The sequence below is a fragment of the Rhincodon typus genome, chromosome 15 (genome assembly GCF_021869965.1).
Source record: "Rhincodon typus isolate 14 chromosome 15, sRhiTyp1.1, whole genome shotgun sequence".
In the NCBI taxonomy this organism is placed as follows: Eukaryota; Metazoa; Chordata; class Chondrichthyes; order Orectolobiformes; family Rhincodontidae; genus Rhincodon; species Rhincodon typus.
Genome location: NC_063346.1, coordinates 36,064,924 through 36,137,012, shown reverse-complemented (window position 1 = coordinate 36,137,012; position 72,089 = coordinate 36,064,924). Strand labels below are relative to the sequence as shown.

The 72,089-nt window shown below is 40.3% G+C and overlaps 1 protein-coding gene and 1 long non-coding RNA gene across 2 annotated transcripts; one reads left to right on the top strand and one right to left on the bottom strand.

The window, feature by feature from the left end:
• The first annotated feature begins 33,757 nt into the window (after positions 1-33,757).
• Positions 33,758-37,970, top strand: cbln1 (cerebellin 1 precursor). Its single transcript, XM_020514865.2, has 3 exons — positions 33,758-34,301; positions 34,971-35,090; positions 36,971-37,970. The coding sequence occupies exons 1-3, from the start codon at positions 34,050-34,052 to the stop codon at positions 37,166-37,168; spliced, it is 570 nt and encodes a 189-aa protein (XP_020370454.1). The 5' UTR covers positions 33,758-34,049; the 3' UTR covers positions 37,169-37,970.
• On the bottom strand, positions 34,396-38,641 carry LOC125484999. The gene is made up of 3 exons (XR_007263782.1): positions 38,527-38,641; positions 37,641-37,740; positions 34,396-35,251 (listed from the first exon to the last, which is right to left on the bottom strand). It is a non-coding gene; the product is annotated as an uncharacterized LOC125484999 (long non-coding RNA).
• Positions 38,642-72,089: the final 33,448 nt, after the last annotated feature.

Below are 72,089 nucleotides of genomic sequence, written 5' to 3'. Positions count from 1 at the left end.
GAAGGTAAGCTTTCGATTATTAACTCACGTGACTGCGGCCTTCAGTTGTTGAGCGGAGGAGGAGTCCCAGAGCGGGCACAAGTGGTCAGCTGGGTAACGGTTATCTTTCACCCAATAACTTTGGGAGTTAACTGGCGAAAAGGGTAAATAGGGTGGTCAATAGGACTTTAAACTAGTAAGTAGTGGGGTAGGGAGAAGTGAGTGTAGAGGGAGAATAACAATTAATGTAAGGCAAAGCAGCAGGTTAGCAGTTGACGAGGAAGCTTCAACTCCATTGAAAATTAGGAAAAAAGTTAAAGGGAAGGAGAATTCAAGAGCTGTTAGTAATGGAGGTAATAGGACCCAAAAAGAAGGTGCAAAAACTGGCATAAGGGCATTTTATCTGAATGCTCGGAGCATTTGAAACAAGGTGGATGAGTTGACGGCGCAAATCATGGCAAATGGGTATGATTTAGTGGCCATTACAGAGACATGGTTGCAGGATGGTCAAGCCTGGAAGCTAAATATCCAGGGGTATCAAACTGTTCGGAAGCACAGACAGGAAGGTAAGGGAGGTGGTGTCGCCCTGATTTTTAAGGATGATATCAGGGCAGCAGTGAGAGATGATATAGGTTCTACTGAACAAAAGGTTGAATCCATTTGGGTGGAAATTAGAAATAGCAGGGAGAAGAAATCACTGATAAGTGTGGTCTATAGGCCACCAAATAATGACATCGTGGTGGGGCAGGCAATAAACATAGAAATAGCTAATGCATGTAAAAATGGTACAGCAATTATCATGGGGGATTTTAATCTACATATCGATTGATCAAACCAGGTCAGCCATGGTAGCCTTGAGGAGGGGTTCATAGAATGTATCCGCGATAATTTCCTTGAACAATATGTACTGGAACCTACAAGGGAGCAAGCTATCCTAGATCTAGTCCTGTGCAATGAGACAGGAATAATTAATGATCTCACAGTTAGGGATCCTCTCAGAAGGAGCGATCACAGTATGGTTGAATTTAAAATACAGATGGAGTGTGAGAAGGTTAAATCCAGTACCTATGTCCTGTGCTTAAACAAAGGAGACTATGATGGGATGAGGGAGGAGTTAGGTAAGGTAGAATGGGAGCAAAAACTTTATGGTGGGTCAATTGAGGAACAGTGGAGGACTTTCAAAACGATTTTTCACAGTGCTCAGCAGAAGTATATTCCAGTGATAAGGCAGAGCTGTAGGAAAAGAAATAGTCAAACATGGATGTCTAAGGAAATAAAGAAAAGTATCAGATTAAAAAGAAACATACAAAAAAACAAAGATTAGTGGGAAACTAGTAGATTGGGAAATCTTTAAAGGCCAACAGAAAGCCACATAAAAAGTTATAAAGAAAATTAAGATAGATTACGAGAGTAAACTAGCTAAGAATATAAAAACAGGCAGTAAAAGTTTCTATAAATATGTAAATCATAAAAGAGTGGCGAAGGTAAACATTAGGCCTTTAGAGGATGAGAAGGCCAATTTAATAACTGGGAATGAGGAAATAGCCGAGGCATTAAACAGTTATTTTGTGTCGGTCTTCACAGTGGAAGACACAAATAACATGCCGAAAACTGATGGCAAGAAGGTTATAGCAGGTGAGGACCTAGAAACTATCATTGTCACTAAGGAGGCAGTGCTGGGTAAGCTAATGGGGCTAAAGGTAGACAAGTCTCCTGGCCCTGATGAAATGCATCCCAGGGTACTAAAAGAGGTGATGGGGGAAATAGCAAATGCACTAGTAATTATTTACCAAAATTCACTTGACTCTGGGGTGGTTCCCGCAGATTGGAAAACAGCCAATGTGACGCCACTGTTTAAAAAAGGAAGTAGACAAAAAGCAGGTAACTATAGGCCAGTTAGTTTAACTTCGGTATTGGGGAAGATGCTTGAATCTATCATTAAGGAAGAAAAAGCAAGACATCTGGATATAAATTGTCCCATTGGAAACACCCAGCATGGGTTCATGAAGGGTAGGTCATGTTTAACAAATTTGGTGGAATTCATTTGAGGACATTACTTGCACGGTGGACAATGGGGAACCTGTGGTTGTGGCATATCTGGATTTCCAGAAGGCATTTGACAAGGTGCCACACCAAAGGCTACTACATAAGATAAAGTTGCACGGTATTACAGGTAACGTATTGGCATGGATAGAGGATTGTTTGACCAGTAGAAAGCAAAGAGTAGGGGTAAATGGGTGTTTTTCTGGTTGGCGGTCAGTGGCTAGTGGTGTGCCTCAGGGATCAGTGTTGGGACCTCAATTGTTTACAATTTACATAGATGGTTTGGAGTTGGGGACTAAGTGTAGTGTGTCAAAATTTGCAGTTGACACTAAGGTGAGTGGTAGAGCAAAGTGTGCAGAAGACACTGAAAGTCTGCAGAGGGATATAGATAGTCTAAGTGAGTGGGCAAAGGTCTGGCAGATGGAGTACAATGTTGATAAGTGTGAGGTCATCCATTTTGGTAGGAATAACAGCAAAATGGACTATGTTTTAAATGGTAAAAAATTGCAGCACGCTGCTGTGCAGAGGGACTTGGGTGTCCTTGTGCATGAATCGCTAAAAGTAGGATTGCAGATGCAACAGGTGATTAAAAAGGCAAATGGAATTTTGTCTGCGATTGCTAGAGGGATGGAGTTTAAAAACAGGGAGGCTATGCTGCAGCTGTATAGAGTCCTGGTGAGGCCACACCTGGAGTACTGTGTGCAGTTTTGGTCTCCTTACTTGAGAAGGGATATACTAGCACTGGAGGGGGTGCAGAGGAGATTCGCTCGGTTGATTCCAGAGTTGAGAGGGTTGGAATATGAGGAGAGACTGAGTAGACTGGGATTATACTCATTGGAATTCAGAAGAATGAGGGGAGATCTTATAGAAACATATAAGATTATGAAGGGAATAGATAAGGTGGAGGCAGGGACGTTGTTTCCGCTAGCAGGTGAAACTAGGACTAGAGGGCATCGCCTCAAAATAAAGGGAAGCTGATGTAGGACTGAGGTCAGGAGGAACTTCTTCACCCAAAGGGTTGTGAATCTGTGGAATTCCCTGCCCAGTGAAGTGGTTGAAGCTACCTCGCTGAATGTGTTTAAGGCAAGGCTCGATAAATTTTTGAACAGTAAAGGAATTAAGGGTTATGGTGAGTGGGCGGGTAAGTGGAGCTGAGTCTCAAAAAGATCAGCTATGATCTTATTAAATGGCGGGGCAGGCTCGAGGGGCCAGGTGGCCTACTCCTGCTCCTAGTTCTTATGTTCTTAATGTTCTTATTTATGGTCATCACTAGATTCTTAATTCCAGACATTTTATTGAGGTGGGATTTGGGCCCAGGTCCCCAGCCTGTATCTGGGTCCAGTGATAATACCACTAGGCCATCACCACCACCCTCCCCCCCGCCTGCTGACTGATGGACGTTTGGAGGAGTAAGCAGAGAGCTGGATTGGCCAGGTTACTGGTGTGACTTACACATTGGGAACTGTCACTATACAGTTTCTATCTGTTGGGTGGGAAAGTGGGAAACTGCATCTCAATGAGGTGAGGTGACATGATAATGAGGATGTTGAAACATGCTAATACATGTAAATAGGCCTCTCACCATTCACTAGCTGTGCTTGCTGTGCACACTGCTGGTGCATGCTGGCAGTGTCAATTTGAGATGGGATGTTGAAATATAGAAACACATCCACCCTTTTGACTGATGACTGCTGGCGGAAAGCCAGGCAGCTTGTCATTGTCTGTCTGTACTGAGCAACAAGTCAGAAAGAAATACCGCGAACCATTCAGCTCTGACTGAGGGGCAAAGGGCAAAAATAAAAAGGCAAGGCAAGATCGGTATGTTGTGAGCATCCAGATAGGTGCAAAGTAAATATGGTCTAAGAGAGTGATTAAACGAGAGGCCTGAAATGTTTCATGGTCCAATCTATGAGCTTGTCCCTGAGTGAAAAGTGTCCTTGCAACAACATTGTAATGAAAGTTGCTGATGTGCCCCAAGGGACAGCACTGAAGTGCAGAGTATACTATAAGTGGTTACGGATGTGCCATGATGTTGTGGTGAAGCTGGTACATGTGAAATGCTAATATCTGTTGATGTGGAGTGCATGCAGCATGCCCTGAGATGTTGGTGCTTGTCCAAGATGGCAGAGCAAGTGGCAAGCTGCAGTCACTAAGCATCCACTTGGACTTTCAGTTCATCATTGTTTAGTTTCTAGCTGGTAGGAAGCAGAGTCGGAGCATACATTTTAGTAAGTGATAATAAGTGATTAAACCCCCATAGGCCTCTTATCATTTATTAACAAGAATGTTGTATTCACATCCAGGACCTGGTTGTAAAACATGACTTGTTGGTCCCAAGGTCGAGAAAGGGTTTATTTGATTTCTCACTTGACGTTCCCAAATTTCTTGTCATAACCCACATCATTCATGGCCTGGGAATACTCCATCTAGTAGTTGTCTGCAAAAAAATGTAATAATTTGTGAGGTGTTGCCGTGAGCGGCATTGCAGGATAACCAATCCAAACCTGGAAATGTGCAACTTTCTGTAAATATCACCTGATCTATCTTGTTTCATACTGACATTGAAAGAATGCATAATTCACTGATGCTGTGTTGTCTTTAGAGAAACACTACTGAAGGAAATGCAGGTCAGAAAGTCAGCAGTGCTACTGTGATGTAGCCTTCTTTCGAACCACTATTTTGTTAAGCATTTATGCAGGGTCTTGAATTCACTGCTGCATGCCATTAAGTGGCAAAGTGATATTCTACAGCATTGGCATCCTGTCCTGTAAAGAGAAAAATAGTTGTCTTATTGTTCTCCAAGTCAGGAGTTTGGAAAACAAAAATATATATTTGCAAACCTAATTTAGTTTGATCAGTCTTTAAATATAAATAACGCTAGCCAGTATTTCAACATCACAGTTAAAAATATTTAAGGAGATGCTCTGAGTTCTTACCTTTATTGACTAATAATGCATGCATTCAAGGAAGCTGCCTTCCTTTATGTTCCACACTTTGTTCTGTGTTAGCCAGACAGGAAGGTCTATCTTTACAAAATACAATGATGTAAAATAATTGGGAATTAGATAGGGAGACCCACCATCACTTCCCTGCTCCTAGTAACAGGATCTCAACATTCCCCCCCAAACCCCAATAGGGAAAGGGGCTGATCGCCTGTTTAACATCCTGTCACATGTAACTGAGGACATTTTCTGGGTGCGAGGAGGATGAGAACTGAAGTGGATCTATGCCTTTGTTTGAGGGTCTATGCCCTACCCTATCCCGGCCAATTCTGGAGTGGTGCTGTCAAGCCAAGGGATCAAGCAGACCCTGTTTTTCTGGTTTAGGCCTTAGCTCAGTCTGGGGCTGAAATTAAATGTAATCTTTGGGGCTTGGTTGTTTTCTCTTCTGGTGCTGCAGCAAGTATCTGCTTGTTATATTGCTACACATTGTCTCAGCACACTAATGGGTTATATTGAGGGCAGCAATCCCATTGAGGTTCCACCCAATAAGCTTAACTCTGACCAAAGACGTTTTACAGAAGCAATGTGAAAAAAAATTGACATCAGGTTTGTTAAGGACCTATCAGGACAGGTAACCAAAAGCTGAATTAAACTAGCATGGCTTGATTATGAGCCTCTGTTTGAGCTAGGGATTGGTAAAAATAGATCCTCCAGCCTAAATGTCAGTTTGTCATCTCCATCCCATCACTGTGCTATTTTTACGGAGATTGGATGTGTGTAGGGAGTGTCAGCAGGGCTATACCTATCTGTATATGGGACAGTTAACAACATAATCAGAGAAGTTGCTGGGATTTTCCAGTTAGCGTCCAGTTTCCTGGAGGTGGTGGCGACGAGTTTAACTGCTTGGCATTGGCAGACCAGAACACGAGCACTTTCCCTATTAGTCCGTAACTGCACTACAGAGTGCTTTCCTTCCCTACAAATACCCCACCGTCATCATTATCCCTTATAACCCTCACCACAACCCTGTGACGGCCTAACTGCAAGTGCTATATTTTAACTTTATAACATTACAGCAAGGATGTCTCCATTTCAAACTTTGCAGCCTGCATCTTCAGTCCAGACTCATAGGAGCTGGCCTCATAATCAGCTGGGGGTGGACGGCTGACGTCCTGCCCTGACCTCCTTCTGGTGTCAAGTCTGCCCTGGAAACTTAAAATATTAAATGGATATCAAATGCCTATTAATGGGTCATTCTGTTAAATAAAAGTTTACATTGAGGAGCCTTATTCACAATCTCCTTGAACTTCAAATATGGAATTGTTCTTTCAGAATTTGTTATACTTTGCAAGCTCAAATCCAAATCATTCTGACCTCTGTCTTTCCACATTTTCAAATTCTCATGCAAGGTCTGTCTGTGATTCACTCTGCTATTTTAACTGTAATTTTAATCACTGCTGTCACTGGTACTGCTGTGCTTGTTCATCAATGACTAGTAGCTGGTTTTAACAAAAACCCAATTCTCCATTGAACTCAGTGCTGCAATTGCTTATTGGAATTGATCATTTCTCCTTCTGCCTGTCATAATTAGCCCACAATATATGTTACTTTGATAAACACTGTAATCCATTTTCAACATATAGCTAAAATTGCAATGGTGTGAGTTATTACATTGTAACCATTCTTTCTTTATAGCTTATCTCCAAATCCTCATAAAAATTAATTTAAACATTTATAACCCTAACATTTTTTTGACAGATTACAAAACCTGCTAGCTAAGGTAATGCTGGGGAACAGCTTGCTGGTGCATTAGTATGACGCACATATAATTGTAGGAGACAGTTCTATTTGTGATTACCACAGTGAGTGCCTGATCTCTGTGAAATAACAGCAGAAAATTCATCTGTTCACAGTCAGTAAAATTTTCTGAATAAGACATTTTGCGCCACCCCATTCACAAAGGAAATGCACCTAGTGCAATGAAGCCAGTTTTCTACAGTATAATCAGCAAACTATGATATTTAGGAACCTTAAGACCTAGAAATGTGTGCGCATGACACAGTTTTTCAAGTGCTGCGCAGCCTACAAAGACCACAAAATGATGATCAGAAAGTTCATGAATACTTTAAGTCAGGAGTGTGTTTTCTGCTATATCAGATCAAGTGGCATGAGCAGAGATAATGGTCAGTTCAGAAAATTGTTATTTCATCATGCACTGATATCTTTGAATAATATACGACTACGTTACACTTTTCCCCCTTCATGCCCATGTTTTGGTTCATCCCTTGCTGTGGGCATGTGATCTACATCAATCTTTCTCACTTTTCCACCAATTTCAAACAAATACCCTTTGGTATCATACTTTTCTACTGTACCTACCCATATGCACTTGTGTCACTTGTGATGATGCAAAACTCAAACCATGCTCAGTTTCAGCTGAAACTGTGTTGTTTCTTTTTTGCATCATACTGATATTTTGGGCAGAAACGTTTATGCTCAAAATCAAAAGTTAAGTTCAGTCTGACCAGATTTCATTCCTGAACCATCTCTTCATCAAAAATTCAATGTATACTCTGTAAAGTAGGAATGTAGCCAGCTGCAGTTCCACACTGAATTTGAACATCCATGCAGCATCCATTTCAACTGCTTCTTTGATTATTCTAACAGATCTTTGAAGTGCTCCATTGGGTATTGAATATAATAGAGCTGCGAGGGATGTCATTGCACTGAATTTTACCAAAAAATTGCTAAAGTATTAATCTTGGTGAATTTTCTAGAGGGTTTCTCTCTGTGAGCTCCAGTGTGTTATCTCACACAATTCTCTGCTGCCCAGCTCATTATGTATGCACCTTGCCTCTATGGTGCTGCACTCGCACTATTGTGTACTTCCCAGTGGTGGAAGTACATCCGATCCGAGGTCTTTCTGGGATTGCCGCCACCAGTGCAATATTTGTATCCCAGCTGTGCACCAGGTCAGTTGCTGCAAGCTGTGAATATCCCTCCCCAGTACATGCAGCAGGAGCGGGGTGCTTTTGAGGGTGCATGAGTGACTCTTCATTGGAAATAGATTTATGAATATATTGCCTTTTTAAATCATCACATATCCAATCAACTGTCATTGTATCTGTCGCCCTTATTGCCATACCATGTTAGAACACCATCTAAGGCAGTGCTACTCTTTCCCTAATACCAAGCATACTATAGTATCTTACCCATTTACTCCAGACTGACTCAAGTATCAGAACTGCATCTTCAGGAGGCCTATCATCTGCTCCATCACGGCCCTGCTGGAGGAGTGGGCTGCGTTGTATGTACACATGGTCTCAGCCAGGGGATTGTGTAATCAGCCTTGGTCACAGATGTTAGCCTTTGTATCCCAGCAGCCATTCTTGAAGAACATCTGGCCCTTGAAGTGAAGCAGGAACGTGAGAGATCCCAAAGATAAAGGAACTACAGCAGTTTCAGGGGTACTGGCGCAGACTTCTAAGATGTGGTACTGATGGATCACAGATGACTTGTACATTTATGTAATGGAACCCTTTTCTGTTGATGAAGTCAGCTTCACATTATGATATGGCACTCTGAAGGCAACACATGCACAGCCTGGAGCTGTGTTACCCTGAGCTCGTCATAAGGAAGCTGTGTGATCTGGCACAAATTACATTGGTAACAACTTTGATACATTTCTGGGTTGAGAATTGAAATATCCCATATCACCTTGATGACCACCAGGACAGGATGGCCGCTCAGCCCTTCAGTTTACATGTACTAATCCAGCAGTTGAGACAGTTCTGTGACCATGTCCCAGCTCATCCTCAGCTTGCAGAGGCAATGTGCCACACATCTGGAGGAAATGATATCAAGGATGGTGGACTCTGGATCTTCTGCTCCAACTTCAACTTCATACAGAGGCTGTTTGGTTAGCTGCTGGTCCTGGGCTTGCTGACGTATTTGTTCCTCCTTCCTACTGCAGCAGAGAGGATAACTTCTGCTGTGACTCAATCTATTTGTCACAGTTCCAATGAAACAATGTGTGGAATATCAGAAACAGAACAAGTTCTCAGTAATGGAAGCTGTCAGCATTTGCATTACACACAAAAAGGACCATTTACATAGTCCCCAATACAGTAGGACATGGAGGACTCTGACAAAGAGGGCCATGACATGTCTGTACATGTGCCTTTGACATTGAGTACCCTATTCCATTGTATGCAGCACAAACCATGTCTCTCAAATTCAACAGGAGATTGTAAATACAGTAGGATTACTGAAACCTTCTCCCCACTACCACCATCCCCAGACCACCCAAGGAAAGCAGTATTGCAAAGACGAGCATGTCACCAAATGCTTACAGTTCAAAGTGAGAGGAAATCAGCTCCATGCCCTCGTGCAGCCTGACACTTGAGGCTTTCCATTGTCTTGGCAAATTGTGGCCTGTATGTGACAATTTTAAGATTGCCTGTGGTTACTCCTGCTTCACAGAGATGACTATCATCAAGGTATAATTGAAATAACTCCACAGAGGCCGGTATCCAATCACCAAGTCATCTTTTATTTAGACCTGGAAAGTCCTTGACACTGATCTAGCTCCCTCAAAGCCAGATGTTAGAGTGAACAGGATGTCTTACACTCCTGTTCTCATCTGTCAGCCGGGGCTCCCTGATTGGGGCTGTTAATCTGGACCAATCAGCGAACTCATATTCAATGAGGTCCACCTGACTAACCTCGCTACAATCACTACATCCGTCCCCCTCTGAGTCCGAGGATGTATGTTGGTTCTTTTGCTAGTCGCCTTTCCTTTGGTGTTTTAGCACCGGGTCAAGTTCCTCTGACTCTGTCTCGTGAAGGACAAGCCCTCCTGCCAGCTTTGTGTATAAATCTCAATGCGAGGGAATGGTATTTATCTAGCTGAAAAATGTGGTTTACCATTTGTTTAAAATTCCCATAAAGGCAAACCAACACATTGGGCTGCACAATCACTATGACCGGTACTGCCGTTCTGCAAACTGTACCGGTTTGATGATTCCTTCACTTTCCAGCTTTCTGATTTCTGCCTCTACTTTTGCCCATAAGGCAAATGGAACCGGGTGGGCCTTGCAGAATCGTGGAATTGCTTCCTGGTCAATGTGCGATGTGGTCTTGGCTCCTTAAATAGTCCCTAGACCTTCCTAAAAATCATCCAGGTATTCAATCGGAATTTCACTCAGGCAGTCATTTTCTAATTGCAAAATGTTGAGCCAATCTTACTCAATTTCACCCCATCAAGTTTGGACCCAAGCCTATTACTGCAATCAGTGGTAACTGATTGGAACCAAAGTTGTATCCTTAATCTGTGGGGGTTCCTTGGTATAGGTTCTCAGTCTAGCTGAGGTCTTGCGCAAACCTAAGGGTTGGAGACCAGAGTAAATTTTGTTAAAGATAACAAGTTGTAGAGCTGGATGAACACAGCAGGCCAAGCAGCATCAGAGGAGCAGGAAGGCTGACGTTTCGGGCCTAGACCCTTCTTCATCCCTTGTTCATCCAGCGCTACACCTTGTTATCTCAGATTCTCCAGCATCTGCAGTTCCTACTATCTCTAAATTTTGTTAAAGACAGGTTCTGTGATCACTGATACAGCCATGCCGGTATCCACCTCCATTAGAACTGGGTGACCATTTAACCAGATGTTTATTTTGATTGGTTCTGACTTGGATGTTGCCGAGCAATTTAACTGTTCCAAACCAGATGTAGGTGGACTTTCCAGGATGCACACTCTCCTGGGCACTTACTCAATGTAGGTCTAGTCGGACTCTTTTGCTGCCTTATTTAGTTATGCCAATCTTTGCGATGCAATGTCCTCTACTGAAGCCAGGGTGGTGTTAACCATTGATGATCTTTTGCCTGCAGTAACCCATGCCCTCCAATGTACTGTTGTCTCTGCCACTTATATATTAAACTGTCACCTGTCCCAGGTATTATCCCCTCTGCAACCATGCATGTTACCTCCGATTATCACGACCTTCTGACCAAATTCCCCACTGCAACGCAACGAACCCCCTTGACTTTCAATGAAAACACCCTACGGCAGACTGTGGCCTATCTCCCAGCCAATGTAGAATGACAGCCTGACTGATGACTGACCAGATCTCTGACCGATTTCTGTGCAGCTCCCTGACTGGCTTGCTGTTAATCCTCTGACTACTTGCACTGGACCTACAGGACTGACTCCCCAAATTGAAATGAGCCTGAACACCTCAAGTGACTGACTGACTGTGTCCAAGTCTCTGAACTGAGATCTGACAATTGCTGTGGCAACACCCCACGTTTGACAGTCCCCTTGACTTCATTGAGAAATACCCCCTTTAGACTTTGAGGCATAGCCTTTGATTGAAGCACATTCAAATTAATTGCTGTGTAAGCCGCTGCCAGGTGCTGTAGGTGTGACATTGACGTAGCATGGTGCCATAAAGCAATATGTCCATCTCCTTGACTGATCACTGCTGTCAACCATGACGCGCTGATAAGCTTTGCTCTTTATTAAAAGACAAGACAGAGGTACTGTGGGGTGAGTAAGTTACCTCAGAGTACTGTAAGTTCACAATGATGCCGCAATGGGCAAAAAGGCAAAGCAAGGCTAAGATGTTATGAGCATCCAAGTAGGCACAAAGTGAGTGAGCACTAAGAGAGAAAGCTAAGAGCTGTGAAATGCATCCTGTTCCGAGGTATGAGACGTCTCTGCACACAAAGTGGCCTGGCAGCACATTGCGATGAAAGGTGTCTGTGAGATCCAAAGTGCAGTATTGAAATGATGAACTGAACTCTAAGTGAGTTGGAGATGTGCTGTGATGATGTAGTGTAGCTGGATAGTGTCCAATACCAACCTCCTTGGATGAAGAATTTAGGCATTGCTACCCTTGGACCTTGTCCTGAGATTTTGGGAATACTGGCCAAGGTGGAGTCCTGGAGGGGCATACAATGATTGAAGCTGCCCAGGTACTGCTCAGGTTTTCATGTTGGGAATTGTCAGCAGCTAATTTCTCTCCACTGCCTGGGAAAATAGAAAACTACAAATAAATGATATAAGATTAGGTAAGGATGAAATGTTAATGCATGCAATAAGGCTTTTCGTCGCTCATAAGCAAGATTCTTACCTTGCCATTAAAGCCTTGGGTGGAAAATTAGACAAGTTTCTCTTGATCTCGAGAGTCTAATTTTTGTGTTCTCATGACTGCCCACATGGTTCAGGGACTGGAAATACGCTGCCCAGTGTTTTGCTTCATGACATTTTGTGAGAGAGAAAAATGAAACTGAGAACTGTTAGCTGAAAGAAACTCTTCCAATAATCTATGATGACCAAAATTAGACTGTAACTTGTCTATTGTCTGTTCATTTTGACATTTGAGCCCATGTGCTTTATTCCGAACCACTTTGAGTGAATATTGGTGACTACAAAGAAATTGCCAGTTTGGCTTTCACAAAGATTTGTACATACCCTGAAATGTTTGGGTAGTCCAGGACCATGGCTATAAAGGAATTTTCAGCTGCTTACACCTGCAATTCAGGGAGGCACTACATTTATGAACCAGTGATTCTAGATCATTATCAAAATCTCTGGCTATGGATTTCATACCACTTGCTTCTGTGTAGAGATCTGCCAGAATAAAATCTCTATAAGAAATCCATAAACCCAGACTCCAGCTCATTACGATGGTTGTGGAATGGTTTCAGTTCTTTGTCTGCACACTGGACAAATTTGGTTCATTTATTTAGTATCTGCTCTTAGACTCATTCCAATGCTGAGGTCAGAATCTTCCTGTCCCAGGTTGGATAGGAATGAAGGTGAGACAACTAACAAAACAGCTGCTAAGTAGTGGAGCCAAGTCCTGCCTCTGTTTCCAATCTTTCATAAATTCCCAACGACAGAGAGGGAACAAGAACCTCTATTTAGGTGATAATTTTCAGAATTGTAGACTTATAAAATTCCTGTCATTGGTAACTTTTTTTTTCATTTTCCGTGAGGCACCTGGAGTTCAGTAGCTGACATCTTTCAGACCAGCAGCATGGATCAAAGAAATGGAAACTGCAATAGTTTTTAATAATTTTGCCTCTCAGAATTTAATAGGTTCAAATTGTAATTCTCCCTATATGGCACTTAAGCCTTCAATAACTGTTTTGCATTTATATTTCAAAAGTACAAAATAACCTATGTTTTTAACTATAATGTTTAAACTGACTAAATTTGATGTGATTGCTTCTTCTCTGTGCTCACTCTGTTCACATTTAAAGATATTTAAATAGTTTATCTGTACCTGTTGTTCCGATAACAGGTTTGCTGAGCAGAATTGCTGATCATTGAAATGCAACATCGATAATGATGGTATGAATCAAGTTTATATCTTCTAAAGTTGCCTAACCTGAGATAATGTTGGAAATCAATCTTCATTATAAAACAGGAGGGCCCAATTCTCCAATAGAATGGATGTGGGCCTTTTAACATGCCCTCTTTGGAATTGGCCTTTCCCACCTTGGCTCTGCCTAATTGGATGACAGACCCCTCTCCAGGAAAATTAAAACACCAACTCACAGAAAATCTAATTTCCAACAGGCTAGCCATGGAGGCAGATGGCAACACAAAATCAAACCCACCTCCCAAGTCCTGAGTTTCAGTGACAATTTTAATTGCAGTGACTAGAAAGTCATTATTTACAACTTCTATTTTTAAAAATGTGAGATCTACACTCTTGTGAGAAAACAGGAACAGGCTTTATTGAATGCAGCCATATATAGTGGCTGGTAAGAGATGATAACTCATCTGGAGCATGACAGACACAGGCTCCAGATGTGATCTTACGTCATGAGGACACTGCTTCTTTCTCACGTACTTCATAGCTATCTTTAGAGAAAAGGTATAATTCCTTTTAATCTACACCACTACACCTTCACAGCCGTTATCAGAGACCTCATGCTGTCAAACACGACTTCCTTATCAATGTGTTATATTCAGTGTCATGGTTGTACTGAGAAAAATACACTGTTGAATCCTTGATGCTGCCATTATTATCATACTTGTCAGTATTACAGCCTTTGATCCCAGAATAGTGAACAGAGGTTTATGATCTGTAACTTGCATAAAGTTTTCACCCAACAAAAACTGGTGAAGACTTTTGATTACAAAAATATTTCCAAGTGCTTGGGTGACACAAATGTTACTTCCCATCTGTCAGCCCAAACCTGGAGATTGTTCAGGTCTTGCTGCTTTTGGACATGGACTGCTTCAGTATCTAAGGAATCACAATAGTGCTGAATATAGTGCAATCATCAGTGAACATCCCCACTTCTGACTGTATGATGGAGAGAAGGTCATTGATGAAACAGCTGAAGATGGTTGGGACTAGGACACTATCCTGAGGAACTCTTGCAGAGATGTCCTGGAGCTGAGATGTCTGACCTCCAACAACCACAACCATCTTCCTGTGTGTCAGGTACAACTCCAACCACCCAAGAGTGTTTGCCGCCTGATTCCAATTGATTCTAGTTGTGCTAGGGCTCCTTATTTGGTCAAATGTGGCCTTATGCCAAGGGCTGTCACTCTCACCTCACCTCTGGAGTTCAGCCCTTCTGTCCATGTTTGAACCACGAGGTAAGGAGCTGAGTGGCCCTGGCAGAATCCAAACTGGGCATCATTGAGCAAGTCATTGCTGAGCAGAAGCTGCTTGATGCAATCTTCCATCGCTTTACTGATGGTCAAGAATAGTCTGATGGGGCAGTAACTGTTAGATTTGTCCTAAATAAAAACTGCAAGAAGTGTGGATGCTGTAAATCAGGAACAAAAACAGAAGTTGCTAGAAAAGCTCAGCAGGTCTGGCAGCATCTCTGAAGAAAAAAATTACAGTTAACAGTTCAGGTCTGGTGACCCTTCCTCAGAACCGTTCTGGGGAAGGGTCACCAGACACAAAACATTAACTCTGATTTTTTTTTTCTTCACAGAAACTGCCAGACCTGCTGAAGTTTTCCAGCAACTTCTGTTTTTCTTACATTTGTCCTGCATTTTGTATCTAGGACACACCTGGGCGATTTTCCACATTGTCAGATAAATGCCAGTGTTGTAACTGTAATGAAACAACTTGGCTAAGGAGTGGTAAGTTCAGGAACGCAGGTCTTCAGTACTACTGCCAGAATGTTGTCATGACCACAATCTTTGCAGGATCCAGCACTGCTTCCAACCATTTCTTGATATCATGCCGAGTAAATCGAATTGGCTGAAGAATGACATCTGTAATGCTGGCGACCACTAGACGAGGTTGAGATGGATCATCCACTTGGCACTTCTGGCTGAAGATTGCTGTAAATACTTCAGCCTTATCATTTGCACTGAGGTGCTGGACTCTTCCATCATTGAGGATGGGGATATTGGTGGAGCTGCCTCCACAAGTCTGAATTCTTTAATTGTCCAGCATCATTCACAACTGAATGTGGCAGGATTGCAGAGCCTGGATATAATTCATTGGTTGTGAGATCCCTTAGTTCTGTCTATCATTCATTGCTTATGCTGTTTACCATGAGAATAGTCCTGTTTGGTGGCTTCACCAGGTTGACACCTCATTTTTAGGTATGTCTGGTGCTGCTCCTGGCATGCCCTCCCTCACTTTCCATTGAACCAGGGTTGATCCCCTGGCTTGATGGTAATGGTTGAGTGGGGGATATGCCAGGCCATGAGGTTACAGATAGTGCTGGAGTTCAATTCTGCTGCTGTTGATGGCCCATAGTGTCTTATGGATGCCAAGTCTTCAGATGTTAGAGCTGTTCAAAGTCTGTCCTATTTAGCATGGTGATAGTGCTACACAATGTGATGGAGGTTATTATCAATCTGAAGGTAGGACTTTGTCTCTACAAGGACTGTGCAGTGCTGGCTCTTACTGATACTGTTATGGACAGATGCATCTGCAGCTGACAGATTAGTAAAGATGAGTTCAAGTATGTTTTCACTCATGTTGACTCCCTCACCACCTGCTGCAGACCCAGTCTAGCAGCTATGTCCTTTAGGACCCGACTGGCTCGATCAGTAGTACTGCTGCCGAGCCACTCTTGGTGTTGACTTGAAATCCCCCAACCAGAGTACGTTCTGCAGCCTTGCCACCTTCGGTGTTTCCTCCAAATGGTGTTGGACTTGAAGGAGTGCTGCTTCAAGGGAGGACAGTATGTAGCAAACAGCAGGAGCTTTCATTATCTCCAGGGCCCATGAAGTCTCATGACGTCGGGTTAAACATGGACAATGTTGAAGACTCCCGGGGCAATTCCCTTCTGACGGTATACCACTGCGCCACCACCTCTACTGGGTCTGTTCTGCTGGTGGGACAGGACAAGTCCAGGGATGGTGATGGTGATGTTTGGGACATTATCTGTAAGGTATGATTCCATGAGTATGACTATGTGAGCTTGACTAGTCTGTGAGACTGCTCTTCCACTTTTGGCACTAGATGTTAGCAAAGAAGACATTGCAGGGTTGACAGGGCCATTTCTGCCATTGCTGTTTCCAGTGCCTTGGTTGATGCCAGGTGGTCCATCCAGTTTCATTTCTTTGTTGAGACTTTATAGCACTTGATACAGCTGAGTGGTTTGCTAAAGGGCAGTTGAGAGTCTGTACCTTTCCTAAAAGACATTCATGAATCAGATACGTTTTTCCAAAATTCAACAATGGGTAAATGGTCATCATTAGATCCTTAATACCAAATTATTTAAAATAGAATTCAAGTTCCACCATCTGGCATGATGGGATTGGAACCCTGGTGCCCAGAACATTAGTTGAGTTTCTGGATTAATAGTCTAGCAATAATGTCACTCGGCCATTGCCTCCCTAGATTTTCTACACTGTCAGGTAAATGCCAGTATTGTAACTGTACTGGAATAGCGTGGGTGGAGGTGCAACTAATTCTGAAGCACAAGTCTTCAGTACTATTACCAGAATATTGTCATGGCCCATAGCCTTTACAGTACTCAGTGCCATCAGCCATTTCTTGATATTACATTGAGTAAATTGAATCAGCTGAAGGCTGGCATCCATGGTGCTGTGAACCTCGGGGGGAAGATGAGATTAATCATCCACTCAATACTTCTGGCTGAAGTTTATTGCAAATGCTTCAACCTTGCTTAAACACTAATGTGCTGGGTTACCCCATCACTGAGGTTGTTTGTTTGTTTGTGGCCTCTGCCTCCTGTTAGTTATTTTAAGTATCTACCACCATTCATGACTGGATGTGGTAGAACTGCAGAGCTTTGATATGATCTGCTGACTGTGGAATTGCTTAACCCTGTCTATTGCATGCAGTTTCTGTTGTTTGATATGCAAGTAGTATTGTGTCATGGCTTCACCAGGTTAATTCCTCATTTTTAAATATTTTTGGTGATACAAGGTTTGATCCCCTATCTTACTGGTAATGGTAGAGTTGACATTAGGCTACAAACTATGGATAAGTATAATTTTGCTGCTGGTGATAGCCCACAACAATTTATAGATGTCCAGTTTTAAGTTGCTGGATCTGTTTGAATTCTATTCCACCAGCACTGTAGAGGTGCTGCACAACACAATGGAGGGTATCTAGCATGTGATGTTGGGACCTTGTCTTCTGAAGGACTGAGCTGTGGTCACTCCCATCAATACTGTCATGGAAAGATGCATCAATTACAAATAAATTGGTGAGGATGAGATCAAGTATGTTTCCCCGCTTCCTTCATCAACTGCCGCATGCCCAGTCTAGTAGCGATGTCCTTTAGGAGTAGGCTAGCACCGTCAGTAGTGGAGGTGCTGAGCCACTCTTGGTGATAGACATTGAAGATCCCCACCAAAGTATGCCCTTGCCATTCTCCAAGTAGTGTTCAACATGGAAAAAAACTAATTCATCAGTGAGGGAGCAGAGGAGGTAGGATGCTTCCTTGCCCATGGAGCTTCATGGGATCAGCGTCAATATTGAGGACTCCCAGGGGAACTGCTTCCCAACTGTATACTGCTGAGCCACCACCTCTGCTGGGTCAGAGACAGGACAAAACCCGGGGATGACGATGGTGGAGTCTGGGATATTGTGTGTAAGTTACGTTTCTATAAGAATGGCTATGTTAGGCTGTTGTTTGACTAGTCTGTGGGACAGCTTTTGGCACAAGCCCCCAGATGTTTGTTAGGAAACTTTGCAGGGTCAACGGGGCTGTGCTTTCTAGACCATTTCAGAGGGCAGTTCAGACTCAATCATTTCTCTGTGGATGTGCAGTCACAAGTAGGCCAGACCCGATAATGATGGCAGAATTTCCTTTCCTGAAGGACATTAGTGAACCAGTTATTTTTTTAATGACAATTGACAATGGCTTCATGTATACCAGACAACTAAATTTTTGTTTAGATTCCAAATGTATTAATTGAATTCAAATTTTACCATCTGCTGTGGTAGGATTCAAACATATATCCCAAGGGTCATTAACGTGAGTCTGTGGTTTGCAAGTCCGGTGATAAGTCACTGTGCCACTGCCTTCCTTAAATAAAACTACAGAAACTGTATCTACAAATCCATGAGAATATTATCATATTGTAGACATAGGCCTAAGCTTTCCTCAATTTACTCATATTATCTATTAGATACTTATAACCCATAGCTCATTTAGGAATGTAAGATTTATTAATAACCTGCGAAATGATTGATTGCCACACTCAATTAGATATTTAAAGAAAATTATAGCACAAAAACAGTCAATTTGACTAAAGAGGCTTGGTCTGGTGAGGACATTCCACAGAAACCTCTTGTGGTTGGTTCAGTAGACATTTCTTGGTTGTGCTTTTTCTGACCCGTACATTAAGAAGAATCCAACCCTGGATCATTTAGCTTTCATATTTCAATTTCCACACACTGGGGTCAGATTATGAAAGTTCAATTTACTGTGAATTATTGTCATAACGATACCACAATATTGACAGTTACAGCATGACAAAGTCACTTTTCCTTCCAAACTCCCTTGAACATTAATCAGGCAACACACAATCAATGCCTCGGATGATGCGAGAATTTTCTCTTTTCAGTGATTAATCTGAGCCTAACATCAATCCAGAACACACACCTTCTGGTAGGTCTCATCCCTCGAATCAAGGCCGAAAATCCAACTTCTGCATCCAGTGGGAGGCTTCCAGCAATGATAATGATTGTTGATGGTGTTTCTTCCTCTGTTTTGAATCAGAGACGTAAGTAGTTTCTGGATCCAAAGCAAACTCTAATTTGCCTAGAGCAAATTTAAGGCAAAAACTGAAATATAAGATTTTTTTTTTATCTCGCTTGGTTTTAAAAATCTTAACAGGTAGCAGCATAAATACAGTCTTGGAAATGATTTCTCACTTAAAAGAGCTTTTGGGAATCAGAGGAATCTTTGGTTTTTCCAGACATAAAGTGGAACTTGTACACTAGCAGGTGTGCACGTTAGGAATTTGTTTGTTAACATCGTGGTTAGGTATTGATAATGGCTCATATATAGTGTTTCATTAGCAGAATAGTAAAAATGGAAATATGAAGCTCAAGAAAATAGCCAAAAAAATATCCACTTTTGGGCAGCTAAATCATATTATTGACATGAAAACCAAGCTATTTAATATTTACTATGCATTCTACAAGGATTGTAATAAAATTGTAGGTGCTTGTGGTATATGAATCCAGAAGCTTGGAATGAATGCCTGGAATTTGTCACAGTTCAAACAAGCAGGATTTCACAGTTGCTTTTGAGGTATTTGTTTTCAAGATAACATGGCTATATCTATTACTGGAACATTTTTTGAAATACAGAAACTGTCCGTGAATGCCTTGCAACAGTTATCAAAGGTTAACTTGAATGCTGTAACAGAAGCATTAGAAATTGATTTCAAACTAGTGCTCAAAAGGCGGGAATTTCTGAAATATTGCTTCAGTGCCTAACCTCAAGGTAGAGCTAAGTAATTCTAATAGCACACTGGTTGACTTAGTGTGAATTCAATAGCAAATAAGGCACCTGGAATTGCTTTGTAGAAAAACAGAAACTTGAATATGAAGGAGAAATGTGAACACTGGAACATCAGCTTCATAGAGAAAGAGGGAATAAAAGGGAACTGTGTAGCCAGATAACAAGAAGATAAATCCCTAAGAAAACCTCATTTACATCCATATTTTTGTGCTAAAATTCTGTTGCTTTTAGTAATAGACAACTTTACTGGACTCACAAAATCACAAAGGCTGGTCATGTAGTATTTTCAAAAAATACACAGAAAATGCTGAAGAGATTCAGCACCTGTAGGGAGAGAAACAGTTAATGTTTCACATCAAATATGACTCTACTTCACAAAGACGCAGACCCTCTTCACGAATTCTGTACATACATCCTCTTTCTCCTATATGAAGACAGACATGAGGAACTCATTTAATACCCTAACAATGTCCTCCAGCTCCATCCACGGACTGCTCCCTTGATTCCTAATGGTCCTACTCTTTCCCTGGTTATCTTCTTTCTCTTAATATACTTATGGAATATCTTGGGTTTCTAATCTTACCCGCCAGTGTTTTTCATGCTCGCCGTCCCCCTGCCCCCCAACCTTTGCTCTCCTAATTGCTTTCTTAAGTTCCCTCCTGCATTTTCTATACTTCACCAGGGCCTCTGTGATTTGCTCTTGTTGTACCTGTTAAAAAAAAAGAAACTCTCTTTTCCTTCTTATCCAGTCCTGAATATTCCTAGACTTACAGGGTTCTTTGAGCTAGTTGTATCTCATCCGAAAGGGCACATGATGGGCCTGTACTCTTACCAATTCCATTTCGACTGCCCCGCACTGTTCTGCTGTAAAGTAACCTCTAAGTAGATGTTCTCTGTCGACATTGGTCAGATCCTACTATATTTTAGTGAAACCTGCCTTCTGCATCCAAAAATATTTTTTTTTTTGCAGATCATCTTTTCCTTTTCCATAGCAAACTTAACACATATGTTGTTGTGGTCACTGTCAATAAACTGCTCTCCCACTTCCACCTCCAACACCTGTCCAGCAATGTTCCCCAGAATTAGGTCCAGCACTGCACTATCCCTTGTTGGACTTTCTACATGTTAATTTCAAAAGGTCTCCTGAATATATTTCAAGAAATCTATCCCCTCTAATTCTCTACACTTTGACTACCCATTAATGTTGGGGAAATTGAAATCCCTGAATATAATTACCCTAATGTTTTTACATTCCTCAGCGAATTGTCTACATATCTGCTCCTCTATTGCCCACTGACTTGTTTGGGTGTTGATAATACACTCCCAGCAGTGTGACTGCCCCCTTTTTAATCCTGATCTCTATCTACAAAGCCATATTTGTTGATCCTTCCAAATTACCATCCTTCTTTACTGCAGTAATTGATTCCTTAATTAATTATGCAACACCACCTCCTCTTTTACACCAACCCCTGTACTGCCTGAAGATCCTATACCCCAGAATGTTGAGTTGCCAGTCCTGCCCCTCCTTAACCACATCTCTGTGAAGGAAACAACACTGTAATTTCATGTGTAAATCCATGCCCTTATCTCACCTTAGCTATAATACTCCGAGCATGAATGTAGAGACCATTCAGTCTTGCCTTACTCCTTTGAAACTCAACATGTCTTAATCCCTCAACTTTTTTCCCTTAGTATGCCGTGTCCCTACTGTACTAACATCCTTTGTCCATTCCTTCCACTGAACTAGTTTAAGTTCCTCACAACAGCACTAGCAATGCCGTCTATAATGATGTTGCTCCTATTCTGGTTCAGTGCAAACAGTCCCACCTTCCCTGGAAATGGTCCCATGATCCAGATATCTAAAACTCTCCCTTCTGCATCAACTCAAGCCACTCATTCATCTGCTTTATTCTGCACTCGCGAGCATGTGGCATGGGAGTAATCCAGTGACTGCAACCTTTGAGGTCCTGATCTTTAGTCTACTGCCTAGTTCCCTGAATTCTTGAGGCAAGATCTCATCCCTTATTCTACCTGTAGCAATATGTACCACAACCTCTGTCTTGCCACCTTCTCCCAATTCAGGATGCCCTGCAGCTGCTCAGTGACATCTTTGACCCTGGCACCAGGGACACAACATCATCTTGGAGACACGCCTGTCTATTCTTCTAACTAATGAATCCCCGATCACTATCTCTCCTGTTTTCTTCTTCCTCCCCTTCTGTAGTCATGCCATTTGTGGTTCCAGAAGCTTAGTTCTGACTGCATTCCTTTGAGGAACTAGCTCCACATTAGCTTCCCTGGGGACTCCAGCATGACCTGTTGGATTCTCTTTGACCGTCTGGTGGTCACCCATTCCTTTCTTGCCTTCAGTCTTTTGAGTTGTGGGGTAACGACCTCTCCATATGTGCTCTCCACATAACACTCAGCCTTGTGGATATGCCATAGTATCTCCAGCCACTCGAGCTCCGAAACTGAGCCCAAGTTTCTCCAGTTGGGAGTACTTCCTTGAAATGAGGTCATTGAGAATTCTGGTATGGTCAATGCATTCCTAAATATGACAAGTCATATGTTCCCACACAGCTGACCTCATCTGCCATGACTTAAACTTAAACTTGCTTAGTTTATTCATTAACATTCATTATCATTCAGAATTCATTAACTTTTCTAATTACTTAATCTTAAAGTTACTCACTTTACCTTAACTTTAGTCTCCTCCTCTTATTCTCTGACTTATAATTGCTTCTCAGTTAATCCTTCAATAATCTTCCAGCTCCTGGGGCTTGGTCTGGTCCTCCCAAACAGATCTGTAAAAAAATTAGGAAAACAAGACAGCAGGAAAAAAAAGTCCTCCGTCCCCCAGTTCACCAAACTCCCACACTTACCAATCTGCCACACTCGACTCTGTAGGTTACACACTGCACTGGTTGTATGGAGGCTTCTTTTTTAATACTCAATACTGATCATGTGAAGAATATAGTTCCCAATGCCTATAAGTTAGTGCCAGAAGCTTATAAGTAAAAGTTAAGAAATTTAAGGAAAAATATAGAATCTGACATTTGTGGAATTTGCTAGGCAATTGGAAATGATATTTATCATAAGGTACAGGGCTGAGACGATTGAGCTAAATTTTGAAAACCCTGAAGAAAAGATACGAATAGAAGTACTTAATAGTTGTGTTCCTTAGGAAGAATCTGAAAGTAGTGTCCCTTCTATGATAAAACTGACTGCAATATGACAGATGCTACAAGGTGTTTCACAAACGTGAGTAGCAATAAGTCATTGATTGTAAAACTGCAAAGAAACTGGAGAGATTAGAGATCTGATGATAAATAACTAACTGATTACAGCGAGGAAGATAGCAGAGATGAGGGAACAACTTAAAAATGTTCTGGAAGATTAGTATGATTCCAGAGGACCAATGTGTTTTTTTTTGTCATAAGAAAGAGTATTTCAAGGCAGATTGTTGGAAATTAAAAGCTAAAACTAGAACATTTGAGGGTGTGCATGGCCTGACTGCAAGAAATTTTGCACCAGTAGATGGAGCTTAGAACAAACCACTAGCTTCAAATGTATTTACTATTAGCATTGAGGATTGTTAGGATGGTGTATTGAAAGGGTGGGGGAGAGGGATCGCTACACTGTTGTCTGGTAAAGAAGGTGAACAAATAAATATTAGACATGCAAAATCTGCTCAAAGGCTGATTGTGGGAGCTGAAGGAAAATTACTTCATAAAGGTATACTATTTAATATTGCACTGATTCTGTGTATAAATAGGTGCTGTTTATCTGTTCCATTGCATAAAGCCAACTTAAAACGTATTTAATTTCTTATATCATAGCAGTGGAAATTACATCAATATTGTTCAGTACAGTGTCAATTTCATGCTGCAAACAGACCTCACTGGAGATAAAATAGTGATGTCAGACAAGTCCAGGTGAAGTTAAAAATGTATAAAAGAAATCAAATTCTTACAGAAATTAGTGATTATTTGTGACCGTCATGAAAATCACTGTTTCAACAAAAGATCTGTACAAAGAGTTAAAAAAAACTCAGACTTCTGAAGTTGAAGACACATTGGAGTGTCAGACTGACTACAAAGTTCATAGCAGTTGGAAACAAATTAAAGGTATCTGAACTAAATCTTAGGCAAATCCTAAGTAAGAAATATTAAAGCAAATAACAGCAGCACTCAAAACTGATTTGTGGAACATGGAAAACTGATTTAAAATCAAATGACTCAGCTGTAACTAATAATGATACAAGTGATCTATGAGAAAGGATTTGTACCCCTGCATATCAATTAAAATTTCAGAATGATAAAGCTGTTGCTTTTGTGAGGGATAGACTTGGAGAAACTTGGTTCTGTGTGGGAAAACAAAGAAAACGAAAAGAATTTGAAAGAATTTGTGAACTGACTAAAGAAGGGTATCCAGATTTTTTTTTGACTGATCATTGATGTGACTTTAACAGGGCTCTCAAAGTAAATTTGGAGGCAATGTTAAATTTATTTCTCCTGGAGAAAAATACTGAAAGTTTAAATCAATGGAAGAAACTTCTGGAAGTTCAGCTTCAGTGCTGTAATTTCTATTGTGGGAGTATTACATTCACTGCAATCTCACAGTTAAATATCTTGGGAAGAAAGGACAATTGCATAGATCACAAAATTATATGTTAATGATGTGAAAAGTACCTGCACTTTCTTCGTAGATTTTTAAAAAAAATTATTCTATTTATTCAGTAACTGTCCCTTATTTGAGTGTTTAAATCTGTATTCTCCAAACAGCCAGCAGATGTCCCCTTTGCCTCTGTCTGTTAATTGTGTTGAGCTTAACTGTTCACGTGGCATTTCAAATGAACAGGAAAATAGTACTTTGACTTATCAACTACATTTGATGATCAATATGCTTTGGACAAAATAATTATTTCTCTAAGCAATGAAACGATACTATGATGTGGAGCATTAAGTTTTATAAGTTGATTTAATCAATCTATCCAAGTACAAAGGCTGCAAAAATTCTGTGGAAGTATTTAACATAAACTCAGAACAGCTATCAAGATATTACCACCAAACAGAAAAATAATAAAAGATTTTAGATGATGAGATGTATGTATTATTGTTAGAGACTGTTAACACTGAATGAAATCCAAACACCCTGTTTTAACCAATATAACTACAGCACAAGATTTCACATTTTTCAACAAACAAATGTTATCATATGTAAAGGACTTAAATAAAACTGCCATTATTAACTTAAAATGTGGCTTATGTCTAAGTATGTACTTCTCCAAGAATTTCACTTAAGATATTCCTATTTTAAAGTTTTTGCTTCTGTAGTACCACTGAAATATATGCCACATTCATTACAGCTCCAGTTATTCTCAGAAAGCAAACTTTCATTTACCTTCTCTTAACTATATATATCTCAGCCTCACGTTCTGATTACTTTTTTAGTATTTCCAAGTTAATTCAGCTCACAGGATTCTGTGGAGGGCCACAGTAAGTTCTTACACTAGTTTCAAGCCAAGCATCTTTCAAGTTTCTCACTCCTCACAACATCTACACTGAAATTATGCCTTACAAAGTTCCAGTATTCCATGTGTTGAACGATGAAAATTTATTTTGCTCGGCACAGACCTAGTTAACGATGATTTATTTTGGCTATCTCTTAGTGAACTCTGAACCACAACATCAAAACTGCAACTAACTCTCTCAGTGATTACCAGTCAAATTGCAAGTAGAGAACACCAGCTAGGCTCCACCCATCTCCATGCCAAAGTAGCCTGCTCTAGCATATCCTCATGCTGACATTTACATTAATTATCCTTCATTTACAATTCAATTTTGGAAGTAAATGGGTTTTACAACCTTTCGGGGTTTGCTGAATGTTTTTAAGTTTAACTTAGCTTTACCTCTCAAAACAAAATCTCTCTCTGGACTACCATTACTGATAAGAATGCAGATATCAGATCTCCAATTCCCCAACTACATAAGTATCTTCTATTTTATGATCTTCCCTTTCTAATTACTAAGCTCTTAAGTCAATATGACCCTAATCTTTCAACTGTAATAGTCTCCAAGCTTGCTTTATTTGCATTTATCCAATTGTATACAGTTAAACTTTAATTTCTTAAACTAAAAATTATGTTTCAAGGCTCATATTTGTACAATGTTCAGCACCACTTGCAACTCCTTAAATACTGAACCAGCCCATGTCTATATGCAACATGACATGGACAAAATCCCTGCGTGGCCTGATAAGTGGCAAGTAACATTTGCACCACACAGGTCTAGGCAATAACTATCTCAATTCAAAAGAAACCATCTTCCCTTGTTATTCATTGGCATTACCAATGCAAAATCCTTCACTATCAACATCCTGGAAGTTACTGTTGACCAGAAGCTGAACTGAACCAGACAGATAAATACAGTGGTTATAAGAACAAGTCAGAGGTAAGGAATTTTGTGAGAGTAACTCACCTTCTGTATCTCCAGTGCCAGTCCACCATTGACAAGGCTCAAGTCAGGAGTGTAATGGAACACTCTCTACTTACCTAAATGGTTTGTTGCAGATCCAACAAAATGCAAGAAACTCAATACCAGCCAGGATACTTAATTAGCACACTATCCAGCACCTTTAGCATTTATTATCTTCACCATTGATATACAGTGCTAGTAGGGGTATAGTATCTTCAAGATGAACTGCACTAACGCTCAAAGGTTACTTCAACAATATCTTCCAAAGCTCATGGTCTCTACCACTTAGGAGGACACAGACAGCAGATGCGTGGGAGCACCACCACTTGTAGGTTCCACTCTGAGCCACATACCTATCCTGACTTGGAACTATGTCACTGTTCCATCACCATCGTTTGGCGAAAATTCTGGAACTTCCATTCTAACAACATTTTGGTTGTTCCTACAGTTCACAGACTTGAGTAGTTCAAGAACACTGCTCACTACCACCTCCTGAAGGGCAGTTAGGTTTTGAAAATAAATTTTCACCTAGCTGGTGAAACGCATGTGCCATGAACAAAGAAAACAAAAGCCACGAAACAGCTAAACATCCACGCCTTGATCAGTGTAAAGATCAGGCCAAGGATAACATAAAAGGTCACAGAACAACTACTACTATAAAATGGAAGCATAAAAGGAACATTAAAATAAAGTAAGTGGAGCAATTATCAAAGACAATGAAACTATTTGTACAGTACTACGAACAGCATCCGTTATAACTGGAGGCAATACTCAAAAGTGAGGAACCAGATATTAGTATTTGCATATAAACAGGACTGGTCACTAATTATTCCAACACAGAAGATAATCGAAATTGGAGCAGCATGGTGGCTCAGTGGTTAGCACTGCTGCCTCACAGAGTCAGGAACCTGGGTTTGATTCCACCCTTGAGTAACTGTGTGGAGTTTGCATGTTTTCTGTGTCTGCATGGGTTTCCTCTGGGCGCTCAGGTTTCCACCCACTGTCCAACGATGGGCAGGTTAGGTGGATTGACTGTGCTAAATTGCCCATAGTGTCTAGGGATGTGCAGGCTAGATGGACTAACCGTGCAGAATGGGGGGTTGGAGGTTAACGGGATAGGGTTGCGGGGTGGATCTGGGTAGGATGTTCTTTGGAGGGTCGGTGTGGACTTGATGGGCCAAAAGGCCTGCTCCCACACTGTAGGGATTCTATGATTCTACGATGATTCAAATGATAGGGAAGGAAGAGGAGGCTGGGAGTTGACCAGAAACTGAACTAGATCATCTTTATAAATACTGTGGCTACAAGTCAGAAGCTAGGAATGTTGCGGTGAGTAACTCACCTCCCGATCCCCCAGCTCCTGTCCACCGTCTACAAGGCATGAATCAGGAGTGTGATGGAATACTCTCCAATTGCCTAGATGAATGCAACGCCAAAAACACTCAAAAAGCTAATACCATCCAGAAAAATCAGCCCACTTATCATCACCATTCACTCCCATCATTACTGATTCAAAGTGGCAGCACTGCATACCATCTCAGGACAGATATCCACACCCTAACTGAGGCTCCTTCAGTAGCCCCTTTCAAAACCATGAACTCTGCCACTTAGAAGGACAAAAGCAGTCGATGCATGGGAACAATGTCACCTGCAGATTCCTCACCATTCCACACAGCATCTTGACTTGGAACTATATCGCTTGTCTTTTGCTGTCACTGGGCAAAAATCCTGAAACATCCATCCAGCAGCATTGTGTGAGTATATCTTCCCCACAAGGACTGCGGAGTTCATGAAGATGGCTCACCACCAGCTTCTCAAGAGCAATTAGAAAAGGGCAATTAGAGATGAACTAGCCAGCTATGCCTCCATCCTGTGAATGAATATAGGATAAAAGCATTGAAACAACATAATGACATTAGATAAAATAAATATAACTAACAGAAGTATAAAACAGAATCCAACTGCTTTGAAATAAAGAATACAATAGAATCAATCATGTTAACAGTCACAAATTAGCTGAATGCATAGACGCATAGAAGAAAAAATTTGCAAGCAAATATGTGAAATTAGCAAACAGTACAGCAAAATAAGCATGAGATTTTACCTACCAAGTACACAGGAAGAAAAAGACAGTAAAAAGATTCAGGAAATGTAGATTTGACAATGTGTATAGGATTACTTTCCAATGCAGATGTAAAAAGCCTGACAAAACAGATAACACAATTGCAACCGATAATGGGAAATAAACAAGAACAGATATAAAAGGTGCAGGGAAACATTGAGGTAATAATAATCATAACAAAATAAAAATTGAGAAGGACATAATTTTGAGAAAGGCTAAAATAATACATTGCTAAAAAATTCATTTTAAGGAATGAAAATGAAACTCGGGAATGTAAACAAAAAAATTGCACTGGGAAGCAAAGTAATAGAACAACAGTAGAAATACTATAAATAGTTATCATTTGTGTGTAGTAGAAATATATTCCACTAAACTGCAAAATCAAAATAGTCGCTAATGACACACCACAGATGCACAAAGAAATAAGGACAAAATTGAAATTAAAGAGAAAAACATACAAAAAATATACAGTCAACACAGGCTGAGAAAAGAGAATGCAAAAAATGTTTTAAAAACTTGGAGAAAACATAGCAAGACTACAATATTAACTTGTCATGAAATATAAAAAGAAATGGTAAAGTGTCCTACAGTCAGGAAAAAATAGAGAAAATACAGCTTAGTGATAGGCCAGGAAGGAATACTCATGATGAGTTTACAGCTATTAACAAAATAAAGAAAATTCAGCATAACGATAGGCCAGGAAGGTATATTCAAGATAAGTTCACAGTTATTGACAGTGAAATGTATTCACACATGTTAAAAGAAGTTAGCAGTACTTCTATGTTTTAAAATCAAGGTAAAGTAAGACCAATTAGCTTAGCGTTGGTGGTAAGAAAAGTACTGGAAACCTTATTCATGACAATAAAGGCTATTCTATTATATTCTGATAGAAAAACATCTTGAAGCTGAACACACAATAACGAAGTTGTCATGAATTTCAAAAGTAAGGCAATCTTTTACAAATCCTGCTGATTTCTCTGAAGATGTTATAGACAAGGGTTGACATAATACATTGGTGTTTAAAAGGTCTTTGCTAAACAGTCTCGTGACGAAGGTCAGAACATATGGTGCCATGAGACAAGTGGAATGGATGACAGGCAGACTGAAAATCAGTGAAGTGAGTAAAGGTTAAGTGTAGTTACTCAGATTGCAAACAATAGCAGTATTGATGACACCTTCCATCTCTTTACTGATGATCGAAAGTGGACTGATGGGGGCAGTAATTGGCTGGGTTGGATTTGTTCTGTTTTTTAGGTACAGGACACACCTACGCAATTTTCAACATTGTCTGGTGGATGCCAATGTTGTAACTTTATGGAAGAGCTTGGCTAGGGGAGCAGCATGTTCTGGAGCACAAGTTTCCGGTACCATTGCTGGAACGTTGTCAGTGCCAATAGCATTTGCAGCATCCAGTGTCTCCAACGGTTCCTTGATATCACATGAAGTGAATAGAATTGGCTGAAGACTGGTATCTGTAATGCTGGGGACCACTGGAGGAGGCCAAGATGGATCATCCACTCAGCATTTCTGGTTGAAGACTGCTGTGAATGCTTGAGCCTTATCTTTTGCACTGACGTGCTGGGCTCTTCCATCATTGAGGATCGGGATATTTGTGGAGACTCCTCCTCCAGTGAGTTGTTTAATTGTCCCTCCCCGTTCATGACTAGATGTGACAAGACTGCAGAGCTTAGATCTGATCTGCTGGTTGTGGGATTGCTTAGCTCTGTCTATCACTTGCTGCTTATGTTGCTTGGCTGCAAGTAGTCCTGTTTGGTAGTTTCACCAGGTTGACACCTCATTTTCAGGTATGCCTGGTGTTGCTCCTGATATACACTCCTGCACTCTTCATTGAATATGGGTTGATTCCCTTGCTTGGTGGTAATGGTTGAGTGGGAGAATATACTAGGCCATCAGGTTGCAAATTTATTGGAATCCAATTTTGCTGCTCTTGATGGCCCACAGCACCTCATGGTGAGTCTTGAGTTGTTAGATCTGTTTGAAGTCTGTCCCATTTAGCACAATGATAGTGCTACACAACACAATGGAGGTTATTCTCAATGTGAAGGCAGGACTTTGTCTGCACAAGGGCTGTGCTGCATTCACTCTTACCAATACTCTCATGGACAGATGCATCTGCAGCTGGCAGATTGGTAAAGATGAGGTCAAATATGTTTTTCCCTCTTGTTGGTTCCCTCACCAGCTGCTGCAGACCTCATCTGGTAGCTATGTCCTTTAGGACCCGACCAGATCAATCAATAGTACTGTTGCCGAGCCACTCTTGGTAATATATAAATAAAGAAATATACTTAATATATAAACTCGCATAATAATTGACTTCATGTAATAAAGGCCTTGTATTTTCGGGGATTAAAGCACAACAACTTTAAAACCAAAGTTTAATCCTGGAGATGAGATACATAAAGTTTGTAATGTTATAATACGGATCGTGATTAGATAGTCATGTGGGTGAAAAAGTAAATAGTTTCTGAAGTTATAAAATAAATAAATGTTATTATTTAATGTGGATTATTTTGTGATGCTGGTTATTGCTTTATTCCACTGTGATAATCTTTTCTGGATTCACTTGGGCCTAAATCAGGCATGTAATCTGGCCCCTTGAAAACATGGCCCTATAAAATAATAAAATGTGGAACCAGAAGTTGAATACTTAAATTTGCAGATTGCACCAAACTGGGGGCTAGCAAGGATGTGGAGGCTGTAATTAATACAGAGGAGGTCAGTGCCAAAATGAATATATTAATAAACACGGAAATGCTGAGAATATTGAGTTAAGGATCAGCATAACCTTGTTACATGTCAGAGAAGGCTTTGGGGGCCAAATAATGCACCAATGCACTGGAAAATGTCAGCACTTTCTGTTTTTATTTCAACTTCAATACTGAATAGATGATTAGAAGGTGGTACATTTTGTTAGGAAGAATAAATAGGCCAAATATACCTTGCAAAATAAATATCTAATTGGGATGTAAAAAAGATGGATTCAAACACACAAATCACTTAAAGTAGCAAAGTACATTAATTAGGCTTTAGCAAAGCAATCAAAGCATTGGGATTTATTTCCTGGAAGGACAGAATTGAAAATCGGAGAAGTTATATTAACTTTATATAGAACCCTTTCGAGATCACAAGGTGTACAATGATTAGAGATAGTAGGAACTGCAGATGCTGGAGAATCCGAGACAACAAGGTGCAGGGCTGGACGAACACAGCAGACCGTGATTAGTTCTGGACACTATATAATAAAAGGGAATATCAAAGCAGTGGAGAATGTGAAAAATTATTTACTAGGATGATACCAGAGTTTAGAAGTTACACCCATCAAGAAAACAAGAAGGCTAAAGGTCACCCAGCGGAGGCCCCTTTTAAACTCTGAATTTGCTTCATAGGGTAGGTGCTGAATATAGACAAACCTAGGTTCTGAAAAAATGCCCTCTGAAATGGCCACAAAAGGGATTTAAGCTCAAACATGGTTGAGTTTGTTTTTTTTTTCTCAACTTAGTTAAAGAGTTGAAGCTACTGCTGTTTTCATTGGTTGGAGATTCTCGAATTAGAGGCCATAGTCAGAGAATTAGGGCTAGACTATTCAGAAGAGATGTTAGGAAGAACGTCTACACTCAAAGGGTGGTAGGTGTTTCAAAGTCTCTTCCACAAATGGCAGTCGATGCAGGATCGGTTGTTAATTTTAAATTTGGGATGGACAAATGTTTAAGTAAAGTTGTTAAGGGATATGAGCCAAAGATAGGACGATGGAGTTAAGCCACAATCAGCCATGTTGTCATTGAATGGTGGTAAAGGCTCGAGGGGCCGAATAGCCTACTCCTGTTCCTACATTTCATATTATTCCTTGCAAACGTGAACAATTTATAGTGCTCCAAACAACATCGTGGATTTGTACAATCATAGCGACAGTCAGAAGAAATCTATCAACAACTAATCGGAAAATAACTGATGACGCCTTTAAATAGTGGCATTGGAACTGTGTGTGGGGTATGGAGGGGTTGGCTCCTGCTTCTGAATTTAATATGCATGATTGAGGGCGAGCATCAGACCGAGAGGCGAGTTCCTAATTAGTATCAAACTCGTGTTATTTGGTGACTAACGCCACGATCTGCCCGCATTCACGCTTTCGCTCGGATGGCACACCCTCCAACATTTCCCAACCTCTAAGGTCATGATTGTGTCAAGAAGGCACCTTACATCCAAATTCGGCGCAGCCAGCCTTTCACACATGTTGGCGCTGCACCCATTCTCAACTTAATACTGCCGCCTTTCCCAAAACTATCGGATTTGTAACATTGTTTCTGTCTCTACAGATTCTGCCAGACCTGCTGAGTTTCCCAGCCCTTCCTGTTTGATTTCTGCCCACCCTTTCCCGCTGGCTGTATGAAAGCTATTTTATCCCAGAACATAAAAGGAAGTCAAAAAAAGTTTGAGATAGCAAGAACTGCAGATGCTGGAGTCAAGAGATAACAGAGTGTAGAGCTGGAGGAACACAGCAGGCCAGGCAGCATCAGAGGAGCAGGAAAGTTGACGTTGCGGATCGGGACCCATTTTCTGAAGAAGGGTCCCGACCCGACCCGAAACGTCAGCTTTCCTGCTCCTCGGATGCTGCCTGGCCTGCTGTGTTCCTCCAGCTCCACACTTTGTCATCTCCAAAAAAAGTGTGAATTGTTTACATGCTAACAGATTAAAGTTAGCCAGTGGTATTTTGGTGCTATATTACGGCACTTCGGCGATGATGTATTTGTGACGGGAGGGGGGGTACAGAAAGGAAACAATTCCCTTTCAACCATAAACACGTTTAAGTTTTATGGGAAAGGATATGTAAAGTGCATGCAAAACAATGCCTTTGTTACATTCTTGCATAAGAGTATGTGGACAGACAGGGAGAACAGAGGTGCTGTGCTGCGAGCGGGCTTGAATTATGCACTGCCCGTGGTCGGTGAAACAATAAAATAAAAGGCTTTGCAAAGGCGCTGGGGCTGCTGTCGGTATAAAACACGGTGCTCTGCCGCTGCGTCCTTGCAGACGGTCGAGCTGCTGCGAGCGAGGAGCAGCTCTCTGTGAGGTGGGCGGGCAGCAGTGGGAGAGCGCGGCGCTGATTGCTGGAGAGTTCGGTGATTGACAGCGGGCAGAGGCGGGCCAGCCAGTGAGGAGGGCGCCAGTGGCGGGCACGCTTCAGTTGCCTGTGATCTCTCTGCCATCAATAATTTACACAAGGACTAGGCGCAGCGCTATGTATTCATTTGTGCGTCTTCTTGTCAGGGCCCCTTCTTACACTTCAGGGGTCATTTAATTCCAGCTATAAACGAAGAAAGCGAGAGGGAGAGGCAAGCACAAAGCCAGAAGAAGGTGAGCTTGCAGAAAATAATAAAGCAACATTTGAAAGAAAGAAAAAGCGCACACATACACACAAAGAAGGGGATAAATCAGAGAAACTCTCAAGGAGAAGCGACGAAAAGCTGGATTCGATCAGGAGATAAGGAGCAAGCAGCACCTTGTGGAAGTCGGCGGTCGCTCGTCATGTTGGAGTTGCTGTTCGGTTTGGTTTGGTTTGCGGGACTCGTGTGCGGCCAGAATGAGACAGAGCCCATCGTCCTGGAGGGCAAGTGCCTGGTGGTTTGTGACTCGAATCCCACCTCGGATCCTACAGGGACTGCACTCGGGATTTCCGTGCGATCCGGCAGCGCCAAGGTGGCTTTCTCGGTGATCAGGAGCACCAACCACGAGCCCTCCGAGATGAGCAACAGGACCATGATCATATACTTTGACAATGTAAGTGGGCGATGGACGGACGCTGCTTTTTTGAAGGACCGCTGTTATTTTGATTGACGGAAGGGATAGCGTGCTTAACCATGTCTCAAATGCGACATGCTGTATCCCCCAAGGTCAGTTCTTAGGTACTGTAGCTGCTTGACCATGTCCAGGCTCAGAACTCGGCTCCGTGGTGCAATATAGCAAGCAGAATGGGGAATGAGAAGTCAGAGTTGGAGGAAAGTTGCGGTACATATTTTCAGATTGCATGGGAGGGACAGCGGGATGGGAAAATACGAACGAAATGATGCGTCCGGGGAAAAAAAAAACAAAGCCGCAAAGAAGATGAAGCGGGTTAAGGGACAGGGGCTGGTCTCTCCAAGGGACACACATATAACCAGAGGACCACTGAAGGGGAAACGGGAATGCAGCGCACTTAAATGTGAGAAAATAGAAATTACAACAAAATGTCTTTACAAATAGAAAGAAGTTAATCATGTAGATGGAATTTAACTAAATCGATGTCTGAGACAACTGAAGACGCTGATTCTTATGGTTCTCACAACTTCGTAATCTTGTGAGCTCTGTCCCATTCTCCCTTCATTCGCGCTACTCTTAAACATTCCGTTTTGTTTTAGGTAGTTGACTAAACCGCCCGGGTTTGCTGACACAGTTTCTGTCTGATTTCAGATACTAGTGAATGTGGGTTCTAATTTTGACTCGGAGAGGAGCACCTTCATAGCGCCACGGAAAGGAATTTACAGTTTTAACTTTCACGTCGTAAAAGTGTATAACCGGCAAACGATCCAGGTTAGTAGATTTTCCCACACTTTATCGAATACGTTCACTTCTCTGCCGCTTTCAGTCTTTTGCTCTCAAGAATGTGGGAGTTGCATGAAAACTATTCAGCCATTCCTTCCTCGTGTCATCATTAAATCCTTTAGGAGCCCAAACGCTTTCTGTTACCGAAACTGCAAGCAAAATGATTAACGGAAGCTTATATGATCTCCAGAGAAAGACCTGGAGAAGCGCGGATTGAGGAATGTAGACATTTTTTTCGCATTCAGTGTCTGTTTGTCCACTTAATGAAATGCTGATTTCACACTACTTGGAAATAGACCTTAAAAGATTTGGAAATGAAAGGTTTATTAAAGGTTGGATATTGTTGTAAACAATACAAACGACGAGCGTCCGATAACGACTTATGACCAGCTCAGAGGGAGGGCCGAGTGATGGCTAAATCATTAATTAAATGGGGCAGTTTTTTATTCTTAGGATGGAGGAAACAAATATCAAACAACATACCTGACGGTTCTGACTCTGGATAATAATAATGGAAGGGATCTCAGGAGGGGGTTGGGTGAAGGGTTCCGTTATCATCCACAACTCCTGAGGGCAGGACTCCGCCTCCTGTTCACCCTCACTCTTTCATACTTTTAAGCACTGCCCAACCTTCCTCCCCGCCCCCACCCCGCTTGAGTTACTGGTGGAAAAAAAGAGTGAAAGTGTCACAGCAAGACTAGCAAATTTTGCTTCCAAAATTTAAAAGCGTCCAAATTGTACTTTGTGTGTAAATATTGGAATTAGGTGGGAAAGTATTCGAGGTTTCTGTTATTTGGTCCCATCATTCACTCCAGGATAACGGCGGCCCAATATCGGCCTTTTAACAGTTCTTTACATGTGGTACCCACTCACAACGTCACAGAGAGGACAGGAGGCTAAAACAGTAAAATTGGGGGAAGCATGGGGTGAAAACCAAGTTCTGTTTTAATTCAAAGAAAATGTAGAAATGGATTATTTTTGTATGTAAAACATTCGAGTTATTTTACCAACAAGAAAAATCGAATTTCTTTTTCAATCAATGACATGATGTGTAGTTGAGGCCTGTTTTCAGGTAAGTAATTATCGACCACCCGTGGTCGCTATTGGATGGATACGTGCATTATATCTGGCATATTATAGACTGAAAAAATACAGTTGCTATTTTGAGAAATGCATTTATTCGCTCAGTTTTGAGGTATGTTTGCTTACCATTGTTTGCAGTATTGTTAATGCATTGTAACTTAACCACATATACCATTATCAATAATATGCTGTATTTAATATTGGAGTAAAATAAAACTGACCATACACAACACAGTCGGTGACAAATCACCACACATACTTAACGTTCGGTTTCTATGAAAGAAATAGTGTGAAACACGGGAGAATGTTCCTGGTGCATTGAACAATTCTCTTATTTGTGTTTAAGAGAGCATTTCATTAAAACGCTATACTAGGCATTTTATTCATAAAACAAATTTTAAGGATTTATTTTAAGGAATGATAAAGAAAGCCTGTCAGTGGTGGAGGAGTAGAATAGAGACAGAACATTATGGCAGGATACGGGAGGCGCAGCTACAATTCCAAGAGGTTAATATTGAGCTATTGGCTTCTCAGAGCTGAGGAAAGGTAACAGCTGAACAGTAAAGTTGTGATGCCCTTTCGGATAAACACGGACTTGCTTGTCAGGAACTTACGTAGGCGAACCATCTAACATTAATTTATTAATGATATATTTTATGATGAATTTTCAGATAACCTTTGCAATAGCGTCGCGTTTAAAGATCATCTCACTAATGCTATAAACGGTGTGAATGTTGCTGACAGAAAATGACGGTATTACTTTAAATATTATCATTTCTCTGCAGGTGAGCCTGATGCTGAATGGATGGCCGTTGATTTCAGCCTTTGCAGGAGATCAGGATGTGACAAGAGAGGCTGCTAGCAACGGAGTGTTGACCCAGATGGAAAAGGGAGACCGAGCCTATCTTAAATTAGAACGAGGAAACCTAATGGGAGGGTGGAAATACTCAACTTTTTCCGGATTCCTGGTGTTTCCGCTTTAAGTGAAAACAACGTTGTTTTTCCTGAACCCTATACTGTCACAGGAGGGTTAATAACTTTTTATTTCCCCAACAGCGCAAATGCGTCCCAGAGCTAGACAGAAAAATTAAAGGGACAGTATCCCATTTGGTAGTCTGTATTTATAAGCAACTAAGTCAATGCATTTCAACTCATTCAGAATATATCACATATTTCATATACGAACTAGATCGACGGTCACTTTTTTTAAAATTAGTATGTGAAACAGTTACCACTACAAAATACATTGGATGTTTTTCGTTTTAGAAATGGAAGGTTTTATTTTAGAAAGTACAATCCTGTAACTTAATTTTCACAGCATTAGCTTTACAGCCTGGATAGGCTGCCAAATCGAGAATACTGTCTAATACGTTTGTCAGGAACAGCTCTGTTAGGTCTGGTTGCCAAAACGATACTATCTCTTCAAAAGTGTATGAAAGCAGAACAAATGCTTACCTGTGCCTGTATATGTCTGCTATGCGGAATTTTAGAGACGGTTGCAGCCCCAAACGCAGCATATATTCTATTTCTTTATTCGCCCTTGTATTTCTACACCCTATAGATACAGTGTTATCAATTCCGTTACAGAAGGTTAACAGTCTATATAACCAAGCATAAACCTTATAACGGAATTCTGGTGATTTTGATCTAGCCAAACAAGGGCGGTTAGTTGTGTTTCAGTATTTCGGTGTATCCTGGGTTTATTCTGTGGAGGCTGCTATGCGTTCTGATGCATATCTGTCGTTTTTGTTCCAGTATAATGTGGCCATATTGAACGGCAGAAATATTATGAAAAGTTTATCACTGTAATATATGTGTGAATATTTATAAAATTGAATTTTGCTTTATTTCAATAAATTTTAAATGTAACTTTTATTTTTGTTAACCAGAAATCATGGTTGGTATGCATATTTTATTCTGACGAGATAGCTGAGAGTTCACACTGAAACAAACCACAACGGGAGATAGCAAGAACTGCAGATGCTAGAGTCAGAGACAATACAATGTGGAGCTGGAGGAACACGGTAGGCTAGGCAGCAGAGGAGTAGGAAAGTTCTGAAGGGTCCCGACCCGAAATGTCGACTTTCCTACTCCTCTGATGCTGCCTAAGCCACAAAGGGAAATAGATTCCGCCAGATTGTTCTAAAATATCAGGACAATGTTTAGTCACTGACAAAATCCCTTTAGGAAATCGGTTTGATAGAAGAAAACATACATTTGCAGAGCGAAATTAGTCCTATATAAGCTGTGGAGATATTTTGTGCCAAGGTCACACCTATTTGTGTGCTCCAGTATTCAGTAATTTGGACATTTCTTGTGTAAACGCTATAATTCAACTCACTGTTACTGCTGATGTAGAAGGTGAAGACTGGCGCATGACTGTTTGGTATGCCTAGTAATCACCGTCACAATCCGGCTCGGCGTGGTGACTGGAGTTGTTTTTGAAACAAGTGTCCTGTTCTGGTGAATAGGAACAGGTACTGAATTACATTTAAATTTCCTATTTTGATAGGATCTCGTGGACTGTGCGCTTGTGGGTTTAAATTGCCTTTAATTTGGTTTAAATCCACGACTCTTGCATAAACGTGCGTTGGCATTGTTTTAAGGAGCCCGCAATTGTCTTCACTCATTTGTGCTACATTGACACACGATAGTCTTCATATTGAATTAACAAGCTTTTAAAAAGCACAGCGGCCGTTTTGCAGAAGTATGTGAATTAACTTCAATTTGCAGAATATTAGCAAATCTCGATATTCTATCCTCCGAAGATTATTTAATTTCAGTTTGATTTAGTTCAAAGGAACCGTTATTTAAACGCGAATTCGGACTCAGCAATAATTTGGATGTTTATTTTCCGTCGCCATCAGGTCTGGTTGTATTTGTACAGCTGACCTGAAGCCACACCTATTCTAAATTGTTACCATGCAAAAAAAATCCAGAAGTAGAAGCTGACATTACACATTCATTAACTACCCAAGGCTTGTTTTTATTAAGATATCTTTTGATGTGAAATCTCAGTCATGCCAGTGTTTAAAAAAAATCAGAGACAGGACTGGGAGCACCAGGCCTGACTGCGGTTAATCTGAGTAACTCCCAATTCACTGCTGCAGTGAACAGCTTAATTAGCTCCTGTGGGGAAAATTAACACTTACATAATCAAAGATGCAGTATTTGCAGCTGTATTAGTAAGAAAAACCTGATCTCCGCATAATCACCCCTTGGAAGCATTGTTAATTTATTTGAGATGAACAGGATTCTGCTTTGATGAATAGCATAATTCCGTTTTGATTTTACTCCTTTTTTCCCCTATTTGGCTGTGATCCACTGGATTTAGGAGGCGTCTCTATTTCTCGATAGTGCAGACCAGGGTCTTAAGCAAACTGTAGTGCGTTGCTTTAGATTCGTGCTGCACCGTTGTACCGACTTAACAGGGTTTTTCCTCAGACGTATAAGCGCCGGGGGTGGGGGGAGGCGGAAATCATATGTAAGATGCACTCAATCATTTACCAAGCCGGTGGCCCGCAATCCGCGCACCTATAGGACAGCTGCGATTGGAGACGTCTCAAATTTCAATCCAAACTTTAGCCAGCCAGCCCGCCCCTGAGTTCGCTCGAGCGTTGCCTTTTCCCTGCCCGTTAGAGCAATTTCATCGTTAAAGTTTATTTTTTCTCTTTTAACCGCTCGCAGGTAAATGCAGTTTCATCCCCACACCCTGTCTGGAAGTTAGGTCTCTGGTGACAGACGTTAATAGAAACTTTACATTGAGTTCATCATCCGGTTTTTACAGCAGGGAACCCAGAGAAACGGTGCGCTGTGACTTCCAGTGAACAGACCGTTATGTAGAGTTTGAGTTTGAATGTTTACGGAAGGCAACCTTTTTAAATGAAATCTTTAAATAAAATTGTCATTTAGCTATTTTCAGCAGGACTAAATCATAATTCATCATTCGGACATCCTGTTTCATGAAAACGGTGTAACGAGGCCATCTGTTCGTTAAATTCAGTTCTTTTGGAGGAGCTAATATCCCAGGCTAACTTATTTAGCTGTTCACGTTAACCGCAAAGTTAAACATTGTTATCGTTTAAATCACAAGTTGCAGCCTACGGTTTGTCTTTAAACTGAGATTTATCAACTTATCCTCGAGAGCCCACTCAATAAATAATCGAAAAACCGCATCTATCAGAAATTTGTGACGAACTTTATCTTGTATCGAGGGAACAAATGACTTGCAATTACAATGTTACAATGCAAATCAGTAACTTCAACCACGGTATATAACTTGGAAAAATGAGATTTTTTTAAATGTAATGCCTGAATCTGAGTTTAGAACTTTAGATAACGTTGTAAAATTCTAGAGGACTGAGGGAGTCAATGTGACTGGTTTAATTGACTCACGTTGTTTCAACTAGTTTAATTATTTCGAATGGGGAATGGTCAGAATGCCACTGACACGCCTTCAACAAATCCAACAGAATAATAAGCACGGTGACACTACCAATATTAAAAGTTCAAAAACAATTCTGCATTATTAAATAAAGTCATCGAGAGTTTAGCACTACGTTTTTGGACAAGTTCTATCTTAATGTTCATCTTTACCAATTAAAGCTTTTAAAACAGTTACTTTAACTTAACATAACTCTCCTGCCTGTAATGGTCTCCAGATTTGGACATTTGAACTAACTCAGGATTTTTTTTCGAAAAAAGTTTGGTTTCCTTGTATAAAGACTATTGCTGGTAAACAGTGCCCTTTTGGAGACATGTTAGGACATTTTTGTGGTGAATCTGCGGCAGATACACTTTGCAAAATGACAATTTTCAGCCTGAGTTCACAGCTTCGCGCAATGTCAAAAGGGCTTTGTGTCCTGTGTTGTTGCGTGTTCCGTGAATGCGCAAATACACGGATTAAATAACCAACATACACTTATCCACATTGTTGCAAACATTTGCTAGTTGTAAGCATATTCTTAGCTCCGTCTAACGCTCCCATCATGAGAATGTGATGCTGTGTAGAAAGCTTGAGGAAAAAAAAAGTGGACTATGGATCTCAGGTGGAGCACGTGTGACAACTGGGTTTCAGAAGTAGTGATCAAACCTTTTAGAAGTGGTTAGTGGCTGTAATCAAACGCTTTGTTCATGAAATGAAATGCAAGTCAACACGTCTCCGAAATGCAGCTGTTGGTAATTGAGGAAAAAAACGGTAGGGTTGGTCATCAATTACCCAATTCACAAAGCCCACATTTGATACAGAACTTAATTTACGGGTAGGATGGTTTATGATGTAGTTATTTTGCTGCCTCTAGTTTATAATAATTCTGGTGATGCCTAGAGGTCAGAGAAAATATCGAGCCTTGTAATCGCAGTGTGAAACATTTTGATAAAAATGTCACAATATTATTTCACTTTTCACTTCAAATCCCGAAATACACCTCGCTTTAAGTAATAGGTTGGAGTAACCCACTACCCATGACCAGCAAATGGCTTTATTCACAGGGGCAGAGAGTACAAGATCAAGGAGGATACGATGAATTTGACGCCAGTTAGGTTTCCTCTGGAGTCTTGCTTTCTGTTGTAGATGTACTTTAGAAAAGATGTGAACGGATTGGAAAGAATGTAGAAAGGATTCAGGAGAACGTTCCTAGTCCCTAATCCTACGAAGTCGATCAGAGCAGTTGGGATTAGTTCTTTAAGAGAACAGAGGCGGTTTTGTAACTGTGTTCAGAATCAAGAAGATTTCGACAGAGTAGACATAGGCGAACTTTTTCTACTGTGTCGAAAAAAAATCAACAACCAAAGGGTGCAAATTTGGAATAATCTGAAAAGGTACATGAGAAATATCTCCACATAGCGAGTGGTTAGTTCTGGCATGTACTACCCGAGAGTGTAGTGGGATATTCAGTTGAAACATTCAAATGGGAATTAAACTTCTCTGAACAGTAAGAATGTGATGATTACAAAAGGAAAAGCATGATATTAATTAAATTGCTCGTTGGGAGAACCAGTGCAGACTTGCAATTGTCATGCGATCGAGAGACCGGATGGTCTTTTTCTTCCTCCGAACAATTTAGTCTGTGAAATGAGGCACCAGAGCGCACAGGGGAAAAATATACAAGAGGCTGTTAACACCTCCTCTTTCTCTCCCCCCACCCCCAAAGACTTAGTGAGCGTCTGAAAAAGCCAACATTCAAGATTTGAAACATAGGTCTGACAGCATCTGCTGAGAGAGACACAGAGTTAACATTTCGAATCTGGAATTACTTCTTCAGAAGCATTCACAGTTTATTTCGGATTTCCAGCAACCGCAATATTTTGCCAACGTTCAAGATTTGATTGGTTTGGTCTCTCCCCTTGGATTTCCTTAGCACCGCTTGACATTTTGTCCCCAAGAAGGCCATACTGATATCAACAAGTTAATGTTCAATCCAACAGAAAGCTCAAGGTAATCCACAAAAATGAAGTTTCAACAAACGTAAAACAAAACTTCCAAACTATTTTGCAATCTTATCCTTTGCAAGTTTAAATCAACTCTTTACAAGAGAAACTGCGGACGATTTAGTCGCGGGGAGGGTAGACCCCCTATGCTGTGGTTGCCCAATGAATCTTAAGTATTTCTGTGCAGTTTGCAGCGAGATACCTGAAGGGAAAAGGGTCGCCGTCGTCATTATAGTCCTGCTAACGCCCAGCATACTCAGGGTTAATGCAAAATACCAGGCTCATTGGAGTAGAAAACTGGCATTCTGACGCTGTTCATTCTGGTTCAGTTTTAAATTTAACAAGGAGCTTTCTTAAAAACAAAACACAATAATTTGATCACCCGCCCAAACAAAAGGCTATTGCATTCTAATTCCGAGTATAAACGGCTGATCTGTGTAGCACGACAGTGAATTGAAATAGTGCCAGGGATTGACATCCAATCCATGGCGACTGCAGCGTCCGTGGCAACCGGCGGGGACACCAAGTTCGGCGAAGTTTCCATTTGCAGGCCCTGGGTCAGAAAGTACTGGGCTTTGATTTAGGCTGAACGATTCCCAGGCGGCGAGAGGCAAGCGATCAGCAGTCACAACAACAAGAAGAAGCCCGGAGCAGGAGCGAGAACCTTGTGCTTGCTGCAAGGTCACGAATTTAGTTGTAGCCCAGGAGTGGTGAGTAAGTTTGCAACTGTCAGAGTTTACTGGGCTGCGTGATAGCTATCTTGTCCCTAGCTTTTTGTACATGTTGATATCACAGAGCCCATGCCGAGGAGTCTGTTTTGGAGTCAAATCGGCCTCAAATTAGGTTTTAAAAAAAGACTAACTCCACCTCCCAAAACGGCTGGATCTTGGATCTTGGAACCTGCCCAGACACTTTAATTCCATCACGTTTGTGCTTGGATACGGCGCCTCGTTTTCTTTTTGTTATTCGTTTGGTCAAGGTTTACAGCAACTCTCGGGTCATGTAGGCTGTAAAATACGTGCTTGGAGTTTGTGTATTCCTTTCTTGCCGTGACTATAATAAAATCTACAGGACTGAAACCGCGAGAGTGTCGACACTTTATAAAGCTAAAACAAGAAAATAAATTCATCCTTGACATTAAGATAGTTTATTTGTCAGCGATGTTTTGCAAGTCTCATGGCACACAAGTTTAAATTGGGCAGGAAGGATATTTTAACACTGACGGTAAAACAGGGTTTAAAGTAGTTCTAAAAGGCGAGTATTCACAAGAAGTAGGAGGGGTATAAGATGTGAATAATTCCTGATGCTGTTGGAGAATAGGGCGTTGCTGGTCATTCATTGGGGACAAGTTTGACCGTCCCGCTTCCAGTAGAATGTCTGGACATCCTCATTTATTCTCAACAACTCCTTTTTGTAAAACATTGAATTGTAATAAGGCGACTCAGTAGCACACTGGGCAATTTTGATGATCTGTCATAGAATTTACAAAGGAAATGGTTGTGGAATTTTTTGCGTCATTTTCAATAGTTGTAGTTAATTCTCTCTCTTCTTTCAAAAGTGGGAGACATAACTATGTATCCTTTATTACTTAAACTCACAACTGAACTTGGGGATCTCAACTGGCAATGGGTCGAATCTTCCTGTCTCCGGATGGGCGGAGACCGAATATACAACTGAACATCCACCGGGACCCTCTGGGAAGTCCTGAGGTGCGCAACTATGTGCGAAGCGCCTGGCAAGTTAAAAGTTTCTGACTGCAGCACTGAGCTGGATAGAAAAAATGCTAGACCAAAAACTGGTCTAGCACCTTGATAGCACCATAACTGACCTACCAGCCCGTCACCAACACTTAATCCTCACACTGCCCCCGCCCCCAATACGTAGACACTCTTAACCTCTTCATATCTGACTGTCAGGAGACTGGGTCCAAATACCACTTGAACTGGATCTGACAGCCCTCCCTCACCCAACCCTGGATGCTGTGTTGTGCATTTCTTAGACAGCCAGGATCAGAAGAGATCTGGGGTGGGGAATGGGCAGTAGCATTAGTCTGGAGTATCTTCCCGCCTTGTGGCAATCGAACCATTATTGGAACTGCTGAGGAGATTCAGGCCATTAATAATGGGAGAGAAGTTCTTTGTCCTCATCCAATAGGCCAATGTGCAGGGATTTCTCAGAATTGTCTGGATGAGTTCAAGATGAACAGCTTTGACAAAATGATATTTTTGTTCATTAATGGGTGAAAACATAGAAGGTAGTCACATATCCCATTGTCTTTGCACCAGTTCTCTGCAAGAGCTTCCTGAATCCATTTTTTTTTGAAAGTTAGGGTTGAATCTGCCTCTACTATCACCTGTAGCAGTAGATTCTTGATCCTTTTCACTAGTTGCATCTTAAATTGTTGTTCTTTGGTTCTGGATGTTTCCACCAATGGAAACAGTTTCTGCATATCTATTCTGCCCTGACCCTTCAAGATTTTGAATATCTCAATCAGATCGCCTCACAATTCATCAAGGAGAATAACCCCAACGTCTCCAATCAATCTACTAAGCTGAAGTTCCTCACATTTGCAACCATGGACAAATCCAAACTGGCCAAATTACCACAACATCAATCTGCTCATGATTATTTGTAACTTGATGGAAGGGAGTCACCAATAGTGTTTTCAATCAATTTGATTGTCCTTGACCAGAAGGCTGCACTTGACCAAGTGTGGCATCAAGGAGCCCTAACAAAACTAGAGTCATTGGGAATTAGAGGGAAATTCTCCTCTGATGTCATAGCTAGCTTAAAGGAAAATGGTTGTAGTTGTTGGAAGTCAGTCATGTCAGTTCAGGACATCTCTGCAGGAGTTCCTCAGGGCAGTGCCCTAGGCCCAATCATCTTCAGCTGCTTCAACAATGACCTTACCTCCATCATAAAGTCAGAAGTATGGGATGTTCACAGTTGTTTAGACAATGTTCAGCATGATTTTTGATTCCCAGGTACTTCAAATGTAGTAAAACCTGGACAATATCCAGGCTTGTGCTGACAAATGGTAAGGAACACCTGCACCACACAAATGCCAGGAAATGACCATCTCTAACAAGAAAAAAAGTTAACCATTAACCCTCAACATTCAATGATAGCACAGTTGCCAAATCCACCACTATCAATATCCTCAGTGTTACTATTGACCAGAAACTGAACTGGACGAGCCATCTAACTACTGTGGCTTCAACGCTAGGATTCCTATCATGAGTAGCTCACCTTCTGACTCTGCAAAGCCTGTCCACCAACGACAAGGCACGAGTCAGGCATATGATGGAATGCTCTCCATTTATCTGGATGAGTGTATTTCCAACAACACCTAAGTCACTTCACGCCATGCAGGACAAAGCAGCCTGCTTGATTGGCACCTCATCCACAAATATTCACTCCCTTTACCACTACCATGCAATAACAGCTATATGTGCCATATACCAGATACACTGCAGAAATTTACCAATGCTACTTAGTATCTTTCCAATTGATGACCACTACCACCTAGAAGGGAACCTCATCAACTGCAAATTCCCTTCCAAGCCACTCATCATCCTTGACTTGGAAATATATCACCAATCCTTTGGTGTCACTGAATAAAAATCCTGGAACTCCCTTCCTTGTACAACAATGGTTCAAATGGACAGCTCACCACCACTTTCATGAAAGCAATTTTGGATGGGCAGTAAGTGCTTGCACAGCCAGTAAAGTCCACATCCCATGCATGAAAAAACTTCCTTTCTCGTTTCTATACTCTAATTCTAATTCCTTCACAGCATTTCTATAGTACAGTTCCCAGAACTGGATGCAATATGCCAGTTGAAGCCAAGCCATTGTTTTATACAACTTCATGATAACTTCCTTGCTTTTGTACTTTATTCCCTTATATGAAGGTAAACTCAAACAGATAAAGAACGTTTGTGACTGTAACAAAAAAAAACTTAATAGAATGCCTTGCAGACTACAAAAAGCACAGGACTGAGGTGAAAAAGGAAATTAGGAATGCAAAGAGAGGATTTGAAAAAGTATTGGCAGGTCCAATCAAGGAAACACATAGAGATAGTAGGAATTGCTGGTGCTGGAGTCTGAGACAACAAGGTGTAGAGCTGGATGAACACAGCAAGTCAGGCAGCATTAGAGGAGCAGGAAAGCTCCTCTGATGCTGCCTGGCCTGCTGTGTTCATCCAGCTCTACACCTTGTTATCTAAGGAGAACACATAGGTGTTTTCTTAGTACATTAACAACTAGAGAATTACTAAGGAAAGGATAAGGCCAGTCTGAGATGTACAAAGCAACTTCTGTATGGATGCAAAATATGTGGGCAGGGTTAATAATGAATACCTTCTGTTTTCACAAAGGGGAGGGATGGTGCAGACATTCTAGTTATAGAAGATTGTGAAATATTAGTTACTTCCTCTCGCATTTTGCTTGTTGTATCGGTGGGACTGACAATTTTGCTCTGGTGATTTACTCCCCTTCAAGATGGTTTATATCCAGGCTGTTAAAGGAAATTGAGAAGGAATTTGACAAGGTCTCACTTGCTGGACAGGTCAGAAAAGTAAGTGGCTATGGGATACAGGGGAATGTCATGAAGTGGATCCAAAATTACTCTGTGAGAGGAACCAAAAGGCAATGGTCAATGAAGGTTTTTGTAAATGGAAACTTAATTTCCAGTGGTGTTCCATAGCACAGTGTTTAAAAATAGAAGAACATTAATTTAACATGATTTGCCCTTAGAAATTGGACTTTGTTGCAATGTGCTTCTTGGTGTGTATGAACAGGAGGATAGACTAGATCTGTGAAATGTATCCCAGCATATAGCATTAGTGCATGGTAGGAAGGGAAACAAAACAAATTGAAAGATATGCAGCAATTTAACAAAATGGTCAATCGTATTGATGAGAAAGAAGGGCAAGAGAAGATTAACACATTCATTGGGTGGAACCTAACCAGCCCCTGAATGACATAGGCATTGGTGAGTTGGTTGGAAAAATGGAGTGAGATCAGTAGAAATGACATTCTCAACAACGAGGGGAAAAAAAATCTGATTCTCCAACCAAGCTTTGAACAGCGAGGTGAGAATCTCCCTAGTGAGCCGTGGAAGTACTATTTGCATCCACCTGCGTGAATCTTACCTCATTGATGTGCTGTTTCCCATTCTCCCATCTGTTACGTAGAAATTAAAAAGTGACGATTCCCAACATGAAAGTCAAAGCAAATGCCTGGTGACTCCAGTTCGCCCTTTGGAAGCCTGAAAGGAGCAATATCTCGGAGTGTGCTCCATGGGAAACAACTGCCCACATCCTTATTCTTGGACATTGTGTTGAACACATACCAGGCTTAATAATTCAATGCTGCACCTTGAAGTTCATCGGCACCTTTCATTGTAATGCTGCTACCAGGACACTTTGAGCACAGGGACTCACCTTGTGGATTGGACCAAGGAGCACCTTGGGGCTCCTCACACGCTTTCTCAGCAGTCAGTCACTTTACATCTACTTGGATGCTCACAGCACCTCTGCCTTACCTTGCCTTTTTGCACTTTGTCACCTCGGCTGGAGCTTAAAAACTCATGGTACTTCTGGCTTGTCTTGCAATTTAGTGCAGGCACAAAGACAGGCAACCACTCTTGATTATCAATTGTGATCAGTCAAAAGGGTGGATATCACCATTTTATGTCAAGTTCACACCTGCTGTGTGTGCCAGCAGCATACGCAGCAAATATACTGCATGTGCTGCAAGTAAATGGTCATAGCTCAAGTCTGTGGGAGTAGTCCTCAGTCAGTCCAAGGGAGATACTGTGCTGGGTTCCCCTGCCAGAAAGCTAAGTCAAGAGCATTGTTGACTATCAGTCCAGGAGTTTAGACATGGCCAGTCTGCTGCTTGGGGCTGTCAGGGTCAGGAGTTTCCATACTTCTACAGTTGGGGAGTGGGCCACTGTCAATCCTGCTGGCCCAGCATAACTAGACTGGAGATTAGTGGTAAGTCATTTGGTGAGCTGACAGTTCAGTCAAGGTCTGGTCAGTCGTGAGTCAGGGCTGCACGTCTAAGTCAGTAGTCAGGTGGAGTATGTTTAGTCCTGGAGGTCTGCTCAGTAAAAATCCAGGAGGTTATCAGGGGCCATGTTTGTGGTGAGATAGTTGGAGAAGTCAGTTGTATGGTTTGGAGGCAGTATGCTGGCATGCAGAGAGGATAATAATTCTGAATAGGGGAAACTCAAAATTTAACTGGGAGAGACAGTCATGTATTGGAGGGTGTTGATTATTTGGTGGGGGAGTGGTGAGTAGTAATCACTGATGGTCACAACTGCCCTGGTTTTGATTGGCTGTTAGAGGGGGTGTGCGGCATGCAGTGCAGCATGATGGTAGAAATGACAAAGTGTAGGCTATGCTGGGAACTGGGTAAAAAGCAGTAATCCCTTAGAGTTCTAAGATGAGATGTGGCTAACAACAGGGAGCCTTTGTTCTTAAAAAGCAACACATTTACAAATATGTATTTGCATTTTCAATGAAGTGTCAGTCTTTCCACTTATTTCCCTTGACAAGCAATTACTTTTGTTCCCCTCTCACTATGTGCATAGTGAAGGGTAAATCCTAGAGCACTGCTGGGCTTTAGTAATAGGGTCAGAGCTGGGGAACCTGGGGGGTCCTGGCAGTGGTAAATACTTCTGCCTCTGTGAGAGGAAGGATATAATGACAGAAGTACCATAGAGGTGAGGTGCATTGTGGGGAATTCTGTGAAAAATCTCGCCATGGTTCACAGAGAGAAATCTGCTGTGAAGTTCACCAAAATTGACACAGCGATTTCTTTTATTAGTCATAGAATGACTACAATGTAGAAACAGACCATTCAGCCCAACAAGTCCACACCAGACCCATCCCCCGACCCTATCCCTGTAACCCTGCATGACTAACACACCTAATCTACACATCCCTGAACAGTATGGCTAATTTAGCATGGCCAATCCACCTAATTTACACATTTTTGGATTGTGGGAGGAAACCTGGTGGAAACCCACGCAGACACAGGGAAAGTGTGCAAACTCCACACAGATAGTTGCCTGAAGGTGGAATCGAACCCAGGTCCCTGGCACTGTGAGGTAGCAGTACTAACCACCGAGCCCCCCTAAGATTTTAAGATTCCTTTCAAGATTCAGTTCACAGTATAATCTTTTGACATCATCATCTGTTTGCCCCCAACACCATTCTTTTGACTATACCCTCACATATCACCACGAATACAAACACATTGATGCTGTCTCTCTTCGGAAATACGTTCAAGGTGAAGAATCTGGAGACAAATTGCTCACAATAAACTCCAGGAAACCATGGTGACTGGGTGATGTGATCTCCAATATGGCCCCACCTGTTCTTTATTTCTTCAGGAAATCATCCAGCTCCCTTCTGAAGATGTGAAGTAAATCTACATTCATGCAGGCAAGTTATTCTGCTGGTTAATAATTTTCTGCAAACAGCATTTCTGCCAGCATTAAAGAGTTCTGTGTGTACTTTGCAATTTGTATTTATTTTCTCAGTTCCTTTTAATATATTTTGAATTATCTTAGTTTGTACAAAGTCCATTCCTTCATTATTTTCAAGATTGAGCTCATGTCACTTTCAGATCTTTCCTTTTGCTTAAATAAAAGCTCTGCTTTCTAGGTTTGGCCTGACATTCACAGGGTCTTAAACTTGGTGTCAGTTTAGTGCACCTGTCTTGTGAGTTTTCCCTGGCATGCATATCTTCAGTGTTTGAGGAGACCAAAACTAGATGCTAAACTACACGAGACCCGATCAAGACTTTATACAATAAAGAACAATGCTTCATGTATTATGTTTCCTGTTATTGGCAGAACCTAACACCCTATTTGCTTTCCAAATAGCCTCATGATGCTGTTCATTTCATTGAACTCCTAGGTGCTCTACCCAAAGACAGGCCCACAGATCATTTTTTGCTAATGCTTCATTCTGAGGTATTTTGCTTTGACAATCTTTGCAATTGACATTCATTCTCAGGGTCAGGGCAAGGAGGTACGTCCTAAGTCTACTTCAACTGGAAGTGGAATTGATCTCCCCCAGTTGGCATTAATCTGAATTACACACCAGCCATCCAGTTTAACTGAGCTAACTAGCCCCATAATACTCATAACGAATGTTTTTTAAATACCTCCTCGACTATCGTCCCAGAGTTCTGTAATTCAGCAGCTTTGAACATGCAATCTTGTATGGTATGTATAAGGTTGAAGTTGCCATTACCTATACTGAAAAACACATATCAAGCATGAACCCACTCAATGCCCCTACACTCTGCCATCTCAGTCCATCTGAATTCACATTTAATCTATTGTTTTTTTCCAATGTTTTTATATAAAGTATTGAAGATTAAACTTGACTAATCACTTAGCTATTATTACAACAATGTGGAAAGAGCAGGGAATCTAGATTAATTTATCTACAAATTAAATCAATATGATAGTCATTGCAGGATGTGTTGCAATTAGAGCACGTGGAAACTGCTGGATATCAAGGTGATTCACAGTGAACACACCTGTAGTAAATGTTTGCAGCTTGTGGAACCTCTGATCCAAGTCAACAAGCTGACATCGTATCACATTCAGGGAAGGGGAAAGTGATTGGGATATTTGCTCCAGAGGGCAGCCACACTACTCGGACTAGGTAATTCGAATTTGGTTTGTGATCAGGAAATGGAGGGTGTGACAGCAGGGGATCTAGGGCTTTGCATTTCAGAAGTTCTGGCAATTATCTAACCATTATGAGATTCTTGAAAATTGTGTGGATGATAATGGGGTCTGTAGGAAGGAAGAGCGTACTGATCATTGTATATTGAGCCATTCAATTGCAGGGAGGCTGTAGTAATGCAGGATAATTATGGAGATAGTATTCTCTACATCCATGAGCAGGAATCAAAAAGGCTACCTGCCCAACGCCAGGGTTAAGGACTTTTCGCAGCTGGAGAATAATTTGGAGTGGGAGAGAAACCTAAAGTTGTTGGCATCCATGTTGGTAGCAATGCCATTGATAGGTCCAGAAAAGAGGTTCTATTGAAATAATGTGATCAGTTAGGATCTATATTACAAGCAGAATCTCCATGGTAATAATCCCTGTATTACTACCTGAGCCACAAGCAAACTGGTATAGGCTGAATAATTGTCAAGGAGTTAAATACATAGCTGAAAGATTGTGGGTCGAATCAATGAAAGGGAGCTGTTCTGGTGGAATGAGATTCAACTGTGTTGAAAATTGGGGTCCCCTTTAAAACTCTGTTCTCTTAGTATTCCATTTTTAATACTTCCTATGTAGCATGCGATTTCATTTAACTGCCCCAGTAGTAGCTAGCCTTGTACATGTATAATGAAAAGACATGTGGGGTCCTGCACTACCCTGTTAAAAATACAGTGTGTTGGAAAATAAGGAGTTTTTGTTCCCAGAAGGATTGAAAACGGACCTTCAAATGGAGTTAGGCAAGGGGACGATGATCATCCAATATCACAAGCAGCTGTCCCATGGTCTTTGGCCAAAAGGATTCAGACAACTCATTGGCACCATGCCAGCGAGAAAGAGGGTATATCAATAAGTGCTCAGGGGCAGGAGGCAGTCCTTATGGGCAGCAGTCCTTGTCAGGGAGCTTCATCCTCTCCAGATGGAAGCTGGGCTGTAAAGAAGAAGGATAACCCCAGGAAGAGTTCCCTAACACTTCAGTTAGAGAGCAGGATGCTGCCTTCAGAACTTTCAAGAGATTGATACATTCCATGGCAACATCCTGTTTGTCCTCTGATTTGTGAACCATCTCCAATTGACTTGATTGTATATTTTCTTTTTCTAATTAATTAATGTATCATATCTAAACTTTGGCTTCTTAACTGTTGCTTCACAAATGCAGTAAACTATCTGAAAGTTGCCTACAAATGTTGATTGCCTTTATTAAGTATCTGTGACCTCAAAACCCCAAAACCAACACCTGAAGGAGCCTAGACAGCATTCTGGTGAATTGAATAACTAGCACTGTTGAGAGGGCTTTAAATCAATTAAAGGGATGGGGAGTGGAGAGGGATTGTTGAGGGAAGTGAAATGTAGGCTTACAAAGCAACAGCATATGGAACATTACAGGGCAGCTATTTGAATAACAATATCCAGTGTAGTACAGGAAGGGACAGAATGTACAAACGTAGAAAAACAGCAGTAAATACAGTCTAAGGCAAAAAAAAAAGCTGATAAAAAGACAAATTGATGGCTCTTTACTTGAATGCATGTGGCGTTTCAAACAAAAGTAAGTGAATTAACAGCACAAATATAGATTAATAAGTATGATCTAGCCATTACAGTGACATGGTTAAATGGAGTTCAAAGCTAGGAACTAAATGTTTAGGGTGATTTGACTTTGAAAAGGATGAGCATGAAGAGGTTGTGGCAGCTTTGTTTCTACAGAATGGAATAAATATGATAGCAAGAAATTATCTTCGGTGGAAAATGTAGAATCTATATAGTTGGAGGTAAGAAATAATAAGGGCAAGAAGAAACAAATGGGAGTGCTCTGTAGACCCCTAGTAGTGACTGTTCTGTAGGATAGGGAATAAATGAGGAGGCATTAAGGGCATGTAAAAAAGGCTGTCCATTAATGATGGGTGACTTTAATCTTCATGTAGATTGGGGAAGTCCCACTGGCAGAGGTAGCCACAAAGAAGAATATTCCTTAAAATTTGGGATGGTTTCCTTCAATAATATGCTATGGATCCAACCACAATCTGATTATTTTGGATTTGGTGATGTGTAATTAGGTAGGTTTAAAAAAAATGATCTCAGTAAAAAGATTTCCTAGAAAACAGTGACCATAACATGGTAGAATTTAAGATCCAGAGTGAGAGTGTGAAACTTGGCTCAGAAACAGTTATGTTAAACATAAATGAGAGCAATTACGAAGGAATGACTGAAGAGCTAGCTGGAGTTAACTAGGAAGGGAGTTTAGCAGCAAAGACGTTTGAAGAACAATGACAGATGTTTTAAGAAAATAGTTTGTGGCTCACAACAAGGATGTATCCTAGTGGGGGAGAAGGATTCTAAGAAGGGAATAAGCCAGTTATGATTTACCAGGGATGGTAAGGGTAGCATCAAATTGGAAGGGAAATAAAAATGTGGCAACGTGGCAAAAATTATTGCTAAGTCATAAGATTGCAAATATTTTAAAAACGAAGAAAAGATGTCCAAAAAAAAGGGAGAAAGTAAACTTGCAAGTAGCATCAAAACAGATGGCAAGCTCTTCTTTAAATATATGAAAAAGAAGCTAGAAGCCCAAATTAACATAGGCCCCCATTGAGAATAATGCTGGGCAAATAATAATGGGGAATGAGGAAATGGCAGAGGAGTTCAATGAATATTTTTTTCAGTTTTCGTGCTAGAAGACACTAATAAGATTTTAAAATTACTAAATCAAGTAGCAAAAGGACAAGAGGAAACAAATTAATAATAATCGCTCGAGGAAAATGTATAAGGGAAATGAATGGGGCTAAAGAGCAATAAATCTCCTGGATCTGAATGGATGCATTTTTTTCTTTATTCATTCACGGGATGAGGGCATCCTAGGACATTAAAAAAAATTTTACAGAGATTGTGAAGGCACTTGCAGTAGTTTCCAAATATCATTAGATTCTGGAAAAATGCAAGAGGATTGGAAACCAGCAATGTGACTTGTTTAATCAGGAAAGGAAAGAATCAAAAGAACACATGACTATAGGCCTGCTGGCTTACCATCTGTTATGAGGAAAATGTTAGTCTATCATAAGGGATTTAGTAGCAGAGCACTTAGAAGTTGAATGGCCTACTTTGTCTATATATGTTCTTATAGTCTCAGACCTATTTTGATCACTTTGTTGCAGAATTGAATGACAATGTTGACTAAGATGCTTACTGCATCAATTAAAATATTCAGCACTGGGTTCTAATTCATCTTTTGAGTAAAAATAGTTGTAGCTGATGAGTTACCAGGAATGATAATAATATCTCAGATTTCATAGGGCTTCATATGCAAATGAATGTTTTGATGTGAACTCCTCAATAGGACTCTTTTTTTTCTTTTGTAGTTGCTCTCCTATTATTCTTTTAGTTTATTTCCTCATTCAAAAATAAACTAAAGTATACTCTCCAAACATCAAATGCTTATTTTGATGACTACAACTGAGAGTTTTTACTCCTTCTTGCACATCAGTCAACCATAACTGTCACACAACTTAGAAGGCATCAACTTTCAAGTGGTTGCATCGGTCAAATCTATCAGAGTGAATAAAAGTGCTTACATCCATTTTTAACATATTTATTTATTTATTTATTTATGGATGGGTGTGTGTTACTTACAAGGCCCTTATTCATTGCTAATTTTCCTCAAGAAGATGGTGGTGAGTCACCTTTTTGAGTTGCTTTAGTCTGTTCGGTAAAGGTATTTCCACGGTGCTGTTCATTAGTGGATTCTGGGATTTTGACCTGATGGCATTGAAAGAATGGTGCTACATTTGTAACTCAAGATGGTTCACAATTTGGAAGGGAAATTGGAGGTGGTGGTAATCCCATGCACCCATTATCCTTGATCTAGACAGGCAGGATGCCAAGTCTAGGAGAAAGTGTCAAAGAAGGCTTTGTGATTTGCTGCAGTGCATTTTATAGATTTGTACACATAAGTAAATATGTTTGTTTAAAGGCTGTTAATGGGGTTTATCTTGAATTTTGTTGAAGATGTCTGAAAGGGAATTTAATCAATGATCTAAAAATCATTGTTAATTTATCTTTATATTGTTGTAACATTAACCTGTAGCCTTTGCTTTTTAAGCAGGGAAGTGCAATTCAATTTCAAATACTATTTTGTAGCAAGAATCAGCTTGACCGTGAAACAGTGAGACTTAAAGACATGCTGTTTCTTACTGATTTATAAGGTTCAGGCAACGTTGTTCATTTGTTAACAGTGTGGAAAAACAGATGGTGGAAAATAAAGCAATTGTCTATACTCCATTGTTTTTTATACATCAATGTTTTTAATTGATACAAATAATACATAAAAACAGATTTAAGTTTCACTTGATAGTATAGGAAATATTTGGGACTAGGTTGAAACTACTGACCAAAATAATTCAATCAAAAAGAATAAAAATAATTAATTAAAGAAAGCCAAAGTGATTAACTACTGGGAATCTCATTTAAATTTTCCTTTTTATGAAGATGTTTAAGTATTGTATATCTGTATAATGAAGACAAATGTATATGAAATAGCAGCTTGCAATGTTCATTTGGTATCTTAAAGGTCTATGATACTGAGCTCAGAAATGGAGGCTGTTTGAATTTATGACCAATCATAATTAGGGGTGGTTGTAGGTGCTTATTTTTAGGTACATGTTTAAGCACTGTGCGCTTAATAAATTTATTACATCTGGCTTCAAACCTCAAACTTTATTGAGAACCTTGTACTATTATATGCTTTAGGTGAAAACATAATGCAGTCTTTAAGTGGTATGCAGTGACTGTCTTACCACCTTTTACTCCAGGCTTATTGCTACATATCAATATTTATATACTTTGCTTACCCAATTTTTTTTTGTCAAAACCCACAATTCGATTTGGCAAAGTGTGACACTGTCCAGTTTAATCATTGCCATCTCTGACACATCTCTGGCTTTAACTTAACAATGTAACCAACTGGCTTTTAAGGTTAAAATCTATGGCATAAAATCTTAGTATTCCAGTTGTCCTAGAACTGAGCTTTCAATTATGCATTTATTCCATCATTGGGAATGCCTCTTCTAGGAGTAACTTATAATTTTATCTTTATGCTACTGCTAATAATATTGATATCTGCCTTCAACACCAATTTTCCAATCATCATCAATATTCTTCTTGACTGCTTCTTTGCCCTTGTTCTTAAAATGTTAGCAGATACAATACTCTGACTGGTATCCAGTTTCATGTCCAACGATCACCTAATGTTTGTAAGATATTGATTGCAACCATGAAGCTGAAGTGTTTAATTACTATCTTTTGATATTGATATAAAAAAATTTAGAATGGCTGAGAATTCAACTGACTTGTTTCAATACTGGTCCGACAGTAAATGATGTGGTTGCGTGAATTTGGACTGTGAAGATTAAAACTGAAGGACATTCAGGCACACATGATTTTGTGATGTTCATTTATTTTGTGTAAACTAATTACCAAATAGTATGTTGATCTGTAACACACAGATTAATGATAATCAATCTGTGTGAGTTTTATGGGTTTTATTTTTTACTGATTTAATTACAAATGCAAATTTTTCACTTACATTTGAAAAATAACACAAATCTTTATTTAATATTCAGCATGGTTTAGGTACGTGTTTTTTCTTGAAGTAACCAAACTACCTGATTGTGTTTGCAATGATACCCACTTTCATATCAGGGTTTATCAGAAAGATTGAGGAGGGAAACTTGACGCCTGGATGTACACAAATGCCTCAGAGTTTGTACAGATGATGTGATAAATCTGGTTTATTTGCACAGAAGGTCATCCAAAGCTGCCTTTATTCCCACAACGCACTAAGTTTTCCAAGGGGACTAGCAATATGCAAATTGTTCACATTTTTATATGACTAATCTGAGTTCTGAAATAACAGTAAGTTAATGTAATAAAGCAAAAAAAAATCTCAATACAAGTTGGCATAATCAAAGTGATTTGTAAATATCTGTAGTGTTATTGCAGACTTAGTCCGAAACATTTTTCCTGTAAGCATGTGTATTCAGCCTTTATCTAGATGTGCAATATGAAGTTTCAGGGATGCAGAAATGAAAGTACTTCCATGTTCCAATCCATTTGTACGGACCTAAAGCTGCTATTACCGAGCAAATCATGAGTTTCAATTGAAGCTCTATTAAATATGTTGAATCGGTGCTAAAAATGGCCTATTCCAGATTTCAAGGCCTGCAAATAAGTAGAAGTGAACATAGGATCATTATGATAGTCCTTAAGGGCCAAATGTTATTTGTCCCTGTTATGGAGAAGCAATGCAAGTGATAATAAGCAGGTGTCCACTATGAATCTATTCTGAGCAGCAACACCTATGTTTAATTATCACATTGGTATAACACTGACAAATTCAGTCTTCATTTTTATTCTTGGATTTCAAAATTTCTGCTTTCTCTTATGTAAAGGGTGTATCCTTCTTAGACAATGTGTTTTTTTTTGTCACTCTGCTTGTGAACCAGTCATTTTAAAAAAAAAAATTCACTCCAGGGACATAGATATTGCTGGCTGTGCTAGTGTTTATTGGCCACCCCTAACTGTCATGATAAGGTGGTGTTTGCTGCCTTCTTGAACCCCTGTGGACCATATGTTGCAGATAGACTCATGACACTGATCAGGAGGGAGTTCTGGGATTTTGACCTGGAGGCAGTGAAGTCAGGATGGTGAATGGCTTGCAGGAGAACTTGCAGGTGGTGATTTTCCCATATATCTGCTGTCTTTGTCCCTCTAGATAGAGGTGGTTGTTGATTTAGAAGGTGCTGTCCAAGGATCTTTGGTGAATTTCAGAAGTGCAACTTGCAGATCATATACATTGCTGCTACTAAATATCATTGGTGGAGTGGCTGAATGTTTGTTGATGTGGTGACAATCAAGTCAGCTGCTTTGTCCTGGATTGTTTCAGGTTTCTTGAGTGTTGTTGGAACTGCACGCATCCAGACAAGTGGGGAGTATTCCATTACACTCTGGCCTGTGCCTTTGTAGGTGGTGGACAGGCTTTGGCGAGTCAGGAGGTGGGTTACTCACTGCAGTTTTGGTAGCCACTATATTTATATGATAAATCCAGCTGAATTTCTGATTAATGTTAATACCTAGGATGTCGATAGTGAAGGATTCAGTGATGGTAACACCACTGAATGTCAAGACATGGTGGTTGGATTGTCTTCTATTAGCAATGGTCTATGTGTGGCACAAGTTTTACTTGCCACTGGCCTGAATATTGTCTGTGTCTGTCTGTCTGCATTTGGACATGGACTACTTCAGAATCTGAGGAGTCATGTATGGTGCTGAATTGTGCAATCATCAATGAGCATCCCCACTTCTGAACTTATGATGGAGAGAAGATCATTGATAAAAGAGTTAAAGGTGGTTGAGCCGAGGACAGTCTCTTGAGGAACTCCTGTAGAGATCTCCTGGAGCTGAGATGACTGACCTCCAAACAACCACAACCAACTTCCTAGGTATGACTTCAACCATTGGATAGTGGTTCCCCCTCTCCCGATTCTCATAACTCCAGTTTTGCAAGGACTCTTTGTCATATTTGGTCAAATGTCTAAGAATGTTCTTGATAAATATTAAATACAAAAACTTGTCATTACAGAAAACTGCAAACCAGAATCCATAGTTTCCCAGTTTATCGAATTGGAAGAGAGAATTTTGTATGACCATGTAACCCTTCAGGGTTGTAAGTGTCTGATCATCAGCGCAATGGCTGATTAAAGCAAATAAAAATATTTACGCAGTCATCTAGGACTCGCGTTATGGATTGTTGAATAAAGTAATGTGATACGAGCATTATTGGTCCTAGTACAAAGATAAATCTGCAATTAATAAAATCTCTGAGAAACAAGCCTGAAGCCAAAGATGCAAGGTCTGCATTTCTGATGGCAAATCCACTATCAGACTTACTTTACCTCAGGCAAAGTAAATCACAATAGGCTAAAGACTTTCTACCAAGAAACTGCCATTACAGCTAACAGTCAAATATCTTTCCCATGTATAGTAATCAGCTTGCAATGGGAATGAGCTGAACTAATTTTAAGCAGGAAAGGGATTATTTGTACAAAACAAAGACAGAGCCTTCTCTATGGATAAAGTCCGCTCAGTTAAGCAGATGTGACTTGCATTAGACCAATCTCCAATGCCAAGAAAACACAATTCTTAAGCAATGCAGTACTAATCATGGCCTTCATTTAAAAAAAATCCATTTTTAGGCCTAAGTAACCAGCCAAGCAAAAACCATATGGATCTCACTCTCTCAGAACAGCTGCGAGTCACTCATGTCACAATGACACACCGACTCAGTGTTTGCTGATATAATTTACATAATCATTTGCAAACAAATCAGGAGGAGGCTTTTTGTAAAGGCTTTTCTGAAAATGTGCTTATGGGGCCCCCAAGAATATAACCAACATGTAATTATTCTATGATTCTAGCACTGAAGAGGCCATTCAGTCTGTCATTTCTGCGCTGGCTGTCTGCTACAGCAACTCAACCATTCTCACTTTTTGGGCTCTCTGTTCCTGCACAACCAATCCCCACCTTCCCACCTGGAAAATCATAGTAAAACAATGGTCATAGTTGAAGATGAAGGGGCCAAGTGTACTGGAGCATCATTATGAGGCATACAAGACAATTTAGATCAGTACATGTGACTGTCTGAAGTTTTATGGCTTTCCTTCTTGGTTTAGGATTGTACCGTTTTATATGTCCTCCCCTCATTATTCCTACCTAAATGCATAATTTCACATTTCACAATTAAGTTTCCTCCTTCACTATATCTATCCATCCCACCAGTCAATGTGCTTGAAAGGTTTACATTATCCTCCTCATAGTTCATAATACTTCTAAGTTTTGTGTCACCTGCAAATTTTGATTACGTGCCCTGCACATGCAAGTCTGAGTCAAGATTGCATATCAAGTAAAGCAATGATCCTACTCCAAAACCCTAGGGAACCCCAGTGTATCCCTTCTTTCACTCCATTAAGCATTAAACAATCATTCAACCCTGCTGTCAGTTTCTTGCACTCAACCAACTTTATGTCAATGTAGTCAATTTTCCTTTCATTTCATGAGAAATATTTGCATCCCAAAAGAAAAGTTTAATTAATACTTCTATTCCCTTTTGTTGGTTATTTGCCAATAAATTAATTTAAAATATAGCATTTCATCCGTTTCATTCCTCCTATGTTTGGTTCTCCTTCAGTTAATAGCATAGCTGATCAATCATTAATCTCAACTAGACTTGGTGGGCTGAATGGCCTCTATCTACACTGTTGGGACTGTGTGATTCTATGAATAATTGGCATAGATGATCCATTGACTGTGGAACCAGTTGACTATCTTTTGCTTGCTGTTTAGATAGTCAGCATGCAAGTTGTAATATGTAGCAACTCTGTGGGTTTGATGCTATGTTCTAAAAGTCTGCCTTTCTACCTACCTCATTGAAAGAGGGTCTGCCCAGTGGCTGGATGGTAATTGAGGAATGAATAATGTAACAGATCACAAGGTTAGAGAGGATGCCTCACTACAAGGACAAGGATTTGACAGCAAACAATGCTATTAGTAGTTTGATGAGTACTTATGAGGGTTACTTATTCTATCTCAGATGGATTCTCTCACTTGTTTCCCTCTGATGCACTTGTTTATGAGGGTTTGACATGTCCAGGAATACCTTTTGTGATATTATTCTGAACTAGTAGATCATAAGACCATAAAATATAGGAGGAGAATTTAGCTATTCAGCCCATCTAGTCTGCTCCACCATTTGATCATGGCTGATGTGTTTCTCAACCCCATTCTCCTGCCTTCTACTGGTGACCTTTATTCCCCCTAGTAATCAATAACCTGCCTATCTCTGTCTTAAATGCACTCAATGACTGGTCTCCACAGCCTTCTGCGGCAATGAGTGCCACCCTCTGGCTGAAGAAATTCCGCCTCATCCCTGTCCTGAAGGGTCGTCCCTTCACTCTGAGACAGTGCCCTTGGGTTCTAGTCTCTTGTACTAGTGGAAATTTCTTCTCCATGTCCCCTCTATCCAGACCTCTCAGTATCCTGTAAGTTTCGATCAGATTCCCCCTCATCCTTCTAAACTCTGAGTACAGACCCAGAGTCCTCAGCTGCTCCCTTTATGAGAAGCCCTTCATCCTCTGTCTGCACTGTGGGCCTTCAAAACAACAGATGATTTAATACACTCATAGAAGGCCCATTTATCCTACCTGGATAATGAATATGCAGAAGAGGGAAAAAGTGAAAAGGCGAAAACAATCTTATTTCAAATAGTCTATCAATATTTAAGATATCTTCCTGAGCAAATTGCCTACAATGCCTAGACTTGAATATATCACAACACAAAAAGAAAATTAATTTGACTATACATACATTAATCACTGATTCAACCAGTACTTTTGAGTTTGAAAACTGAAGGCATGCTGATTTGTAGAAAGACTTGAGACACAGCAGAAGTTACTGATCGTTGCCCAGTATCAATCCTTCTCATAACTTCTACAGTCCTAAGGGAATTTACAATTGGCCCATGGGTAAATTATTTCAAACAAAAGCACTGTTCATTGTGAAATCAATGTTGATCCCAGTTGCTGCAGAACCACACAAATTAAATTGTGCTACTGTATAGTGCTGGCAAAATCATCAAATCCCTTGAATACAGTATTTTATACCAAGTCACTATTCTCAACTTGGTCAAAATCACTTAACCACGCTTTGGTTTATAATAAATTGCATAGTATTAATATTTATTGAAATATTATTTGATATATTCCATATCTTGTGGAACAATGTGAAATAATTCTTTAATCGAAAATGCCTCCCATGAAAGTTAGGAGTTCCACAGGGATTCATTATTGGTCACTTGCTTTACCATCAGTAAATGATTTCTAACAGCATCCTTGGACATTTAAATTACAATGTATACAACAACAGTGTGCTTCATTACTTCGCCCGGGCCACAGAATAGCTTTCTGAAGTTTTACTGCACACTGCTCCACGTTGTTGGTCATTATTTGGAAAACCATCCCCAGTCTGAAAAATCACAAGTGTGATTCTAATTTGCCCTATAAAGTATGTAAGAAATACCTATCTGCCAATCTAGTATTTATTTTGATGGTGAATGTGATATTTCCATTTAGAAGAAATCTGAGCTTTGGTGATTTAGTAATGAGTAATGGAAAATTATTTGTCCACTTTCACAATAATAGCTTGAAAGGCAGATTGGGACATAGTACAATCATGAGAAAATTTTAAAAAATTACATTCATATCTGTATGCTTTTTCAATCTGTTATGAATTGCATAAAAATGAAATTTTGTAATTAATGGATAACAAATCAGGTTCAGAAAATGATTTTATCAAACGTTTCAAAATTTAGCTCCAAATGTGCACCCAATAATGTGGATTCAGATACCTCACATAGACTGCAGCAGTTCACAAAGGCAGCTGACCACTACCTTCTCAGTGGCAATTAGGGATGGGTAATAAATGCAGGACAGCCAATAAAGCCCACAACCCCCCAACAAATTTTTAAAACCTACTTTTTATTCTGGTGCCATCTGCTTCTCACAGAATTTTGTGCACCCTGTCTAACTTTTTAATATATGTTTGCAAAATTACTGGAGTTGAACTAGAGTCCCTAACAGCAGTTGCTCAACAATCAATAAACACCTGACTTTCCAGTGGGTTCAGTCTTAGCACCTTAACAGTAATGATAGATTCTCGTAGAGTCCTAGCTGAACCAGAGGTCTGCATTCAAGTACTACATGTCACAGAGGTGTGTTCGTAACAGTAATTAAAAGTCCATCTTTAAAATTTCATGCTGAAGGAAACCCCAAACTGTTGTTCCATTTGTCAATCTAACAAAAGAAAAACATAAAGTCAAAATATTTTATGTCAGCTGCTAAGTTCTTGCAGCAAATACTTTAAGTGCATATTTAGGAATAGAAAGGATGCCAGAAATTCAAATTTATTCAGCAACATTTGAGAGGAGCGAAATGTAGTTATAGAAATATAGATCATAATTCTTCCTGAATTGACTAAAGTATTGACCTGAAACATTAACTCTGTTACACCCTTCTTGATGCTGTCAGACTTCCGGAGTAGCCCAATTTATGTTCTGTTTGAATTTCAGATTTCCATATCTGTAGTATTTTGATTTTGCTGTTGTAAGTTCCCCATAGAAACCACTCAATAATTTATCCTGATATTGTCCAGTTGGCTCCCAATGTAGTGGAAAATCTCTACAGAAGAGAAAGATTGATGTAAATACAGTATTGTCCAGTCTTGTAATCATGTTATAAATCACAGCATGGTGCCCAGAAATAAGACTGAAAATCCTACCTATAGGTTTGATTGTTCTCTTAAGTGTTTTGCACATACTCTAATTTTCTGGCAGTGGATGAAGATTCACTTCTCTTTTTGTTCTATATTGCATGTTTCAAAAGTATAATCTTCAAATGAATTTTTTTTTTGTTGGAACAGTCAGTTTCCATGCCAACCTTTCTTAAGATAGTTTCAGAGTTGGAAATTTTTAGTAGAATGAGCATAACATGTGATCTGGTTTGTGTTGTAAGCCACAGTAGAACAAATTATGGAGAAACATTTTTATAATCAAGCCATAAAGAAATATTTTCTTCTTAATTTGTAATGTAATCTTGTAGTCTGAACTGCCTCAGCTACAGCGGGTGGAGCTACATTGTGGATGTCTGTGGAGATTAGAGTGATGTGCATAAAATTATCAGCACATTTAAAGGTGTTGAAACACAAGTAAATTGTTTAAATTCCTCCCCAATATTTTAAAACCATAATGATATCTTCTTTAAATTTGTTTGTTAACTTTCTAGGCCTGCTGTAAAATAAAATGTCTGTTTATGCCTTTAGCTGTCTTTTACAACTGAGGTTATGTTACATGCTAATTCTGTCAACATACATTCATTATTCCAATGTTTCTGTGATGGCTCAGTCACAGCCATCAAATGGTTGGCGTTTGCACATCCCATAGAACTTCAGATTAGTGAACTGGCCACTGGGTCATGACCTGCCAGATTTTCAGACCAATGCCACCTGGATGCCTGCATGCAGCTTATGAAGATGCCAGACATCAACTGAGCAACCTGTGTGACAGTAGTCAATGCTGGGACTTCTGGAGGCTCACTGGTAAGAGGAGATCAGAGGCAGTGAGGATAAATGGAAGGCTCAGCTTGCCAAGCAAAGGGCCCAAAGAGAACAGAGGCCTGACAGTCATGCATCTTCTTTGCCACTGTCATTATTTGAAGCAAATCCAGCTGAGACTGTCATGCCAGTGTTGGACTCATGAGTCACATCAGGCAAAGTTTGACACAATTGACCACCAAAATGCAAACTGATGTGACTGTGCAGCCTTAGCTATGTGCTCGTCTCCCTCCTGAATTTGTCATTTCAAACTATCTCTGATGTTTAACCCCAGTGTAGGTAAGCACGCACAAAATGGTGCAGGAGTATGACTAATTGGATACCTGAGAGCCCATATAGTTCAGAAGGGTTGGATCTCTGCCTTCTGTGCTATAAGGTTCTAGAATTCTATAATAGGAGAGTAACTTGCTCAACTGTGGCATGTCTCTCACATACATGATCAATAAAGTTTTTTTTTGATAAAAGGAATTGTAAGTTTATGTATATAAGTTGACTTTGGTGTTGAGTGGGAGAAAAAAGTATTAGCAAGAAGACCACGTTGGAATGATCAAATTAATTTACAAATAGGATTTGTTTCTGAAATGACAGTTTTAGGTTCAAGGTATAAATTGATGCAATCTGTGCTTCCTTCCCAAAAAGTAAAATAAAGTTTCCAAAAGATCTGCAATTCTTGTTTTATATCCAAGCAGAAAGTTGAAAATCCATCCTATTATTGTCTCTCCAAATGACTTCCGCACCACATGATACTGATCCTGACTGTAGAGTGTCATCATTTCAGTTATCATTTTGATTTTGTGACACGCATGTAATCTAAACCCTATGAACAGTTGTGCCCGTAAAATACAAAGTTACTGCTGTAAAATCCTGACTACATTTAGAACTGTTTCAGGCACTAAAGCTAAAAATTGCTTTGGATGTGGTGGACAGAATGTTAATGGCCACTTCGACAGCCATGCTTCAATGAACTAAAACATAGTTTAATATGTTTGGAGTTTAAATTGATGTTTTCATAGTGGATATTCTGTGAGCAAAAAAAACTGAATGTCTTTTCTTCAGTCATGGCTGATAGATGACTGTTCACAGAAGGACTACTAACAGGTAGGGGGAGATGTTCTGTAGCATCATGCATAATTCATCACTTCTCCCAGCTTTCCGGTACTTTTTGTACTTTAAGGAGTTATTTTTTTAAAGAAACTAAATGTCCTGATAGTGCATCTTAGCAAAACAGGAAGAATGCTGAGATATCTGAAATGCACTTTCTCGTGATTATTTTATGCAAAGGATACATTTTTATTTTCTTTTAGATGTTAGTTACTGTCTTTATTGATTGTTTGTTTGTTTGTTTGTTTGTTTGTTTGTTTTTTTAAAAAAAAACTGCCTTGAACTAAATTCATGTTTTTCTATGAATTTGTACCAGCAGGGTTGGCCAAATGTGCTTGGAAATCTTTTTGTTTATTTTGAGTTAAATGATTTATAAAAAAAATAATCTGAGCACCAGTGCAACTGTGGAATATCACAGATGGTACCATAACATTATTATTCCGTGGGGATTACTTTCCATCACACATAGTAATGTTTTAATTGTGCTGAGACTCATAAGGCAGTTAATTCTACCTTTCGAGACATTTAATGCCATTACAAATGGGTTGTTGCCCAAAAATAATTTTGCAACATGAAATTGATTACCTGCATTTGAAACTCATAAGAACTACTTTTTGCATTAAGATGAGACATCTATTATACAATAATTGAATGCATTCGGGAAAGACCAGTAGTGTACATTGGTTAGTGCTTTGAGTTTGATGTGATTGATGATCTTTGAAGGTGTTACAGCTTGAAATGTAGTTAATAAATTATAGTGCATAATTTTTTAATATTGCAATAATTCCAAAATTTATTGATTTAGGATTCTACATTCTTTCCAGTACATAGACCTGATGATTTTAACCTTTTCTGAAAGCAGAAAGACTTTGTCTTAGTCTTTAACGTACTGGTCAATTTAGATTTCTTGGTCAGATCTTCCAGCACTTGTCAGCCTATGATTATCCAGCATATTTATGCATAACATTGTTTGTTTTTAAAGTAGGGAGGCTTTGCTAAAACAGTACAAGGTGCTAGTCAGACCACAGCTGGAATACTGTCAACAATTTTGGACCCCTTACCTATGGAAAGATAAGAAAGGTGAAGGTAAAGTCACCGTAATCCGACTGAACCATAAGGCAGCTCTCTCATTAGAGAGACAAACTGCTGGTCGTTTAACCAGGGGGTCACCATGCCTGAAATGAGGGGAGAAGTTGAGAAGAAGAGTCCTTCATTGTATATCCAGCCAGTGTGGGAATTGAGGCCATGCTGTTGACATTACTCAGGAGATGGTGCAGTGGGAAAGAATTCAGATTTTTGGATCACTTGAACCTTTTTTTGGGTCTGAAAAGACCTGTCAAAAGGGACGGGTTTCAGCTGAGCTGGTGGGGAGGTTTGCTAGTGCTATTTGGGAGCCTTTAAACTAGTTGGGTGGGGGGTGGGAGCTGGTGATGGTAGGGGATTGCAGATCATAAGTAGTGCGTATAGAAAGACAGATGAGGATGGTTCTGAATTTTAAAAAAAGAACAAGTTAATTAGAAAAGGCAGGCAAGAGCAAGTCAGAACGAGGTAACTCTGAGGAATTAAAACGTATTTGTTTCGATGCAAGGGGTCTTGCACATAAGGCTGATAATCCTAGGGCATGTATGGGAACATGAGACTGGGACATCGTAGCCATTACAGAAACATGGCAGAGGAAGGGTGAGGACTGGCAGCTCGATATTCCAGGGTTTACATGCTGTGGGAAGGATAGAAAGGGAGGCAGTGGGAAGTGGTGGCATCTTTGATTAAGGAAAACATTACTTCTGTAATTACAGAGAGTGTTTCTGAGGGATTGTCCAGTGAAGCTGTATGGGTGGAACTTAGAAATAAGAAAGAGATGATCACCTTGATGGGGATTGTATTATGCCTTCCCCAGTAGTCAGAGGGAAATTGAGGAAGAAATATGTAGCGAGATCTCAGATATATGTCTGAGTGACATATGTATGAATAATAGGGTTGTGATAATAGGAGATTTTAACTTTCCAAACATAGACTGGGACTGCCATAGCTTTAAGGGCTTGGATGGTGAGAAATTTGTTAAAGTGTTCAAGAACATTTCTTTATCAATATGTAGGTGTACCTACTAGAAAAAGAACCAAACCTTACCATTTCTAAGGAAATAAGACAGGGCAAGTGACTGAAGTGTTAGTGGATAGCACTTTGGGACCAGTGATCATAATTCTATTAGTTTTAAAATAGTTGTAAAAAAGATAGGCCTTGTATAAAAGTTAAAGTTCTGAATTGCAGTAACACAAATTTTTGATGGTATGAGATGGTATGAGTTGATTGGAGCAAACTGTTCACAAGTAAAAGGACAACTAGCAAATGGGATGCTTTGAAAAGTGAGATAACAAGGTTCAGAGACATTATGTTCCTATTAGTGAAGACTGTAAGGCTGGTAAGGTTAGGGAACAATGGATGAATAAAGATATTGAGGCTGTAGTAAGAATAAGGACTTGTATATTAGGTATAGACAATTGAGATCAGGTGAATGTCTTCAAGAGTATAATGGGTGTAGGGGCATTCTTAAGAGGGAAATCAGGAAGGCAAAAAGGGGATATGAGACTGCCTTGGCAGATAAGCTTAAGGATTATCCAAAGGGATTCTACAGGTACGTTAATAACAAAAGAGTAACTGGGGAGAGAATAGGTCCCCTTACAAATCAACGAGGTCAGTTTTTACTGATGAGAAAGAAATGGAGGCTGGGGAACTCAGGGAAATAAATATTGATGTCTTGAAAACAGCCCACAATACAGAAGAGGAAGTGCTGGAGGTCTTGAAGAGCATGAAGGTAGATAAATTTCCAGGACCTGATCAAATGTATCCCAGGACATTGTAGGAAGTTAGGGAAGAAATTGTGGGGTCCCTAGCAGAAGTATTTGTGTCATCTAATACCGCGGGTGAAGTGGCGGATGACTGGAGGGTTGCTAATGTTGTGCCTTTTATTTAAGAATGACTGTAAGGAGAAGCCTGGGAACTATACACCTGTGAGTTTGACATTAATAATGGATAAGTTGTCAGAGGGGATTCTGAGAGATAGGACATACATCCATTTGGAGAGGCAAGGACTGATTAGGGATTGTCAGCATGGCTTTGTGCATGGACAATCATATCTCTGAAACATGATTGAGTATTTTTTGGACGTAACCAAAAAGATTGAGGGCAGAGTGGCAGACATTATCTACACAGACTTTAGTAAAGCCTTTGACAAGATTCTGCATGGTAGACTAATTAGTAAAGTTAGATCATATGGGATTCAGGGAAAGTATGCCATTTGAATACAAAATTGGCTTGACAGTCGGAGACAGAAGATGGTGAAACACATTTTTTTTTCGAATCGGAGACCTGTGACCAGTGGTGTTCCACAGAAATCTGTGCTATGTCCACTTTTGTTTGTAATTTGTAAAAACAATTTGGATAACAGTTTAGGACACATGGTTTGTAGGTTTGTGGATGACACCAAAATTGGTGGTGTAGTAGACACTGAAGAAGGTTACCTAAGGCATCTTGATCAATTGCACCAATAGGCGGAGGAGTGGCAGATGGAGCGTAATTTGGATAAATGCAAAGTAATGCGGTTTGATACAACAAACGAGCAGCACTTTTATATGGTTAATGGTAGGGCCCTGACTAGTATTGCTGAGCAGACAGACCCAGGGGTTCAGGTACATAGTTCTTTGAAAGTTGCATCACAGGTAAACAGCGTGGTTAAGAAGGCACTTAACACGCTTGCCTTCATTGCTCAGATCATTTGAGTTTTGCAGTTGGGACATCATGTTGAGGCTGTACAGGATGTTGGTGAGGCCGCTTTTGGAGTACTGTGTACAGTTCTGGTTGCCCTGCCATAGGAAGGGTATTATTAAATTGGAGGGGGTTCAGAAAAGATTTACCAAGATATTGCTGGAACTGGAGAGTTTGAGTTATAAGGAGATGCTGGATAGGCTAGGACTTTTTTAGCTGCAGGATAAGAGGTTGATGATAACCTTAGAGGTTTATAAAATCATGAGGGGCATAGATGAGACGTTTTTCACATGCAGGGTGGTTTATGTCTGGAATGAACTGTCAAAGGAAGTGGTAGATGCAGGTGCAGTTAGAACATTTAAACAACATTTGGACAGGTACATGAATAGGAAAGCTTTAGAGGAATATGGGCCAAATGCAGACAAGTGGGACTAGATTAGTTTGGGAAACTTGGTCAGCATGGATGAGTTGGGCCAAAGGGTCTGTTTCTGTGCTGTATGACTCTATGACTCATTTGGCATTCTTCTTGCCTTGAGTCAGAAGATTATGGTCTTAAATCCTATTCCAAGATATGAGCATAGTTTTAGAATGTAAAGGTAAAGTCATCATAGGTTTGTGAGACCACAGGGCTATTCTCTCATAAGAGAGAGATGACCTGAGGATCACCATGCCCCAGGCCAAGGGAGAGGTTGAGAAAGTGGGACCTTCATGGTAAGCTCAGCTGGTGTGAGAATTGAACCCACACTGTTGGCGTCACTCTGCATTGCGATCCACGTTCCACTGTTGAAGTGGAGTTTCTGTGTCAAGATGATTTAGAAGATTCCATGGTGTTACTTTGAACAAGAGCTAGAGAGTTATCCTTGGCTATTTGTGGGAGTTTATTGTATCCAATTGGTCACCATGTTTCCTACAGTACATGTACAGTAATTGCATTTCAAAAGTACCTCCTTGGCTATTATGTATGCTGAGATATCCTATGGCCACAAAGATATTGAAATTAATTGAAGCCCCATTTAAACAAATTCCTTCAACCTTAATATTTTAAGAGTTAATAAATGGGAATAAAAAGAACTTCTTTAAAAAACAAGTCCCTCTGTACTTTCCACCTGGTTACTTGGAATATAGTCCAGGAGAGTCCACAACAGTCCTGGAAAATTAGCACCCCTAATCTTACTTTCAGGTGATGTCATGTCATCATTAGCCATGTGATCAGTCAGGATCAAGTGGCACTCTAGTCAACAGTACCTAAACCAGACTGACACATGATGGTCTTAAGTTTATACTGCAGATCACAAACAGCCATGTAAATATATTTGCAGTCCATGTCACTAAAGGTTATACTTCAGGAAATCAGGATAAATAATTTTAAAAGCATTTTTTTTTTTGGTTTGCTGGGTTTTTACCACCTTTTGTTTCACACATCTTCAATCTTTTTGAAACTAAACTGAGTAAACACTTAATAAGACAATACAAGACCATTTGAAAATTGTTAATCTTTTTTCATAGTAAGTGAACGGAGAGTCATAGATACCAGGCTCACCTTCCTTAAGTCAGCACAATCTGTCTTCATGTCATAACACAACAATAAAAAAATTCAGCCTTTCCTGCCCCTGACTCTCAATGCCTCCCATCCTCGGTCACTGCCTTAATGGGTCTAACTACTCTCCTAGTCAGAAGTCACGCAACACCAGGTTATAGTCCAACAGGTTTATTTGAAATCACAGACTTTTGGAGTGTAGCCGCTTTGTCAGATGATGAAGGGGCTGCACTCTCTAAGCCTGTGATTTCAAATAAATCTGTTGGACTATAAGCAGGTGTCATGTGACTTCTGACTTTGTCCACCCCAGTCCAACACCGGCACCTCCATGTCATACCTTCCTATTGAGATTGATGAATGCTTTTCCTTGTGACTCCCAGTGTCAGAAACATGGTTTGATTGCTTGGGTTTTTCTGATTTTATTATCCTTGCTGGGACCATTCCAGTGGATCTGAATCATCTAAAAGTAAAACAATGTGGATGCTCAAGATCTGAAATGAAAACAAAGTGTTGGAGAAACTCGGGGTCTGGCAGCATCTGTGGAGAGAGAAAAACAAAGTTAAACTTTCAAGTGACTATGACTGTCTTTAACTTATTTCACATGAGTTATCTGTCAGTTGCTGATTCAAGTTAATGAGTGATTGATTGTTTTTCCTAAAACACTCCTGTATCTTAAAAGAATGCAACTTTGGCCAAATAATTCTTTTATTGATGGGATACATATTGGAAACAATGTAGATTATCTCCATAACTTTCTGAGCTCCCTGACAGTGAAATGCAAATTAGCAGATTCTATATTGTTGGAAATGTGTAGTTCGTGGTTCCTGGAATCTTTTTTTGTTTTCAAAGAATCATAGAATCATTACAGTGCACAAAGAGGCCGTTCAGCTTATCGAATCTACATTGACCTTTTAAAGACCATCCCACCCAGACTCAACACCCTATCCCCATAACCCTGCATTTCCCAAGGCTAATCCACCTAGGCTGCACATCCCTGGATATTATGGACAATTTAGCGTGGCCAATCCACCCTAACCTGCATATCTTTGGACTATGGGAGGAAACCGGAGCACTGGGAGGAAAACCACGCTGTCAAAGGGAGAAGGT

Coding starts and splice junctions, on each gene's coding strand:
- cbln1 (XM_020514865.2), top strand. CDS start 34,050: ATGTTGGAGTTGCTGTTCGGTTTGGTTTGGTTTGCGGGACTCGTGTGC. Junction 34,302..34,970: donor TGATCATATACTTTGACAAT/GTAAGTGGGCGA, acceptor GTCTGATTTCAG/ATACTAGTGAATGTGGGTTC. Junction 35,091..36,970: donor ATAACCGGCAAACGATCCAG/GTTAGTAGATTT, acceptor ATTTCTCTGCAG/GTGAGCCTGATGCTGAATGG.